This window comes from Monodon monoceros, unplaced genomic scaffold (assembly GCF_005190385.1).
Source record: "Monodon monoceros isolate NGI ecotype Baffin Bay Population unplaced genomic scaffold, NGI_Narwhal_1 Super_Scaffold_9, whole genome shotgun sequence".
NCBI lineage: Eukaryota > Metazoa > Chordata > Mammalia > Artiodactyla > Monodontidae > Monodon > Monodon monoceros.
In genome coordinates, this window is record NW_021703786.1 from 47,314,496 (window position 1) to 47,385,524 (window position 71,029).

The window sequence follows — 71,029 nt, forward strand, 5'->3', positions numbered from 1 at the left end:
ATTAAACTAGCTGCTTCTGTATCTGATTTTACTAGGAATGGAAGAACAAGCTCAAACTCCCTAATCTTCTCTATATATTGACATTTATTCTAATGAGAAAACATCAGGACCATTTTCAGACTTTTGGATTAGACTCTGTCCCAGGAAGAACCATTCATTCTAGAGTTCAGGATATCACACCTATCTTATATTCCCTTGGTACAGTTCATATTATGGATAAAAAGATGGGAGAAGTTATTATATTCCTGGTGCTGCTGAAGAAGACACACAAGGACACAATTTTGTGATGATGTAGGTGCTTTACAAGCAAGTTCTTCCATTTGCAAGATTTCCCTGTGGTGTGGAACCTCTGATGATAAAGTAAGGAGTGAAAATGTAATTAAAGGCTTACCCCATCAAGGTCTTTGTGGAAAGTGTTTAGGAAGGACAAATCTGCACACAGCCTGAGGCTGAACACTCTAAACTGAATCAGATGAAAATCGCTCTTAAGAAGCTTAGAATTTTCCAAGTATTATAGTTACGATGGCTAAAGGTAGACACAACAGTATTTAAAAACAAATATATATATATAGAGACATTTTATCATTACTGTCTTCCTAGGATTCTGTGTGCTGTCTCTGATGCTAAGACCTGAGCTCTGACTGAAAGTTTCTCCATACTCATTACATTCATGAACTTTCTCTCCGGTGTGAATTTTCTGATGCCTAACAAGGTCTAAGCTCCATCTGAAGGCTTTTCCACATTCATTACATTCATAGGGCTTTTCTCCACTATGAATCCTGTGATGTCGAATAAGGTCTGAGCTCTGATTAAAAGTCTTGCAACATTCATTGCATTCATAGGGTTTCTTTCCTCTGTGAATTCTTTGATGCTGAATAAGTTGAGAGCTCCCCCTAAAGGCTTTCCCACATTCACTGCATTTATAAGGCCTCTCACCAGTATGGATTCTCTGATGTTCTATAAGGACTGAGTTCCTGCTGAAGGCCTTTCCACATTCACTGCATTCAAAAGGTTTTTCTCCAGTGTGAATTGTTTGATATCTAATAAGATCTGAGCTTCCTAGGAAGGTTTTTCCACATTCATTACATTCATAAGATTTCTTTTCCTTGTGAATTCTCTCCTGTCCATTAAGTTCTGAATCTGAACTGAAAGCTTTCTCATATTCAAGTTTTTCTCCAATATGAAGTCTCTGATGTTTAAGAGAAACTGTGCACCCACAGAAGGCTTTCCCACATTCAGGGCATTTGTAGGGTTTCTCTCCACTATGGATTCTTTGATGCTGAATAAGAAGGGAACTCTGCTGGAGGGCTTTTCCACATTCGCTGCATTCATAGGGTTTCTCCCCAGTATGAATTCTCTGGTGGTTAACAAGATGGGAGCTCTGACTGAGTGCTTTCCCACAGTCATTACATTCATAGGGTTTCTCTCCACTGTGAATGCTGTGATGGATAATAAGATCTGAGCTTTGATTGAAGGCCTTCCCACATTCATTACATACATATGGCTTCCCTCCACTATGAATTGTCTGGTGCAGGATAAGGTTTGAGCTTCCCCTGAAAGCTCTTCCACACTGATTACATTCATAGGGATTCTCCTTGGTATGAATTCGTGGATGTCACATGAGATTGGAGCTCAGCTAAAGTCTTTGCCTCAGTCACCACCAACATAAGGCTTCCTTCCCGTGTGAATTCTCTGACATATAACCAAGTTAGAGCTCCTGGTGAAGACCTTTCCGCATTCGTTGCACTAACAGCTTCTCTTTACGGTATGGATTTTCTGATGCTGAGTAAGTCCTGACTTCTGTTTGAAGCTCTGGCCACATGCCTTGCACCTATAGGTTCTTCCCTTTGTTGAAACTCTCTGATGTGTAACGGTTGGGGTCAGATCACAAATTCTCAGTTTCTTATCAATGTCAAGCTTTCCTTTCTTAAGGGTAATGCTCACTTGGCTGAACCCCTTTTCCTCAAAAGAAGAGTGTAGCAGTCCAGCCTCTGCTGAGTTTACCTGTTGCCTCTCCAAGCTGTTCTCACTTTCCCTGGGTCCTAAGAATTTAGATCCACGGGGTATTTGTGCTGGGTGTCCTGATCCTGTTTCTTCAGAAATTTCCTGCTTTAGCTTCCATTCCTCCTTCTCAGTTTTCTTTTCATTATCTGAAACATGAGTTAAAAGTATAAATGCTGTGATGGATAATCAGATCTGAGCTTTGATTTAAGGCCTTTCCCACATTCGTTACATATATATGGCTTCCCTCCACTATGCTAGGAGAAAAGAAATTCTTAGAGGGGGAAACAAATGTTCAAAGTAAAACATTTCTATGATTGGGTTAAGCTTCTAGATTCTCAAAAATGTGTTATAATCTGGGAAAGAGAAAGGCTTCTAAACCTAACTTTGGTCTCTATGGTCTATAAAAGCAGTTCCCAAACTCGGCTGATTGTCAGAAACACACGGGAGAGCTACTGAATCAGACTTTGAGTCCACATCATTCTCTCGGCAAACTGTCTTTTTCCTTTAGTACCTTAGCTCCTGGATCGTAAAATTTCCTTTATGCAAAAGACCAGCCCTGTATTAACTAGATTTCTTTAGTTCCACTTCCAAAATCTTAGAAAAGAGAATCAGTTATCCCAGTTTAGGTCAAGTGTTGACTTTGACTGTAATCAGTGGTGGTAGGGGCTAGGGGGTATCACACAGGATAAACTTGGTTGCTGGGAGCCCACCTCTGGAGGTGAGAAGGGCAGTTAGATGGATCATGGTGAGCAGCCTTGATACTTCAAGAGTTGTTTATGACATATTTTTCCTGAGAGGTGAGACCCTTAGTTACAGTTTCATCTTCTTGGCCATTTAGTGGATATACCCAATAAATAGGGAGAAGAATGGCAAGTAGTTTTATCTCAACTGTCAACCCTGAAGGACTGAAAAGTAATTGCCTCAAAGCACCACTTTAAATGCAGAGGCTGTCTCTGGGCCCAGTAAGAACACAGCACTGTGCTGGATTACATAAGTCTGTGGGGAAGTATAGAGAGTAGTGGAGGTAAAGGAAGGATGGGTGGGCTTGCTATCCCTTCAAAGGAGCAAAGTAAAGATGCCAATAGAACTTGGAAGAGATTACTCTTTAATAATAAACCAGCAAGTATCAACATATAATGGCTGAAATTATCCACATGCAGAAATAACTCAAAGAGGTAAGGAAATCCTGGAATTCCTAAGTCCAATCACGGTTACCAGGACCTGGTTTCAGAGGAGCACTGGATGGAGTATGATTATAATAATCAAGACAGGGGAACTTAATCAATTATCTTAAACCTGACATGAAGAAACACTAGGTTTCTACATCTAGAAAAGATGGACTCAGAGAGCAAAAATGTGCCTGTGCCTCCAGCACTGGTTCAGGGGAGGGTGCTCACTCCAGCTCATGGGGATATTCTCTGTCCCCTTGGCAGACACCTGCCCTCCTCCCAAGAGCACGTAGATATACCAAGTGATCAGAGCAGGATGACATCTGCATTAATATTACCTGACAATGCCCTTGCTTTGTTTCCATGCCCACTAAGCAAACTTTTCTTTTCTTTTTTTTTTTTTTTTTGGCTGCCTTGGGTCTTTGTTGCTGCGTGCCGGCTTTTCTCTAGTTGCGGCGAGCGGGGCCTACTCTTCGTTGTGGTGTGTGGGCCTCTCATTGGGTGGCTTCTCTTGTTGCCGAGCACGGGTTCTAGGCACATGGGCTTCAGCAGCTGTGGCGTGCGGACTCAGTAGTTGTGCCTCGCGGGCTCTAGAGCGCAGGCTCAGTAGTTGTGGCATGTGGGCTTAGTTGCTCCGTGGCATGTGGGATCTTCCTGGACCAGGGCTCAAACCCGTGTCCCCTGCTTTGGCAGGAGGATTCCCAACCACTGTGCCACCAGGGAAGCCCTAAGCAAACTTCTGATTAGAATTTACCTTCCTCTATAGGTTTTCCTAGATAGAAAATGTGTTGACAGCCCACTCAATTTCTGATCAGGCAGTTGTATTTTCCCCTGTTTTTTATACCACTTTCTTGTGGTTTGGGTAGGTCTATTTCCCTGGCCTGAATAATTCTGGATAGGTACACTGACAAAGTAAAATTTCTGGACCTGGAAAGTGTAGGACCAGACCCTGAAATCTGGTGATCAGAGCATAAGGCCCAGCTAAAGAGCCAGCTGGACTTCCTGAACAAAATCTATATCTCACAACCAAATGAAATGGTGAATATTTTCTCTTGGAAACCAGATTGTTTCTAAATTTACAATTCTGAAACTGACATGTTTTTCTAATATTCTTGTCTCTGGTAATGCCTTGCCCCAAGCTCCTAATCTTACATTATTCTTGAATAATTTTTCCCTACTGTGCTGCATTAAATGGTGTCCCCCTAAAATTCATGTCCACCTGGCACCTATGGATGTGACCTTATTTGGATATAGGGTCTTTGAAGATGTAATCAAGTTAAGATGATGTCATTAGGGTGGGCCCTGAATCCAATATGACTGGTGTCATTATAAGAAGAGGGAGGGCTTCCCTGGTGGTGCAGTGGTTGGGAGTCCGCCTGCCGATGCAGGGGACGCGGGTTCGTGCCCTGGTCCGGGAGGATCCCACATGCCGCAGAGCGGCTGCGCCCGTGAGCCATGGCTGCTGAGCCTGCGCGTCCGGAGCCTGTGCTCCGCGGCGGGAGAGGCCGCAGCAGTGAGAGGCCCGTGTACCACAAGAAAAAAAAAAAAAAAGGGAAATTTGGACAGAGAACCGGAAGTAAGATAACCATATGAAGATGGAGGCAGATATTAGAATTATGCTGCCACAAACCAAGGAACCCCTAGGGCTACCAGAAGCTGGAAGAGGCATGAAAGGATCCTTCCCTAGAGGCTTCAGAGGGAGCACGGCCCAGCCAACAGTTTGATTTTGGTCTTGTAGCCTCCGTAGCAGTGAGGGAATAAATTCCTGTTGTTTTAAGCCACTCAGTTTGTGGTAATTAGGAAACTAATACGCTTACTATGAAGTCCAGTTAATTTTCCAGAGAAAAATGTCATTCTTTCCATTCCCGTAATTTCTCCCTGGCACCACTCATGGCTTTCCAGATTTCAGTAGATTACCATAAGAGACTGGAGCATAGTCATTAGGAACATGGGCTCTGGACACAGGCTGCCTTGTCTGCCTCTACCATTTATTTGCGGTGTGACCTTCAGTTACTTAACATTTCTGTGCCTTTGTTTCCTCATCTGTCAAATGTGGACAGTAATAGCATTTAAAAGAGGTTTTGTGGGGATTAAATACATTTAAAGTGCTTAAAATGACACCTGGCAGAGTTAGCGCTCGATAAATAATGGATAGTTTAAATTTTGTTACTTGGTTAATGATCTTGACAGCAAGATTTTCCCGCTTCAGTTCAGACTGGACAATGCTGTTAGTTATGCATCACTTTCGTCATGTTAATCACTGTTCAGAAACCTTTAATTCTGTTTATTACTGTGCCAAATCTAACTTACTTTAGTTGAGTGCAGGAATTACTGCAAGGCATCAGGATGTCTCATTTTATTTGCTAGAGGCATTTTTTGCGGTTGGGGGTGGGAGGGACGAGCACTGGCGCAGTGAGCCTGACTTTCTAGATAATAGTTCAAAACGGAACAGAGACAGTTCTGTATCCCAGAGGGATTCAGAGGTCTGTGATGCTTGTTCCAAATCCAAGAAGCCGCCAACCTGACCCTCATCCAACCCAGAAGAAACTTCGTTTTGCGAAGGTCACAAGGTCCCCATAAATAACTCTTGGAGTCACTGAAGAAGCTCCTTACCCAGCATGACCTTGTCCCCTTCACTCTCCTGCACTCGGTTCTCGCGGAGACCGCCTTGTGCGTGGACTGGCAGCGCACCCGGCCTGGCCGCATCCCGTACGGTCTCTGCTCCCGTAGATAACAGCCCTGGAGGCGCTGAGCCAGGAAGGGCCATCCTGCCTACCTGGGCTGAGTGGGCCGCCCGGAGGATCTCAAAGCTGCGGGCTGGGGCTGCGAGCGGGAGACCACGGGATGAGACCGTGACTGACTGGGGCCCTGGCGGCTGGGCCAGACCGTCGGAGCCAGAGACCTGAGCCCAGGAGCCCAGCGCCGCACGCACCGCCACTACGGGGCCTCTCCGCCGGGCCACCCTCAGTGTCCCCATCACTTAATGCTACCTCCGCCGCTTCGGCCATTGTGTCCCCACCACCCCCACCAGCAACTTGTCACGGGTGGAGCCGCGGCCAGCCAGGGGAGGCTCGGGGTCAGGCCAGCCCGCCCCTCGCCCCGCAAACCCGGGGCGCAAGAACCGGACGGCCACCAAGTCCAGTCCTCCGGTCTTCCTAGACAAGCCCGGGGAGGGGGGACGCCGCACTTCCACCCACGTGAGCTGCAGTCTCCTCCCCAGTCACTGAGCTTGCAAAGATGCAGATCCGGTCTTTGTCTTGGGTGTGCTCCGTCTAGTGTGGTGACTAGAAAGTTAAAATTACTGTGTTGTGGTGGCTGTGGCCAGTGGGAACAGGGTGGAAGCGCTCAACTCCGACTGGGTGTGTGTCAGGGAAGGCGACCGGGGAGAATGAGGTGAACGTGAAGGAGTTGGGAGACAGTACTTCAGTGCCTAAGAAAATGGGCTTTGGAGTCAGGCAGTCCTGGGCTTGAATCCCAGTTTCTTCACTTACTAGTTTCGGGTCTCTGGGCAAATTACGTCGCCTTCTTGACCTTAATTTCCTGTGTAGAAAACGGGGATAACAGTAGTACCCACCAATTAAGACTGAGCCAAAGAATGCAAGAGGAAATTGGTGGTAAGTCCTTGTCACAGTACCCAACACATGGGAAGTACAAAAAAAATAGTGGAGCTAGGTAAGGAGGGAGAGAGCCCTCCTAGCAGAGGGAACAGCTCGTGGAAAGGCAAGAGGGTAGTGCCTAGGTGCTTGGGGAACTGCAGATAGTTCAGAGGTAAATGTTGGGTTTAAAAAGGTGAGCACTTTGCAGAAAGGTCCCCACTGCAGTATCATGCCTCTCCTTTGTGCCAGTTCCAATGGTTGTAATTTAACTTAAGATTCTAATTAGGGCTTCCCTGGTGGCGCAGTGGTGGAGAGCCCACCTGCCGATGCAGGGGACACGGGTTCGTGCCCCGGTCCGGGAAGATCCCACATGCCGCGGAGCAGCTAGGCCCGTGAGCCATGGCCGCTGAGCCTGCGCGTCCGGAGCCTGTGCTCTCCCCAACGCGAGAGGCCACAACGGTGAGAGGCCCGCGTACCGCAAAAAAAAAAAAAGATTCTAATTAATCTCTCCTCTGCTATTATAAATAAGCTCCAGGACAGAGACTGTTGTCTGTTTCTGCTCTTCATACCCCCCAGTGCTTGTGGTATATTAGAAGCTCAATAAATATTTATCGAAGGAGTGGGTGAATGGGGCCAGATCAGGACATGTGTCCCCGCTAAGGACTGGGCTTCAGGCTCAGGTTAGTGGGAAACCACTGCAGAAGTCCGGAGAGGGGTGGCACTATCAGGTTTATTCTAAAGAACGATCATTCAGGCTGCTCTGTACAGAAATGGAAGCAGGGAGGCTGTGGTAATAACACGAGATGAAGATGGTGGCTTCTTTAAGTAAGGGCATCAAAAATTAAGAAAAGTGGACTAAATTGGCAGATTATTGGGTAACATTCCCTTCCTCTACTATATTCACACACTCTCTCTCCCCAGGTTGTAGCAGTCTTGTTTCCTATGAAATCTTTACATGGAGCCAACGCTTAACCCATGTTCCAATCACCCCTGTTCCTCAAAGAGATTTGATGCTCTCTCAGCTTTGGTCCTGAGTTTAGTTCTTTAGCTTTTTAAGGTCTCATGAAGGTAAATTTTCATCCTTCAGGCTCTTTTCCCAAAGTTCCAGTGTAGGCTACTCCCTAACAGGTAGATCTTATTCTGTGGCACTCAGGTTTACAAATTGGACAGGAATTTTAATACTTAAGTCTGGTTATGTCATACCAATCAGAAGTATGATTAGTGGTTATACATGAATTTGAATAGCAAAAAATAAAAGAATTATTCTTTAATAAATGCAGTTTGGCAAACAAAAGTTTTTGAAACACAGGGCACAAGGGAGGGCTTTGGTGTTTAAAAGTTGGAAACCACTGCATTAAATTACCTTCAGGTCCATTTTCAATATCCTGCTTATCCTAAAAAACATCACTCTCACTGTACAGCACTATAAATACAGGTAAAGGAGACGGGGAAAGGCTTTTCAGAATAAATTTCCAATTCCTTTCTTTTATAAAAATAGAATGCAAATGTGTTCTGGTTAGCTAAAGGTTTTGAATAGAGTCTGGGATAACTCAAAAAATTTAAGTATCTTTAATTTTTAATCCAAGTGTATCACTGAGGATAGCTATTTTGAATTCCTTTTGCATCTCAAATATATTTAAAGATATTCTGATATAAAAAGACCATTCAGTAATTTATGTGAAGTTGCTAAAGAGCTTAAACCTTTGAGGCAGGTGATGGGGGCAGGCAGGCTCCAGGACCCCTTGTGCCACACATCATCCACAGGCAGGCAGCCAGCTTTCTTTCTTTCTTTTTATTTTGGCTGCACCTCACGGCCTGCGGAGATCTTAGTTCCCCAACCAGGAGTCGAACCTGGGCCCAGGGCAGTGAAAGCACTGAGTCTTAACCACTGGACTGCCAGGGAATTCCCCAGGAGCCAGCTTTCAGGGATGATGTGGATGGGCTTCTCCACTTCAAGACATCCCACTACTGTTCAGGATGCCCCTCTGGGGAAGCCATAGCCCCCAGTGCTTTGAACTTTAAGGGGTCATATTCTTTTTTTTTTAAAATAAATTTAATTATTTATTCATTTATTTTAGGCTGCGTTGGGTCTTCGTTGCTGCACGCGGGCTTTCTCTAGTTGTGGCGAGCGGGGGCTACTCTTCGTTGTGGTGCGTAGGCTTCTCATTGCGGTGGCTTCTCTTGTTGCGGAGCACAGCTTCTAGGCACACAGTCTTCAGTAGTTGTGGCACGTGGGCTCAGTGATTGTAGCTCTCGGGCTCTAGAGCGTAGGTTCAGTAGTTGTGGCACACAGGCTTAGTTGCTCCACGGCATGTGGGATCTTCCCGGACCAGGACTTGAATCCATGTCCCCTGCACTGGCAGGCGGATTCTTAACCACTGTGCCACCAGGGAAGTCCCAGGGGGTCATATTCTTTACACCAGCCATGGGACTCCACTGTATCTTACACATTATATATTTTGCTTGTAAATACTTCATCTTCTATTTTAACATGATTGAAGTTCTAGATGTCCTTCTATGTGTCAACAGTAATTTCAGTTTTCTCATTTAAACCTCACAATTACACCATGAAGTAGATAATTTTATCACCATTTTATTAGGAAAATAAGGATCAGGGTTACATAATTTGTTCCAGGTCCTGAAGCCAATATGTCGTACTGGGATTCAAACCCACATCTGTGCTCCCTCCACTACACCACGTTGCTTCTCCTGAAACAGTTCATCAAACTACAGTTTTCTATCAGACTCTGGGTTCCCCTTGGGATGCACTGCCACCACCCACATCATACTGAAGTGCTTGCTTAAGTGGCCCCAGGTGACGTGTTCTAAATATCCAAGGGCATGGTTTCTCAACCATGGCACTATTGACACTTAGGGCCAGATAATTCTTTGTTGGGGAGGACCTATGTATTGTAAGATATTTAGCAACATTCCTGGTCTTTAGATGCCAATATTTTCTTCTCAGTTGCGACAACCAAAATGTCTCTGGACACTGCCAAATGTCCTCTCGGAGGCAAAATCACCCCCGCTGAGAACCACTGATCCCCTCTGTGCATCTCACAAGCCACTCCCACTGAGGAAAGATATGAGCTCGAAATTCTTGCCTTACACTGTCCCATTCAGTAACTTTCTTATCTGCTGATTTGTGTAAGTTCATATACAATCTACCAGTAGCTCAGGGTACAAGAAATATTTGACGATTGAGTTTGATTGCACAGATATGCAATGCACAGATATAAATGCAGGGCCTAATTACCAATATCAGTTATCAGGTTAAAGATGACTGATCTCTTTTTTCTTTTTACATATTCACAAGCTTTTTATTTTTTTAATTTATTTTTTATTTAATTTAACTTTTATTTCTTGATAAATATTTTTTTAACATCTTCATTGGAGTATAATTGCTTTACAATGGTGTGTTTCTGCTTTATAACAAAGTGAATCAGCTATAAATATAGATATATCCCCATATCTCCTCCCTCTTGCGTCTCCCTCCCACCCTCCCTACCCCACCCCTCTAGGTGGTCACAAAGCACCAAGCTTATCTCCCTGTGCTATGTGGCTGCTTCCCACTAGCTATCTATTTTACATTTGGTAGTGTATATATGTCCATGCCACTCTCTCAGTTCGTCCCAGCTTACACTTTCCCCTCCCCGTGTCCTCAAGTCCATTCTCTATGTCTGTGTCTTTATTCCTGTCCTGCCCCTAGGTTCTTCAGAACCATTTTTTTTTTAGATTCCATATATATGTGTTAGCATACAGTATTTGTTTTTCTCTTTCTGACTTCACTCCGTATGACAGTCTCTAGGTCTATCCACCTCACTACAAATAACTCAATTTCGTTTCTTTTTATGGCTGAGTAATATTCCATTGTATATATATGCCACATCTTCTTTATCCATTCATCTGTTGATGGACACTTAGGTTGCTTCCATGTCCTGGCGATTGTAAATAGAACTGCAATGAACATTGTGGTATGTGACTATTTTTGAATTATGGTTTTCTCAGGGTATATGCCCAGTAGTGGGATTGCTGGGTCATATGGTAGTTCTATTTTTAGTTTTTTAAGGAACCTCCATACTGTTCTCCATAGTGGCTGTATCAATTTACATTCCCACCAACAGTGCAAGAGGGTTTCCTTTTCTCCACACCCTTTCCAGCATTTATTGTTTGTAGATTTTTTGATGATGGCCATTCTGACTGGTGTGAGATGGTATCTCACTGTAGTTTTGATTTGCATTTCTCTAATGATTAGTGATGTTGAGCATCCTTTCATGTGTTTGTTGGCAATCTGTATATCTTCTTTGGAGAAATGTCTATTTAGGTCTTCTGCCCATTTATGGAATGGGTTGTTTGTTTTTTTGATATTGAGCTGCATGAGCTGCTTGTATATTTTGGAGATTAATCCTTTGTCAGTTGCTTTGTTTGAAAATACTTTCTCCCATTCTGAGGGTTGTCTTTTCATCTTGTTTATGGTTTCCTTTGCTGTGCAAAAGCTTTTAAGTTTCATTAGGTCCCATTTGTTTATTTTTGTTTTTATTTCCATTTCTCTAGGAGATGGGTCAAAAAGGATCTTGCTGTGATTTATGTCATGGAGTGTTCTGCCTATGTTTTCCTCTAAGAGTTTTAGTGTCTGGTCTTACATTTAGGTCTTTAATCCATTTTGAGTTTATTTTTGTGTATGGTGTTAGGGGGTGTTCTAATTTCATTCTTTTACATGTAGCTGTCCAGTTTTCCCAGCACCACTTATTGAAGAGGCTGTCTTTTCTCCATTGTATATTCTTGCCTCCTTTATCAAAGATAAGGTGACCATATGTGTTGGGTTTATCTCTGGGCTTTCCATCCTGTTCCATTGATCTATATTTCTGTTTTTGTGCCAGTACCATACTGTCTTGATTTGTAGTATAGTCTGAAGTCAGGGAGCCTGATTCCTGCAGCTCCGTTTTAGTTTCTCAAGATTGCTTTGGCTAGTCAGGGTCTTTTGTGTTTCCATACAAATTGTGAAATTTTTTGTTCTAGTTCTGTGAACAATGCCATTGGTAGTTTGATAGGGATTGCACTGAATCTGTAGATTGCTTTGGGCAGTATAGTCATTTTCACAATGTTGATTCTTCCAATCCAAGAACATGGTATATCTCTCCATCTGTTTGTATCATCTTTAATTTTTTTCAACAGTGTCTTATGGTTTTCTGCATACAGGTCTTTTGTCTCCTTAGGTAGGTTTATTCCTAGGTATTTTATTCTTTTTGTTGCAATGGTAAATGGGAATGTTTCCTTAATTTCTCTTTCAGAGTTTTCATCATTAGTGTATAGGAATGCAAGAGATTTCTGTGCGGGCTTCCCTGGTGGCGCAGTGGTTGAGAGTCTGCCTGCCAATGCAGGGGATACGGGTTTGTGCCCCGGTCCGGGAAGATCCCACATGCTGTGGAGTGGCTGGGCCCGTGAGCCATGGCTGCTGAGCCTGCGTGTCCGGAGCCTGTGCTCTGCAACAGGGGAGGCCACAACAGTGAGAGGCCCGCGTACCGCAAAAAAAAAAAAAAAAAAAAAAAAAGATGAATTTTGTATCCTGCAGCTTTACCAAATTCATTGATTACCTCTAGTAGTTTTCTGGTAGCATCTTTAAGATTCTCTATGTATAGTGTCATGTCATCTGCAAACAGTGACAGTTTTACTTCTTTTCCGATTTGGATTCCTTTTATTTCTTTTTTTTCTCTGATTGCTGTGGCTAAAACTTCCAAAACTATGTTGAATAATAGTGGTGAGAGTGGGCAACCTTATCTTGTTCCTGATCTTAGTGGAAATGGTTTCAGTTTTTCACCATTGAGAATGATGTTGGCTGTGGGTTTGTCATATATGGCCTTTATTATGTTGAGGTAAGCTCCCTCTATGCCTACTTTCTGGAGAGTTTTTTTATCATAAATGGGTGTTGAACTTCGTCAAAAGCTTTTTCTGCATCTGTTGAGATGATCACATGGTTTTTCTCCTCCAATTTGTTAATATGGTTTATCACATTGATTTGCGTATATTGAAGAATCCTTGCATTCCTGGGATAAACGCCGCTTGATCATGGTGTATGATCCTTTTAATGTGATGTTGGATTCTTTTTGCTAGTATTTTGTTGAGGATTTTTGCATCTATGTTCATCAGTGATATTGGCCTGTAGTTTTCTTTTATTGTGGCATCTTTGTCTGGTTTTGGTATCAGGGTGATTGATGGTGGCCTCATAGAATGAGTTTGGGAGTGTTCCTCCCTCTGCTATATTTTGGAAGAGTTTGAGAAGGATAGGTGTTAGCTCTTCTCTAAGTGTTTGATAGAATTCACCTGTGAAGCCATATGGTCCTGGGCTTTTGTTTGTTGGAAGATTTTTTTTTCTTTTTGTTTTTTTCGGCCGTATGCGGGCCTCTCACTGCTGTGGCCCCTCCCGCTGTGGAGCACAGGCTCCGGACGCGCAGGCTCAGCGGCCATGGCTCACGGGCCCAGCCGCTCCACGGCATGTGGGATCCTCCCGGACCGGGGCACGAACCCGTGTCCCCTGTATCGGCAGGTGGACTCTCAACCACTGCGCCACCAGGGAAGCCCCTGTTGGAAGATTTTTAATCACAGTTTCAATTTCAGTGCTTGTGATTGGTCTGTTTATATTTCCTATTTCTTCCTGGTTCAGTCTCAGAAGGTTGTGCCTTTCTAAGAATTTGTCCATTTCTTCCAGGTTGTCCATTTTATTGGCATAGAGTTGCTTGTAGTAATCTCTCATGATCCTTCATATTTCTGCAGTGTCAGTTGTTACTTCTCTTTTTTCATTTCTAATTCTATTGATTTGAGTCTTCTCCCTTTTTTTCCTGATGAGTCTGGCTAATGGTTTATCAATTTTGTTTATCTTCTCAGAGAACCAGCTTTTAGTTTTATTGATCTTTGCTATCGTTTCCTTCATTTCTTTTTCATTTATTTCTGATCTGATCTTTATGATTTCTTTCCTTCTGCTAACTTTGGGTTTTTAAAATTCTTTCTCTAGTTCCTTTAGGTGTAAGGTTAGGTTGTTTATTTGAGATGTTTCTTGTTTCTTGAGGTAGGACTGTATTGCTATAAACTTCCCTCTTAGAACTGCTTTTGCTGCATCCCATAGGTTTTGGGTCGTCGTGTTTTCATTGTCATTTGTTTCTGGGTAGTTTTTTATTTCCTCTTTGGTTTCTTCAGTGATCTCTTGGTTATTTAGTAGTGTATTTTTTAGCCTCCATGTGCTTGTATTTTTTACAGACTTTTTCCTGTAATTGATATCTAGTCTCATAGCGTTGTGGTCAGAAAAGATACTTGATACGATCTCAGTTTTCTTAAATTTACCAAGGTTTGATTTGTGACCCAAGATATGATCTATCCAGGAGAATGTTCTTGCACACTTGAGAAGAAAGTATAATCTGCTGTTTTTGGATGGAATGTCCTATAAATATCAATTAAATCCATCTTGTTTAATGTATCATTTAAAGCTTGTGTTTTCTTATTTATTTTCATTTTGGATGATCTGTCCTTGGTGAAAGTGGGGTGTTAAAGTCCCCTACTATGATTGTGTTACTGTCGATTTCCCCTTTTATAGCTGTTAGCATTTGCCTTATGTATTGAGGTGCTCCTATGTTGGGTGCATAAATATTTACAATTGTTATATCTTCTTCTTGGATTCCCTTGATCATTATGTAGTGTCCTTCTTTGTCTCTTGTAATACTCTTTATTTTAAAGTCTGTTTTGTCTGATATGAGAATTGCTACTCCAGCTTTCTTTTGATTTCCATTTGCATGGAATATCTTTTTCCATCCCCTCACTTTCAGTCCGTATGTGTCCCTAGGTCTGAAGTGGGTCTCTTGTAGACAGCATATATACGGGTCTTGTTTTTGTATCCAGCCAGTCTATGTCTTTGGTTGGAGCATTTAATCCATTTATATTTAAGGTAGTTATTGATATGTATGTTCCTGTTACCATTTTCTTAATTGTTTTGGGTTTGTTATTGTAGGTCTTTTCCTTCTCTCGTGTTTCCTGCCTAGAGAAGTTCCTTTAGCATTTGTTGTAAAGCTGGTTTGGTGGTGCTGAATTCTCTTAGCTTTTGCTTGTCTGTAAAGGTTTTAATTTCTCCATTGAATGTGAATGAGATCCCTGCTGGGTAGAGTAATCTTGGTTGTAGGTTTTTCCCTTTCATCACTTTAAATATGTCCTGCCACTCCCTTCTGGCTTGCAGAGTTTCTGCTGAAAGATCAGCTGTTAACCTTATGGAGATTCCTTTGTATGTTAATTGTTGCTTTTCCCTTGCTGCTTTTAATATTTTTTCTTTGTATTTAATTTTTGATAGTTTGATTAATATGTGTCTTGGCGTGTTTCTCCTTGGATTTATCCTGTATGGTACTCTCTGCGCTTCGTGGACTTGATTGACTATTTCCTTACCCATAGTAGGGAAGTTTTCAACTATAATCTCTTCAAATATTTTCTCAGTCCCTCTTTTTTTCTCTTCTTCTTCTGGGACCTCTCTAAATCAAATGTTGGTGAGTTTTATGTTGTCCCAGAGGGCTTTGAGATCGTCCTCATTTCTTTTCATTCTTTCTCTATTCTGCTCTGCATTCGTTATTTCCACTAGTTTATCTTCCAGGTAACTTATCCGTTCTTCTGCCTCAGTTATTCTCCTATTGATTCCTTCTAGAGAATTTTAAATTTCATTTATTGTGTTGTTCATCATTGTTTGTTTCCTCTTTAGTTCTTCTAGGCCCTTGTTAAACATTTCTTGTATTTTCTCCATTCTATTTCCAAGATTTTGGATCATCTTTACTATCATTACTCTGAATTCTTTTTCAGGTAGACTGCCTACTTCCTCTTCATTTGTTTCGTCTGGTGGGTTTTTACCTTGCTCCTTCATCTGCTGTGTATTTCTCTCTCTTCTCATTTTGCTTAACTTACTGTGTTTGGGGTCTCCGTTTCACAGGCTGCAGGTTCGTAGTTCCCATTGTTTTTGGTTTCTGCTCCCAGTGGGTAAGGTTGGTTCAGTGGGTTGTGTAGTCTTCCTGGTGGAGGGGACTGGTGCCTGTGTTCTGGTGGATGTGGCTGGATCTTGTCTTTCTGGTGGGCAGGACCACGTCCGGTCGTGTGTTTTGGGGTGTCTGTGAACTTATTATGATTTTAGGCAGCCTCACTGCTAATGAGTGGGGCTGTGTTCCTGTCTTGCTAGTTGTTTGGCATAGGGTGTCCAGCACTGTAGCTTGCTGATCGTTGCGTGGAGCTGGGTCTTAGCATTGAGATGGAGATCTCTGGGAGAGCTTTTGCCATTTGCTATTATGTGGGGGCTGGAGGTCTCTGGTGGACCAATGTCCTGAACTTGGCTCTCCCACCTCTGAGGCTCAAGCCTGACACCCGGCCAGAGCACCAAGACCCTGTCAGCCACATAGCTCAGAAGAAAAGGGAGAAAAAGAAAGAAAGGAAGGAAGGGAGGGAGGGAGGAAGGGGAGGAAGGGAGGGAGGAAAGCAGGAAGGAAGGAAGGAAGGAAGGATAAAATAAAGTTATTAAAATAGAAAAAATTATTAAAAATAAAAAATTTAAAAAGTAATAAAAAAAAAAGAGAAGGAAAGAAGAGAACAACCAAACCAAAAAACAAATCCACCAATGATAAAAGTGCTAAAAACTATACAAAAGAAACAAAACAAAACAAATAAGAAAACCCAGACAGTCAGAACTCTAGGACCCTAGGACAAATGGCAAAAGCAAAGCTATACAGACAAAATCACACAAAGAAGCATACATATACACACTCACAGAAAGAGAAAAAGGAAAAAATATATATATATATAAAATAAAAAAAGGAAGAGGGCAACCAAATCAATAAACAAATGTACCAATGATAATAAGCTGTAAATACTAAACTAAGATTAACATAAAACCAGAAACAAATTGGATGCAGAAAGCAAACCCCAAGTCTACAGTTGCTCCCAAAGTCTACCACCTCAATTTTGGGATGATTTGTTGTCTATTCAGATATTCCAGAGATGTAGGGTACATCAATTTGATTGTGGAGATTTAATCTGCTGCTCCTGAGGCTGCTGGGAGGGATTTCCCTTTCTCTTCTTTGTTCGCACAACTCCTGGGGTTCAGCTTTGGATTTCGCCCCACCTCTGTGTGCAGGTCACCTGAGGGCATCTTTTGGGAAGTCTGAGGTCTTCTGCCAGCGTTCAGTAGATGTTCTGTAGGAGTTGTTCCACATGTAGATGTAGTTTTGATGTATTTGTGGGGAGGAAGGTGATCTCCACGTCTTACTTCTCTGCCATCTTGAAGGCAACCCCCACTGATCTCTTTCAGAGTTCTACTTAGACTCTCCAGTTCTCAAATAATTACAAAGCCCTGGTTCAAGATAAAACTACTCTCCTGTAATCACCTGACCTTTCACAGTTGTTGCTTTCTTCTAATTCCCAGCAACTCAGGTCACCTAAATGCTCTTCCCTGGTGCTCAGTCTAATCCTATTCCCAACACCCACTGTCCTTTCTTTGCTCTTTCATTTCCTGATACTCCTAATCATCACCATTCTTTTTCTGGGGAATACCTCACTTGGTTCTTGTGTCCTGGCCTTCAGCTCTCCTGTTTTCAAGTCATTTCTATTATTTTTTTGTTTCCTCTAAATTAATGCGGTGGTCCCCAACCTTCTTGGCACCAGGGACCGGTTTCGTGGAAAACAGTTTATCCATGGATCAGGGGTGGAGGGTGAGGAGGATGGTTCAGGAGGTAATGCGAGTGATGGGGAGCAGCAGATGAAGGTTTGATCGCTCGCCTGATGCTCACCTCCTGCTGTGCGGTCTGGTTTCTTACAGGCCTCGGCCCAGTACCCGTCCATGGCCTGGAGGTTGGGGACCCCTGAATTAATGGATCATTCTAATTAGTATTATCACATATGCATAAGCATATTTTTATAAGGAGATAAAAGGGGAATATGTATAAAATATATATCTAACGGGAAGAACTCATCCCAAAGATTTAATCACTCTAAAGTACCTAAAACAGATTTATACTTGTCACTGGACTAGGTAGTCGAGATTGAAATGGCTCCTTCCATGAAGAATCTAGTTTGGGGGTTGGTGACAAAGTGATTTCTAATGATTTTATTAACAATGGAAGTCCCCTAAAACATTCTTAATTAATTTTATCCTGGGGACCATACTCCAGTGTCAACTCTGAGGCAGAAAAAAGGCGATTATGTCCAAGAGCTTTCCCACATTACACTTATATGTTTTCCATCCAGTAGGCTCTTCTAATGTTTTCCTACCTTCAAAGAGTTTTCAGCAATAAAAACCTTCTATTGTGCAATATGATGTGGTCTCCATCAGGCTTTTCCTATGTTCATTAGGTCTCTGTTACCTATTAGAATAAGTCCTGTTTGTGGATTCTCTTGTGTTCCCCAAGCTCCTTTCCAGTATGAAGTTTCTGATGTTTAAGAAAAGCTGTGCGCCCACTGAAGGCCTTCCCACAGTTGCTACATTCAAAGGGTTTCTCTCTAGTGTGAATTCTCTGGTGACTAACAAGGTGTGAGTTCTGACTGAAGGCCTTCCCACATTCAGGGCATTCATAGGGTTTCTCTCTAGTATGAACACGGTGGTGTTTAATGAGATCTGAGCTGCCCCTGAAAGATTTCCCACATTTATTGCACGTATAAGGTTTTTCTCCACTATGAATTCTGTGATGTCTCATAAGGTCTGAGCTCTGATTGAAAGTTTTCCCACATTCTTTACATTCATGGGTTTCTCTCCTGAATGAGTTACCTGATGTCGGATGAGGTCTGAGCTGCCTCGGAAAGTTCTACCACACTGATTGCACTGATAAGCTTTCACTTCTTGGCGAATTCTCCGCTCTTCTCTAAGCAACTCTTCCTTGCTAAATGTTTTCTCAACTTCCACAAGTTTCTCTCCAGTATGAAGTCTCTGATGTTTGAGAAAAGCCGTGTGCCAGATGAAGGCTTTTCCGCATTCCTTACATTCATAGGGTTTCTCACCACTGTGGATTCTCTGATGCTGGACAAGGAGTGAACGCTGCCGGAAGGCTTTCCCACATTCATTGCACTGATAGGGTTTCTCTCCAGTGTGAATTTTCTGATGTGTAACAAGGTGTGACCTCTGGCTAAAGGCTTTCCCACATTCATTACATTCATAGGGTTTCTCTCCAGTGTGAGTTATCCAATGCCGAATTAGATCTGAACTTCCCCGGAAGGTTTTTCCACACTCAGTACATTCATAAGGTTTTTCTTCCCTGTGAATTCTCTGTTGTTGGATAAGAGCTAAGTCAGAATTGCAGGCTTTTTCACATTCAAGTTCCTTTACAGTATGTAGTCTCTGATGTTTAAGAAAGGCTGTACGCCCACTGAAGGATTTCCCACATTTGTGACATTCATGGGGTCTCTCCCCACTGTGGAGTCTCTGGTGTTCTGTGAGGCGTGAACGCTGCCTGAAGGCCTTTTCACAGGTGTTGCACTTGAAGGGTTTCTCTCCAGTATGAATTCTCTGATGTGTGACAAGGTGTGAACTCTGACTGAAGGTTTGTCCACATTCATAACATTCATAGGGTTTCTCCCCAGTGTGAATTCTGTGATGGATAATAAGATCTGAACTTTGATTGAAGGCCTTCCCACACTCATTACATACATATGGCTTCCCTCCACTGTGAATTCTCTGGTGCAGGACAAGTTTCGAGCTTCCCTTGAAGGCCTTTCCACAGTCTTTACATTCATAGGGATTCTCGTCATTATGTATTCTCTTATGTCGGGCCAGGTTAGAGCTCTGATTGAAGTCTTTTCCACATTCATGACATATATAAGGTTTCTTTCCTGTATGAATTCTCTGATGTATAGTAAGATTTGAACTTTGATTAAAGTCTTTTCCACATTCACTACATACATACGGTTTCTTTCCTGTATGAATTCTCTGATGTACAATCAGGTTTGAGCTCCGACTGAAATTTTTTCCACATTCCTTACATTCATAGGTTTTCTTTATATTACCAGTTTTCTGATGTTCAGTTACTTCTGACTTCTGTTTGAAGCTCTGGCCACAGACTTCATATCTGTGGGGTCTTTCTCCTGCAGAAAGTATTTTTTCTCTTTCCTTACATCCATGGACTCTCTCTCCTGCAATGGCTTTCTTGGGGATCAGATTCACTTCCCTGATACCTCTCTCTTGGGAAGGGGGATATCCCACTGCATCCTCTAAGGGGCTTACCCAATACCTCAATAACCTGTCCTGAGGATCACCAGTTTCAACTAACCCACATTCTTGGGAGATCTGTCTTTGGAGTCTTTCTGATACAGCCCTTGCTGAATCTTTTTCTTCAGAAATTTCCATCTTTGTCTTCCAATCTTTCATCTTATTTTTGGTCTCAGAATCTGAAATAATAAGTAGAACATTCTATGATTCCTAAAATACAAATTTTCACCTCTTTCCTACACTGGGAAGTCTCAGAGGGAGGAACAAGGAACTTGGAAAAAGACTCTTCCCTTCTGGAGCTGAGATTCAGACGTTTTTCAGAGGGATTGTGGCTACCACAGGAACACACACCCTATTGGTGGAGAAGAAACTTGCCAGGGTGCAGGCTGGAGCTGGTGTGTGTGGGTGGCCTGCAGGGTGGTGGAAGAATTCACTGGAGGTGGGCAGTCTGGAGCTGGAAGTGGCCTGTTTGATGGGGTAGGAACCTGCTGGGCCCTGAGGCCAGGCCAGAATGGGCTCACAGGAAGCAACTCACTAGGGTGATTGCCACCAGGCCTCCCACAAGTTGATCTGCTGGCAGCCACACCAATAAATAAGATAAAATAGCACACCAGCACCAGGAAAAGAAGTTCCTTCCTTTTCCTATGGCCTTGTATTTCCCTCCAGCATCCTCTATTGACAAAAATCTAAATGTTGTACCAGCTGGCAAAGGAGAAATCGTCCAGATCCAGTAACTTAAGCAAAGCAAAGGAGGGTAGATTTGGAGTTGAGATATGATAAATTAATAACTGATCCACTAACCATTCCCCCCAATATATCATGACAGTTAAACAAATATGAAACTATGCCTCAGAATAAAAATGCTTGGCTGCCATTTTAATAGAAATCAATTCTCCCTTTCTCAGACCTGGCATTTTTCTTTCTGGTATTCTGGTGGAACTGCCTCCTTTGTATGGCAATTTTGTATCTTCCTGCAACTGGAAGACAGATGAGTTTATTGCTTTTGAGTGTTCATATCATCAAATTCCTGACCTTGCCCAGTCACAAAAATACATTTCTGAGCTCCTTGAGAGAGCCATTTCACCTTGGCCCGGGGGATTGGAATGCTCTAGTCAGTAATCTTTCTGCAATGAATAAGAGGAAACACAGCATAGAGATTAAGAGTGTGGATTCTTAACTGACTGTCGGACAAAATGCCTGGGTTTGAATCCTATCTCCATCACTTACTGACTGTGTGACATTAGGCAAGTTGCTGCAACTCTCTGTGCCTGTTTCCTCATCTCTAAAATGGAGATAATAATAGTATTTACCTCATAGAGTTGTTATGAGAATTAAATATATGTAAAACATTTAGAACCATGCTTGGCATATAGAAAGCACTATGTAAGTGTCAGCTGCTGTTACTATTACTACTATTATCATTAATCATTACCTTTTATGCCCAAGAATTATCATTAAGTAATGTGTCCCTAGCACAAACCTCCATATCTAGGCTGGATTTTATTTATTTAACATTCAAATAAAATACTGGAAAGAATTGGCTTTGTCATAATTTTCCCTTAAAGTGATTTTTTGGGGGGTTTGTTTGATATATAGTGTTCAAAATTTAGAAACAGTTTAAAAGATGGAAAAGGCATTTCTCAAAACCCACTGAAAACAGTTAAAAGAATGACAAATGAGGTAAACTCCATCTTCAAAAAAAGGGTCATATACAGATGTCTCCCAAAGTCTCATATCCTGAAAGGCATGGTCAGTGATCTTCTAATTAGAGTGAAGAGATCTAGAGCCATGGCGGGGAGGCAGGTGACAGAAGCAGGGACTGTCCCATAGAGATCTAGTCTGACATATCAGAGTGGCAGGGGAAGATGCTAAAGAAGAAACGGTGCCGGCAGATCATTTAGGTTGTCTTCCACCTGGTACCTGGCTGAGGAACACTGGCAGCCATGGAGCAAGATGAAGAAAGGAGATGAGTGTGACTGTCAGACTGTGCTACGAAAGTCCAGTGGTCTACAGGGCTTTTTCTGTGCCATGTTGATCTCCTGGAAACCAAAAGCTGAAGGGAGATAATGCCTGTAGATTTGATAAGAAGGTGTTTGTGGCAGCAGATCTGTATGAAGGCTTTGAGGTGCCCTTGCTCAATTCCCTCTGTCTCTTCCCTCTTTCATAGAGAACCTGCTTCATGCACTGTTGAGTAGTAATCATTTAGGTAACTTTGTGGGATGTGTGCTTGAAAACAGGGGGTTGTTGCTTTAGGAAAGAAAGCAACATGAGTAACAGAGGGATTAGGAGCATACACCCAAGAGGAACAGCAAAGGAATTAATAGGATGCATCCAGCAGAGCTCTCCACTATCTCAAAGAAATTATAGACAAAACCACTCTTTAAATGAAAACTCAAAGAAGACATATAAGAGCTCAAAATAGAGTGTAGATTATAAAAGAATAAAAAGAAGTGAGAAGTAATCTGGCAGAGCTGAAGGAAAAAAGTGGAAGGGAAAACTAAATGCATTACGTAGATGAAACTCATCAAAGAAAAAAGAAAAATAATCACTACAGGGACAAGATGAGGCCTGGAGAGATGACACAGAATGCAGTGGATATTAATATAATTATAGAGAAAACAAGTTGCTACAGAAAGATATTCAAATATATATATAATTAGTGTTCCTAAAGAAGAGAAAAGAACAAACAGAAGGAAAAAAAAACCATTCAAACATAACAGAAGGAAATGTGGCTGAAATAAAGACTTGAATCTATTGGAAGGATACAGTGTAGTCCATAGAAAGTTGATATAGAACAGTCCACACCAAGGCATAGCCTGGTGAAGTAACTAAATTTCAGGAATAAATGAACATATGAAGATCTGAGGCAGATGAGCAAGTGATGGGCAAGAGGGAATTTCAGGCTGAGTTTATACTCCTCCATGTTACACTCATGCCAGAGTATAGTAATGCCTGTAAAGTTCTGAAGAGACACAAAGTGTGACTTGATCATTTTTTACCTGGCAAACTGTTCCCTCATATTAAAACAGGCAAATGTTCTCAAGTAGGTAAAAACTCAGGGAGTATGACAGGCAGCCCTTTTTGAAAAGAACTGCTGGGCAATGAGATATAGCCAGTGAAGAAATGAGTGAAAATAAACACTCAGGACCTCAGAGAACATTGTAAAACAATGGATGAGGAGTGTTGAATAAATTTAAATATGGAACTGACATTAAACAATTGGAAATTATTTTTGTAGAATAGAGGAGGAGAGGTAGTGGGAGTTAAGTATAAATTGTGCTAATTTGCCTGTCTGTCATGACAGGGATCAAGAGATAGCATCTCAAGTAGAAATACATAATTTTAAAAGAAGATCCAAACCTTAATATGTTTCATGATCAGTTTTCCCCCATAATTTTAAAGGAATAATATTTCAAAATTACAGAGAAACAGACTTCCCTGCTGGTCCCGTGGTTAAGACTCTGAGCAGTGGTTAAGACTCTGCGCTTCCACTGCGGTGGGTGCGGGTTTGATCCCTGGTCGGGGAACTAAGATCCCACATGTCACACATAGCGCAGCCAAAAATAAAATAAAATTACAGAGAAACACTTTTTTTTTTTGGCTGCGCCTCGTGGCGTGCAGGATCCTAATTCCCCGACCAGGGATCAAACCTGTGCCCCCTGCAACCCGCGCCCCCTGCATTGGAAGTGCAGAGTCAACCACTGGACTGCCAGGGGAGTTCCCACTTTTTCTATTTTTGATCATAAAAATACTACATGCTCATTATAGGAAAAACCAAGAGTAGAGAAGAGCACAGAGAAGAAACTAAAGATACCCAATATTTTGTTATATATTCTCCCAGTCTTATTTCTGGGCATAAATTTTTTTGATACAAAAATGGGATCACAGTATACATGCCCTTATTGTCCTCTTTGCCCTACTTGTGATACTGGAGCTGGACCCTGGAAACAGTTCCCTTTTGTTGGCTGGCTTTGTCAATAGAGGGTGCTGGAGGAACACTGTAAGCCACACAAAGAGAAAGGGGTTTCTCTTGGTACTTTTGAGCTGTTTTGTCTTTTGGTGGGGCCCCCAAATCAACATAAGGGAGGCTTGATGGGGTAGACCAACCAGCTCTGGCCTACCCAACCCTCCAGTGAGTTTTTCCACTACCCAGCAGGCCTTTCCTATGGATTACCTCTAGCCTGCCTGCACCCTTCAGTGAATTTCTCTGTCATTTGGCAGGCCGTGCCAACAGACATGCCCTCTGACAAATTTCTTTACACCAGCAGGCTGTGTTTCTTTGGCAACCACAACCCATCCAAAAAAGTCTGAATCCCTGCTTTGGGGTGGGGGGGAGCCCTCTTCTAAATTTGTGGTTCCTTCCTTATTTACTCCTCCTTAGTCCTAGAGGTAAGACGGCTTCCTGCGTTATCTATTTCTACACTCCTTAGTGTTTTCTTTAGATCCTTTTAGTAGTTAGCTACCTTTACCGGTTAAATATTCTTTATATTAAATGTCCCTTGTTTAAACTATTGGTATAGTTTTTGTCTCCTGACTGGATCCTGACTGATACAGATACATATTATCATTTCATTTTAGATCTAGAACAAAGTGAAGATGATACAAGAAGAATAGGAAGGGGGCTGAGAAAGAGGAAACAAAAATTTGTTTAGAAATAGTGCTAAAAGGAGTCCTCTCTGTAAGAATCATTAGGGTCAACCTTTACCACAGGCATAGGTATGGCAAAGCACCCAGTCCTTAGTCCTACACAGCATTCCCTGCAGAGATGAATGGCATTCTCTGCTCAACATTTTCATCCAATTCCATAGGTGAAAGGAATAGGGAGTAATTTAAGGAACTCTTTGCCTCAGAGGATGTCTGGAGAAGGGTACAGTATCTGAAACATAGGCTTGATCAGAGATGAGTCCTCCTCTACAATCCAATCCAGCTGAACTCAGAGCTTCTGGGAAAAGGGCATTGTTATTTTATATCATTCACTGATGTGTTCACCTAACTTACATTAACTAAGCACCCACCATATTCCAGACACTGTACTAGGTACTGGCAATACAAAGGTGAACATCCCTGCCCTCAAAGAACTTACAGTTCAATGAAGGGAGATACATGTGTAAATGGACAAGAAGATAGTGTGGCCAGTGCTGGAATAAGGTGAGCACTGTCCGGTATGGGAGAACCTGAATCAACGAAACATGGTAACTGCAAGTGGGGGAAGAAAGGAGTCAAGAATGACTTTCAGTTTTCTGGCTTAGGCAATGGGTGGGATACGGTGCTGTTTATGAAGACAGGGGTCAGAGAAGGAAGAGTAGGTTTGGAGGGTGGGAGAGTAGGTCCAAAGATCTGAAGATGAGTTGAGTTTTTCGTCATCTCTTGGTTTCTAACAGGAACCAAGCTCAGGGAGAGGCAAGGAGTTGTCAACTCCACAGATTCGGCTAGACGCCCTTCAACAAAGAGCAGAAGCATCTTATCTTGTCTCCAAGAGTCAAAGCCATTGGGAATCCTTAATCCTCCAATTCCACTGAGCTCTTTAAAACCTTTTCTTGTTTTTTGCTTTTCAACCGAAACTCAGAGAATTCGGGGTGTATAGAGTCTAAGTTAGAGGACAGAGCCCCTACTCGGTGAGACCAGCTCTGTCTCTTCCTCTAGTATCTCTGCCATGCAGGGATTCCACTGAGTGTGGACCTGAGGCCCAGCATCCTTTTGCGATTCATTCACAGCCACATCCTGCAACATCTTGAATTCCTGAAACAGAAGTTCCTGTTCTGCAACTACCCAATAAGGAGTTGGCAGCAGATACTCCATAGCTTCCCTTTCCTTTTTAAATCTCTACTACTTCCTGCATTCCCTTGGTCTCAGTAGATAATCTTGCCCCTCGCTTTAAAAATATGTGAGACCATGTGGTAAAAATCACCTCACGTTCCTCTCTCTTTTCAATGACTCCTCATCTTTACTGTATTTTGTCTCTTCCATTCTCTAGTATTTATTGCTCTTTAACTGAGCCCCTATGATGGGCCAAGCACCACGCTAGGTGGTTAGAATACAATAATGAGGACAGAGTCCCTGCCCTTGACTAGTGTGTGGTGTCAATTAAATGTGTTAAATACACAATAAGGGTAAGTGTGGGTGCCGTGGGACCTCATGAGAAGAGCACAACCTGAGGGGGGTGGGATGGGTAAGGAAACTTCCTGAAGGAAGCAGCTTCTAAGGTGAGGCCTGAAAGACAATTTGAGATAACTAGACTAAAAGAAGAAGGAAGAGCTTTTCAGATTGAGGCTGAAGCATGTACAAAGGCCAGGAGGTGAGAGAAGCTACGATGTGTTCATGGATGCACCATATGACTGAAGCCCAGAATACAGACAGTAAACGATGAAGCTGGGGAAGCGGCGGTCAAACCACGGAGGGCCATGTATCCCAGGCTAAGAAGCTTGGACTTTCTCCTGAAGGCAGTGGGGAACCCCGAAAGGGGTTAAAGCAGGAGAATGACATAATTAGATTTATCTTTTTAAAAGACTGCTCTGACAGCTTTATGGAGAACAGACTAAAGGGTGCAAGGCTGAAAGCTGGGATATTGCTTAGGAAACTACAGCAGAATCTATGATGGAGACAGTGAGGGCCTCATCACTGACAGTGAGTTACTGGGACTGGAGACATTTTAAAGTATATTAAAGAAGCAAAAACAGGGAGAATCGGTGCTGTCCTGAATGGAAGGTGTGAGGGAAAACAGAAGGCATTAAGGATGACACCCAAGTTTCTAGCTCGGACAACTGCCTAAGCTGGGTAGTGGGACCGAAAGAGTGGCGGTGAGGGGGAGGAGGTGGTGAATTCCACTTCAGACACGTTATATTTGACGTACCTGTGTGGCATCCAGGAGAAAACTTCTGAGAAGCCAATGAATCAGTGGGTCAGGAACCCAGGAGGAAAATCTAGAATGGACACACAGATTTTGGAACCATCAGCATATAATTAGTATCTAAAGCAGAAAAGTGGCGATTACAGCTCGGAGGCAGCTTAGAGTTCTGAACACAACAGGGCTTTGGAAGCAAGCAGAACCAAATTAGAATCCCAGTTTCTTAATCTCCCCCAACTATCATTTCTGCAAATGTAAAGCAGAAATACCACTGATTCCAAAGTGTTACTGTACACATTTTTAAAAACCCACCCTGGGAATTCCCTGGTGGGCCAGTGGTTAGCACTCGGCACTTCCACTGCCGTGGCCTGGGCTGGGGAGCTAAGATCCGCAAGCCACGCGGCATGGCAAAAACAAACAACAACAACAAAAAACAACCCCCCCCCAAAAAAACCCCCACCCCAATGTATATAAAGCCACACACCTCTACAGTGTAAGCCTCCCAAGAGTGTAAGCTCTGTGGGGATGGGGGTCTTTGTTCTGTACAGTGTTGGAACAGTACCTGGACCATAGTGGGTGCTCAATTAAAAATCATTGAATAGGGGCTTTCCTGGTGGCACAGTGGTTAAGAATCTGCCTGCCAGTGCAGGGGACATGGGTTCGAGTCCTGGTCCATGAAGATCCCACATGCTGCGGAGCAACTAAGCCCGTGCGCCACAACTACTGAGCCTGAGCTCTAGAGCCCACAAGCCACAACTACTGAAGCCCGCATGCCTAGAGCCCATGCTCCGCAACAAGAGAAGCCACTGCAATGAGAAGCCTGCGCACCGCAACAGAGAGTAGCCCCTGCTCACCGCAACTAGAGAAAGCCTGCGCATAGCAACAAAGACCGAACTCAGCCATAAGTAAATAAATAAATAAATAAATAAATTTATTTTTTAAAAAATCATTGAATAAATGAATAGTAGGTTAACTCTCTTCCCTCTTTCCCTTGACTAATCCCTGAAATTTTTTTCTCCCTTGGCTTCCATAATGCATGATACTCCACCCACTCTACTTTTTTTTATTGTCTTTACCCTTTCAGCTTTTCCTTCCTTCTAGTCCTCTCCTTTTATATTCAGTATCTCAATGACCATACCACCTCTGACTTCAGTGATCACCTTTGTCCAGAATGAACCATAAATTTAAAACTCCTCTATTCCTCACCTACATTGTAGTCTATATTCACAATGCATCTCCAGTCCAACGTCTTATTGACAGTCAAGAAGGATCAAATGCATGAAAATGAACTCAACATTTTGCTTCTAAATGTATTCCCCCTTCTTACTATCTGTTTCTGCCCAAATGACCAGTTTTCATTGAACAAATATTTAACATGAGCCTATAGTGTCCAGGCACTGTTCTGGGCCCTGGGATACTCTGGTGAAGAAGCCCCTAATGGGGCTTGTATTCTAGGGCTTTCTAAGCCAGAAATGCAGTAGTTTTGTTTTGTTTTTAATTAAAAATACTTTACTGCTAAAAAATTCTAACCATCATCTGAGTCTTTAGTTAGTCATTATCTTTTTTCAACAGTAACATCAAAGATCACCAGTCACCATAACAAATATAATCATAATGAAATAGCTTGAAATATTGCAAGAATTGGCAAAATATGACACAAACATGAAGTGAGCAAGTGGTGTTGGAAAAATGACACTGATAGACATGCTCAACGCAGGCTTGCCGCAAACCTTCAATTTGTAAAAAATGCAATATCCATGAAGCACAATAAAGCAAAACACAATAAATTGAGGTATGCCTGTACTATTGTAGAATTATCTATTTCTCCTTTCAGTTCTGTCAATTTTTGCTTCATATACTTTGCAGTTCTGTTGTTAGATGTGTATACATTTATAAGTCTTACATTTTCTGGTTACTGCCACCTAAAATGTGATCCACACACCGGCCACAGTAGCCTCACCGAGGAGCCTGGTGAAATGCAAATTCTCAAGCACCACCCAGACCTACTGAGTCAGTCTGTGTGGGAGGGGCCCAGCAATCTGTGCTTACCCAGCTCACGCTCCAGGTGATTCTCAGCTTGCTACAATCTGAGAAGCAGCGCTCTGGGAGGCAAGTCATCTTGGACCCCTCTCTCTCTATCCCTTCTATCCGTACCTACTAACTCTGAAAACTGTTCCAACTCCATCTTAACCTAGAACCTTCTCACCCCATGCTTGGATTCTCGTAAAATCTCTAAACGTTTTCTGGCTCCAATCAATGCTGATAACACTGTCGGATGAAATAATTTTCTAAAGCACTGCTGACACCAATGATCAAAAATCTACCATGGGGCTTCCCTGGTGGCGCAGTGGTTGAGAGTCTGCCTGCCGATGCAGGAGACACGGGTTCGTGCCCCGGTCTGGGAAGATCCCACATGCCTCAGAGCGGCTGGGCCCGTGAGCCATGGCCGCTAAGCCTGCGCGTCCGGAGCCTGTGCTCCGCAACGGGACAGGCCACAACAGTGAGAGGCCAGCGTACCGCAAAAAAAAAAAAAAAAATCTACCATGACTTTTCTATCATCCATTAAAGGAAATAATAGCTTCTTTTTGACTCACAGAACTGTAATATATCCTAGGGCTGCCATGACAAAATACCACAAACTGGGTGACTTAAAACAACAGGAATTTATTCTCTCACAGTTCTGGAGGTTAGAAGTCTGAAATGAAGGTGTTGGCTGGGTGGCTTCCTTCTGCAGGCTCCTAGGGATAACTGTTCCATGCCTCTCTCCTAGCTTCTGGTGACATCTGGCAATCCTTGTGTTCCTTGCTTTGTAGATGCAGTACTTCAGCCTCTGCCTCCACCTTCACATGGCATTCTCGCTGTCTCTGTCTCTTCACCTGGCCATCTTCTTATAAGGACACTAGTCATATTGAATTAGGGGCCCATTCTACTCCAGTATGACCTCATCTTACCTAGTTATGTCTGCAATGACCCTATTTCCAAATAAGGTCACATCCTGAGGCACTGGGGGCTAAGACCTCAACATATCCTTGTTGGGGGACAAATTCAACCCATAACAATAGCCCCATTCTATGATTCACGAAAGAGCAAACCTATGCTCTCGGATTCTCCCTAAATTCCCATATACTAGGCTTCTTCCCATTCTGTCCCTTTGCCCATGACTCTCCTACTTGTGATGTCCTTCCTACTCTCCTTCATCTACATCAATATCAAATGCAGCAAGAGGCCAGGCAGTTAATCAGAATGGGTGAAGCAAACAAGGTGATAAATGACAACTGATACTTTGCTGCAGTGTCCGGGAGGCAATGATTACTGGGGACTGGGGATCTGCAAATTTTGTACTGAGTCTAAAGGAGGGAGCTGCTACTCAGTTCCTCCCAATTGCACCATGCAGACATGTGTGCCCTATTTGGCCACATCTTCTGATTGTCCAAGAGATGCTGAAAATCCGGATTCTTGAGTGAGTGGACGTGAAAGAAATTTTCTGATTTTAAAATGTTGGCCACTAATTCAAGTAAAAACAAACAGCATGAGTCAGGAAAATGTGTCTACAGGGAATTCCCTGGCAGTCCAGTGGTTAGTTAGGACTCTGTGCTTTCACTGCGGTGGCGGGGTTCAATCCCTGGTTAGGGAACTAAGATCCCCAGAAGCTGCAGGGAGTGGCCAAAAAAAAAAAAAAAAAAAAAAGTGTCTACAGTCTACTCTGGCCCAGGGGCCATACTTTTACAACCTCTGACTTACACAAATTCCTCCCACTGTTTCAGGCTCACCTTAGTTAGTACCTTCTAACTATTTCAATCCTTTTAATTCATATTCATGTGCATGCATTAGTTGATGCTACACAAGATGGAGTCCCTGCCTAGGGGCCTGGAAGACTTAGATAAACAGACACACACGGAACCAGGTAGTAAGGGTTTGTGAAGTAGACGCCAAACAAGCTAAAAAAAGATGAAAAGCTTAAAGAGGGAGGGAGGGAGGTGGCAATCCTGGAAGGCTTCCCAAAGAAAATGACTTTAGAAGCTACCCCTAAAAGAATATGCAGACGTTTACAAAGAAGAGACCAGCCCAAATCCCTCCCTCCTCCGAACTCCCAACAGTACGAACATTTTAGATGAGGTATTACAACATGTCTGAACCATACAGTTCATTCCTGTGGTTCAGTCTAGTCTTCCCAAAGGGTCTGTCAGTTACTCCTGGAGCGTTCTACGCGCCTGACACGGCATTGTGCAAGGAACAGGGTCAATTCATGCCCGGGGTTTGATTCTGGGCCTGGGGGAGATGCGGTTTGCAGTACTCACAGGAGGGAACTGGAACAGACTGGAAAAGGGGGACGCGACGCGGGGCGGTGGGGGTAGGGGTGTGTGGTGTGTATGGAGATGGGCGGGGTACGCCGAGAACCAGGAGAGGGCCAAGGGCATAGAAGGCCTGGCCGCGCGCACCCGGCACCTAAGTCCCGGAGGCCGCAGCCTCTCCCCGTTCGGAGAAATGAGGGGTCAGCGCCCACCTCCGAAGACCTGCTCTCCACCCCGCTTCCCCAGGGCACCCAGGCGCTGGGGCCCCCAGTTCTGCGATCGCAGCGGGGTCTCACCTCCAGGCCACCCCTAGCCTCCCGCTCGACCGTGGCCCCCTGCACGGCCGCCAGCGCTCAGCCCCAGCTCCTCCCTCGGGCACGGCGCCACCACCCTGGACATCGTGCCCGCAGCGGCCGGCCACTTCCGGCGTGCTCCCCCAGGCGGCCGTCCCCCGCCCAGACGCCGGACCCGGCTGTGCCCGCCAATCCGCGGGCGCGCTCCCAAGCCTCCTCCCACCCGCTCAAGGGTCTTCCCTGCGCAGGTTCGGCGTCGTTCTCTCGGTCTCGCGCGAGCAGAGTCCTGAGGGTCCAGCGCCGCGCAGGTTGGTGCACCTGCAGGCGCCAAGTAATGTGTGCGAGGCCACCACCGAGACGCAAGTCCTCCGGGGGGTCCTAGACTCGCCCACGGCTGGCTTCTGGCCAGTCGGTCTGGGTGGGGGACCCTGTCAGATAACCACGCTTTTGTTCTAATTTTTAATTTTGGTTTTTCCCTGCGTGCTTTTGTGGTCTCATTCATTGATGCCTTCTGTTTGCAGTGCCCTCTCAAAGGCTTGGTAGTACAGAGATAAACAAGGATAGCGAAATGTTTAAAAGGGCAAGTTCTGAAGTGAGAACATCAAGACACTCAGAAAGTCAGACAGAATCGCTGACCCACCATTTATGGACTATGTGACTTTGGGCAAATTACCTAACCTCTCTGAGTCCAATTTAATGGATTATCCTACTTTTCCTCACTGATTTTTGTTTATTTTAATTTTATCTATTTTTGGCTGCACTGTGTCTTTGTTGCTGGCTGTGGGCTTTCTCTAGTTGCTAGGAGCGGGAGCTACTCTTCCTTGCGGTGCACGGGCTTCTCATTGAGGTAGCTTTGGCTTCTCATTGCGGTGGCTTCTCTTGTTGCAGAGCACGGGCTGTAGGCACACAGGCTCAGTAGTTGTGGCTCGCAGGCTCTAGAGCGCAGGCTCAGTAGTTGTGGCACAAGGGCTTAGTTGCTCCGCGGCATGTGGGATCTTCCCGGGCCAGGGCTCGAACCTGTGTCCCCTAAGTTGGCAGGTGGATTCTTAACCACCGTGCCACCAGGAGGTCCCTCCTCACTGATTTTTAAATGCTGTTTTTATCATTAACTAAATTCACACATGTACTTGGTTATGTATTTGAGGTACTTTCTGTCTGCTTATCTGTTTCTCTCTCTCTGCTTTGATAATAAACTGTTATAATTATTGTGAGCTTTTAAATATGTTTTAAAATCTGGTAGGAGTAGCCCTCTCTTCATTTACTCTTCTTTTTTCAGAAAAAAATTGTAACCCTGAATGTTTTCTTGTATTTCTTATATTACTTTTAAAAGAACAAAATAGTGTTTTTGTTTTTTTGTTTTGTTTTAAGAACCAAAATCTGCTTAAGCCAGAAGAATGAAAATGGAGGAGAGAGGGAAGAACAGTAGCTACATTTTTGTTGCGAAATGTAAAGTCGTTGAGGGTGGTTTGCTTTGGCTTTTTAGTCATTTTTTAAAAAGAACAAAAAACTGTCTGATCTTATCTGGGTTTAACATGCTGCGCCTGTCAGCAGTGTGAATTCATTATGTAATTCATTTGCTCTACAAATACGTATGGCATGCTCGCTCTCTGCCAGACGCTGGTGATGCAATGAATGTTGAGCAAACCCATGGCTGTATCATGGAACTTAAGGTCATGAAGAGGAGATATTTAAACAATTCCATGAATAAATATAAAATGTTAACTGTAGTGAGTGCTATTCTGGAGAGTACAAAGTGCTGTAAGTGTTTATAAAAGAAGATTTGACGTACACAGGAAGGTCTGTGAAAGCTTCCTGGAATCAGGCTCTCCCTGAAGAGTTAGGCAGATGAAGGACAAGAAAGTAACAGAAACCCACCTCTACTTAAACATATGTGACAGGAAAGTCCAGGGTGTTGGCTTCCACAAAGGCCAGAATTCAAGGATTTAAGGACTGTCATCAGGACTCTTTTCTCCCTCTCCATTTCTTTCTGGTTTTTTTTTTGCAGTACGCAGGCCTCTCACTGCTGTGGCCTCTCCCGTTGCGGAGCACAGGCTCCGGACACGCAGGCTCAGCGGCCACGGCCCACGGGCCTAGACGCTCCGCGGCATGTGGGATCTTCCCAGACCAGGGCACGAACCCGTGTCCCCTGCATCGGCAGGCGGACTCTCAACCACTGCGCCACCAGGGAAGCCCTCTCCATTTCTTGATTTCACTTTTCTCTCTGTTAACTTCATAGATTTTCCCCCCCCACATGGAGATAGGTTTCAGTGCCCAGGGTTGCAGAAGGGCATCTATAGAAATTACAGAAAAAGGACTCTGATAGGTTCTGCTTGGATCACATGTCCAACACTGGATCAATCACTGTATCCAGTAGATAAGGTACTTTGATGGATCAGCTTGGATTACACGTTGGGATAGGGAAAGGGAGCCATGTTACTGCTAGACCCATCGGGGGATGGAAAGAAAATCAGTTTTTTGGTTTCTTTTTGTTTTTACCAGAAAAATGAGACAGTTCTTAAGACAGGCAAAGTAACAGATGTCTACTATGGGAGACTGCAGGGGAGAGCATTACAGGCAGCAGGAACTATCTATGTAAGGCTCTGTGGCAGTGTCTGAGAAGCTGGAGGCCAGTGAGTGGATGGTGAGAATGAGATGAGCTTGGAAAGATTACGCCACAGAGTGTCTGGAAAGCCACATGTAGGCTTCTTGGCTTTATCCTAAGGGTAACAGAGACCTATTAGGGGTTCAACAGGGCAGGGTACCTGGGTGTGAGATGGGGGAGCCACCATCCCACTGCACCTGCATGAAAGACCTGGAGCGGGAACTACCCAGCCCAGCCTAACCCCTTATGAATTCCTGACCATAGAAACTGCGAGAGAGAATGAGAGGTTGTTGTTGTTTTAAGCCAGAATTTGGGCGCGATTTGTTAAGCAGCAATAGATAACCAGAATGTGAAGCACCTGTCACTATCATGTAATTTTCTTTGTATCAGTTTTCTTTGCCATATTCTCATTCGTCAGTGGTGTTGCTTGTGATTCAAGTCATTTCCCGCATCACTCTTATGTACTTTGTGCAATGCTTCTTCTTTTGTTTGTTTTGTTTTGGTTTTGGTTTTGGTTTTGCGGTACGCGGGCCTCTCACTGTTGTGGCCTCTCCCGTTGCGGCGCACAGGCTCCGGACGCGCATGCTCAGCGGCCATGGTTCACGGGCCCAGCCGCTCCGCGGCATGTGGGATCCTCCAGGACCAGGGCACGAACCCGTGTCCCCCGCATCGGCAGGCGGACTCTCAACCACTGCGCCACCAGGGAAGCCCAATGCTTCTTCTTTTATTGGAAGATTTGTAATTTTACTTTGTAATAAATTTTCATTGTACAGTATTTTAATTTTATTATACAATGTTTACATCACCTGAGGGACAAGATGTTAACTAGATAGGTGGGAACAGACATGGATATTAAGTCAGGAGGGATGTTTGCAAGGGGACTAACTGGAAGTTGGGTGAATATTTTCCTGTTTTGACGAATTTTCCCTACCCAGATTCATAACTGTGGATATTTAGATAGTGAGTATTTGAAAAATTAGGACTCCCTGGTTATCATCTTTGGGGCAGGGCTGTTTTGTTGGTGATGAAGGGTAAGGACCCCTGAATCCCTATATTGGAATGATTTTTGGTTGCCTTTGAAATCTTCGTAATTCACCATGACTTCTTTGACATAGTTACTAACGTTCAAGAATCATAGAGATGGAAGACACTCTGGAGATTATAGCCTTCTATCTCTTTTTTTGAGCATAATCAACCTTCCTTCCTCCCTTTCATCTTCTCTCCTTCCCTCCCCACCTTCCTTCCACAATATTTATTGAGATCCCTTATGTGCTAGCCATTGAGGATACAAAAGTGAACAAAAATGGGTATTGTAAAAAGGCCATGGGACTTCCTTGGTGGGACGGTGGTTAAGAATCTGCCTGCCAATGCAGGGCACACGGGTTCGAGCCCTGGTCTGGGAAGATCCCACATGCCACGGAACAACTAAGCCCATGCACCACAACTACTGAGTCTGCACTCTAGAGCCCATGAGCCACAACTACTGAAGCCCGGACGCCTAGAGCCCGTGCTTTGCAACAAGAGAAGCCACCGCAATGAGAAGCCTGCGCACAAGGAAAAGTAGCCCCCGCTCGCCGTAACTAGAGAAAGCCCCTGCACAGTGACGAAGACCCAACGCAGCCAAAAATAAATAAATAAATTTATTTAAAAAAGAAAAAAGGCCATGGATGTTTGTGTTTTCTTTATCATGAGCAAACGTTTATTGGGCCGTTACTATGGACTGCTGGTTTTTTTTCTGCATGCAGTTTAAAAGAATCTCTCGCTATGTAAATCAGAGACCAAGTAAAAGCAAGAAAAGAGGAGAGAAAGGAAGATATCTTTAAGTGAAGACAATAATCTATTAATTTGTTTTAACCATTGATTTTGCTGTTTGGTCTGAGAAATGTTAACAAATTTATCTAAGTTATCTTAAGAAATTCCTCCAATGTACATGCAAATTACAGGGGTAACAAAGAGATCTACATTAATTGTCTCATTTCTAAAAAGATATTTAAGTAAATAATTCAATTTTCTGTCTGAATTACAGAATACCTCCAAACAAAATCTGGGCAAAATATTCAGTTATTTTTTTCTTAACAGCAAAGGCCATTTTGCCCATAACGTGTGGACTTCTTAATATACCAGTAGGTGGCAGTAGTTTGCAGCCCGTGGTTATTAACAGATTAAAACACCTTAAATACACTTTTATTTTTAGACAATAGAAAGCCTCCTAGTCTCCTACAAGAATCATATGGCTTTTGGCTATTCCTACCCTGTGAACTAAAAGTCTACATCGGTGAAAAATGTCCACGAAATACAGTACAGTTAAATTTTAAAGCAAGTACCGCGGTTAGGACTGAGTGCTTTCACTGAGGAGGGCACAGATAATATTTGCACTTTCTCCCTCTGTATCTCTGTCACTTCCTTCACTCCTTACACAAATACTTACTGAGCACCCACCATGTGGGTCACTGGAAATACGGGGGTGAGTAAAGCAGCAATAGTGCAGCCCCCATGGACCTTGTAGTCCCCTGCAGATGGACAGATATGTAAGTTCCACTTTCATATTACAACAAACAATACTAGAAAGGACATTTTTATACATGTTCTTGAGTTTCTCTTGGGCAGTGGTTCTCAAAGTGTGCTCTGAGCCATGAGAGCGAAACTATCTTTTTTTTTTTTTTTTTAAATTTATTTTTGCCTGTGTTGGGTCTTCGTTGCTGCATACGGGCTTTCTCTAGTTGCGGTGAGCGGGGGCTACTCTTCGTTGCAGTGCGTGGGCTTCCCACTGCAGTGGCTTCTCTTGCTGCGAAGCACGGGCTCTAGGTGTACGGGCTTCAGTAGTTGCAGCTCGCAGGCTCTAGAGCACAGGCTCAGTAGTTGTGGCGCACGGGCTTAGGTGCTCTGCGGCATGTGGGATCTTCCTGGGCCAGGGCTCAAACCCGTGTTCCCGGCATTGGCAGGTGGATTCTTAACCACTGCACCACCAGGGAAGCCCAAGAGAGCGAAACTATCTTTATAAATAATATTAAGATGTTATTTGCCCTCACTCATGCTTGCTGTCTCATGAATGTACCATGGAGCCTTCCAGAGGATACATGATGTTGATTTGCAACACACTGACTAAAGAATCAGATATGAGAATCTGGATATTTTTTATTAAACCAGACATTAAAGAGATTCATAAAAAACATAACACAATGCCACTCTTCTCACTAATTTTTTTTTGGTTTGGGAAAATGTAATTATTTTAATTAAATTTTATTTACATTAATATGAAAGAATTGTTATTTTAAATGAATTCATAAGTATCTGAAGTCTTTCTCGCTTTTACTTTCCAATAAGGTAAATATCAATAGGTATCTTCTGCATAAATGGAATCTCTTTGGTGTCCTCAGTCATTTTATTTATTTATTTATTTTGCGCGGGCCTTTCACTGTTGTGGCCTCTCCTGTTGCGGAGCACAGGTTCCGGACACACAGGCCCAGCGGCCATGGCTCACGGGCCCAGCCGCTCCGCGGCATGTGGGATCTTCCCGGACCGGGGCACGAACCCGTGTCCCCTGCATCGGCAGGCGGACTCTCAACCACTGCACCACCAGGGAAGCCCCCTCAGTCATTTTTAAGAGTATGAGGGAGACCTGGTACCAAAAAGTTCAAAAGCCACCGTTCTAGGGTGTGTATTTTGAAGTAGGGTTGCTGGGTCATATAGGATGTCCACAATTTCAATTTTGCTAGATGTTGCCAAATTGCTCTCCAAAGTGGCTAAAGCTGACCTTTTTAAAAAATCTGTATACAGTTGTTGTTTTTGTTTTCAGGCAAATATGAAACTGTAAAGAATTATAGAATTGTTATTGAGCTAGGCTAATGATACAATAGAGATTTGATATATGAAATATTGAATATTTTTTCTAAACAACAGTGAGAGATTCAGGGTAATTTTATGTTTAGTGTACTTAGAGGAAGAAGCTTTTCTTGGCCACTGAGAATAGTGTTGTAGAGTGCCAACATTAAAAGTATCGAAAATTTATTTTTGTTTGGCACTTCATGGGAGGTAGATGTGTACAAGTTATGCAAATAAACCTTTTTTTTTTTTTTTTTTTTACCATCAGGGGAGTTTCAATTTTCTTAAATACTACCTTCTGCAGATTTAGTTAAAACCTAAGCCATATTCCACTGACACTCAACTTGTAAAAAAAATGCTGAGGCATCTAATATTAGAAAAGTAATAATTCAAAAGCTGTTAGCTCATGGGTCATTTTGTGAGAGTTTATTTTAAGCAATTCAGGGTGCTTTTTTGATGTAGAATATTCAAATTGTACAAGCATAGTCGATCTAATACTTTAACTGCCTTAAATTTTGGCAATGAGATGTGGGTAAATATACAAACTGACTTTTACAGTTGAAGGACCAAGATGCAACAATATTAATTGGCTGTTTCTTACAATGGTTTTGCAGGTAGTGATTTGTACACTCCACTCTAGTAAAATGCACTGTGACCACAGTCAACTGCTACCTACCTGTCTATTTATGGTGGAAGGTTTTCAGCAACCAAGAGTTAACCTAGGTGGGATTTCATTCTGCCACACAGCCATGACAGAGCATGGAGAAAGGAGAGCATTGGCAGGAAATAAACAGTGACCAGAGCCTGACAAATCTTGTAACCCAAGAGTTAAGGAGTTTGGGCTTTTTCTGATGATAATGTGTAAAGAAGAGATTTAAGCAGGGGAATGAAGTGGTCAGATGTTCACTTAAGAAAGTCACTGGCTGCCATGTAGAAAGGGGATTGGAGGGTAAGAAGCCAGGGGCAGGAGACCAATTGGGAGGCTGTTGAAGTTCCATTGGCAAATGCTGGCAATGACCTAGGAACATCCAAGGAGAACATGGACTGATCAGAGAGCTACTTGAGAGGCACAATCAACAGAAAGTGGGGAACACTGGAGAGAAGGACTCCAGACATATGCTAGTTTCTGACTTCAACAATGAAGAAGATAGCAGAGCACCAGAAGTTTGGAAGTGGGGATAGGTAATCAGTTCTTTTCAACGTATGTTGACTGTGCGGGGCCTATGGGAGAGGCATCTGGAGATGTCCTGGGGGCGACTTGGTCTTGGAACTGAGGAGAGAGCGCAGCTGGAGCCTGCGACTAGAAGTCTTCATAATAGAGGGGAAACTGAGCCCCTGGGTGTCAGTGAGGTCACTCATGAATGTGTGGAGCGAGATGAGGGTGGGGACAGGGACAGGACCCTGAGAAAGACTGGCATTGAAGAGAGGCTTCAGAGGAGGCAGGCTCACAAATAAGGCGGAGACAGGCCAGTCAGGCAGGAGGAGAACCAGGTGATGGCGGTGGCCAGAAACCAAGAAGGAATTAACATGTATCTGGTATTTACTTTTAACTTTTGGCATAGATGTGGATGGTTTACAGACAATTTACAAGGGGAAAGCATACATGTGAAACCCTTCTATCCTTTAGCCTTTTTTTTTTTCCGTAATTTAAGAAACGAGTCCTCTCTTTGGCTCACGGAATACCAGAGTTCCCTAAGGCCATAGTTAGAGAACCACTGGCCTCAAAGGAGGTATTATAAGACGCTGGAAGTTTCCTTGGAGTCTAGAAAGAGAGAACTGGGGAGGAAGGACACGTCCCCACTGCTCCTGCAGTGGTTGAGGGCGGAAGCTTAAATATGGCAGGAACATACTTTCCATCTCTTGAGGAGGAGCTCAGCCCAAGGGTCACCTTTTCACCATTCATGGTGCTCTCCCTGCAAGCCTGTTAGCTGGATTTCCCAGGGGTCGCTTAGAAGTCAGCATCTTGTGAGTTTGGTTAGAAAGAAGTGTCAAGTCCTCGGGCTCTAGCAGATCAACCTGAAGGGACCGGTGATGTTCAGGGCCTCCAAAGCTGACATGGGCCTTGGCGACCCCTTAGGACACTTGCTTAACAGGACAACAGCCCAGCTCCCCGGGCATGTCATTAGCTGCATATTGTATCAGAGTTTCTGCCTCCCGGCCACTTGGGGACAGGGGTCTGGCAGGGAGGGGCTTGACGCTGTTTGCCTTGAACTCTACACAAGGGAGGAAACAGTAATGAAAACATCGGAGGAGGGTATTTAGCCCCCTGAACTCTCATCTTGAATCTGCCACGTAATCACCCCTTTCTTTCCTGTTCCCCATGATTTTTCCTGGGGAAACCTACTTTCCCTGTAGCTCCCCCAATATACAAAATGAACACCTCTATGGGTAACTTCTGTCCTGTGGTCTGGAAGGTGACTTCTGTTCTTTGTTGATTGTTATGGTGCAGCTGGCAAGCAGTGGAAAAACCCTGGCTGGGAACTTGGGTCTCTGTGGTCAGTTTGGCTGACATCATAGAGAGGCCCTGGGGTTTGGGATTGTGTAGGTGGGGAGGGTCCACAAGAACAAAAACATTCCCCCACCCTTGAAGGACACACAAGGTGTGACGGGTGGCTTGCGCACAAGAGCGCTTAGCTGTAACTACCACCCGTAGCCGCTCAGTGTGGGAGATGGGGCGTGGGGGGGCAAGACATGTGCTTGGTGAGGGCTGTGCTGGGGATAGGAGCCTGGGAGGCTCTGTACAATCAAACGCCAAGTTTTAAGATCACTTAGAACCACACAAACAGGGGAAGAGTGCCGGGAACTGAGTGTCTCCTCACGGGTGGGGACGGCGGAACCCAGTGGTCCCCCGCCTGGAACCTCACTCAGCAGAAGCTCAAGGACTGACTCCTCAGAGCTGAGCATGGGCGTCTTTCCTCTGGCTGCGATTATCTGATCACTGATGCTTCTTCATCTACGATTCAGGAAGTGCTTATCTTACAGAGCTCGTACCATTACCACTGGCTTTCGGACCCGGATACCTACTGAAGTTCGACCATTCTTGACGGTTTAAAATAAGCTGTGTGAACGAACCCTCTTCTGCTTGTCAAAAAGAAGAAGCGGTTGTTTCAAGATGATGGTTTTCCATATGTGCAGGGTTATCAACGTCATCATAGTCATCGTCAGGCTCAATGTAGCTTGGGACGGCCACTGTCTTCTTATTTCTAACTTTAGGTACTGAGGAGTATGCAGCTGGTGGCCGACTTGGGGTTTCCTGTGGGGCTAGAATACACAAAAAGGTATTAAATGCAAAGCTATTGTGTGTTTATATATTTTTGACCAAGTGGCTCTGCATGATTTTCATGGGTTTTGGTGATCCTCCCACTTCTTGGTGGACCAGATCCCCATTTTACAGAGAAAACTAAAGCCCAGACATGACACAGTCTCAGGCTCACCCAAGTGAGTAAGTGGCAAATAGTGGTCAGACATCTTGACTCCCGTGTCTCTTTGCCTGACTGCACTGCAGTAGGAACCATGAAACAAGTTTAGACAAGAAGCTGACCAGAGCTAGTAGCCAAATGAGTAGTGTTGTGTTTATAGATCTAATTCTCATAAGGAAGTGATACAAACCGTATTTCCTTTTGAGCACATCCCTCACAGTGACTTACACTGCTTTCCATAACTATCTATAATTGCTCATGTCCACAATCCCTCTGCTAAGAAGGAGGTGGGCAGTGGTGTTTTCAAAAGGTGGAATTAGTGGAGGATGGGTACATAGCAAATGGACTAAAGTGGTAGGAAAAAGATAGTGAAACAGCTCAGCTCCACCTTTGGTGGGGCCTGGAACTGCCTCACCGCAATCTCATCTTTTCCTAAGAGAACCTGAAAAACAAGCACCATTTCATTTCACACAAAGTTCTGCAGTTAGATCCAAGTTCATCTTCAGGGTCCAGAAGTCACTAGCTGTGTGGCCATGAGTAGGTCGCTTAACTTCTCTGTGCCTCAGTGTCCTCTTCTGTCAGAGGGACATAATAATGTACCTGCCTCATAGAGGTGTTGAGAGGATTAAATGAGATAGTACCTATAAAGTGCCTAGCATGGGACCTGACACACAGTGCCTGATCAATAAATGTTAGCTAATATTATTATTTATCCATTCAGTTAAAACATTTTCATCCATTATCTACTAAGCTCCAGGCACTGTTCTTAGTGGTGGGTAAACAGTGGTGAACAAGACAAGGAAGGCACCTATTTCCTAGAGTTTATATTATAATGGAGGAGATAGATAATGAACAAATGAAGGATAACTAAATAAGCCCATTTAGGATTATTGCCATAAGCCTCATAAGGAGAATTAAAAGGATTTCTTTATATAGGATGGTCAGGAATGGCCTCTCTGAGGTGGTGACATTTGAACTGACACCTGAAAGGTGTGGTAAAGTCAGCTCTGTATACAGCTTAAGGAAGAACACTCCAGTCGAGGGAACCAGGCAGAGTTTTTCTGATAGGATATCTGAGAGGCCCAGTGTTCCTTTATACCCATGCTGCAGGCTGGAATTTGAATATGAACTCACACATTGAATACTGGAAGCATTGGTACTTATTCTGCCCCCTTAAAACTCAGTTCATCTCTTTAAAACAGGTTGCTGCCATCTGCAAATTCCAGTGTTATAGACTGAATGTGTGTGTCCCCACAAAATTCATATGGTGAAGCTCTAACCACCAGTGTGGTTGTATTTAGAGATGGGGCCTCTAAGGAAGTAATTAAGGTTAAATAAGGTCATAAGGGTGTGGCCCTGATCCAATAGTATTAGTGTCCTTATAAGAAGAGACACCAGAGAGCTCTTTCCCCTCCATGTGAGGACACAGGGAGAAGGCAGCCATCTGCAAGCCTGGAAGAGTCCTCACCAGAAACCAGATTGGCTGGCACCTTGATCTTGGACTTCTAGCCTCCAGAACTGTGAGAAAATTACTGTTGTTTAAGCCACATTGTCCATGTTATTGTTTTATGGGCAGCCCAAGCTGACTAAACACCAAGATAAATTTATTATTCTACCCTGAATGAGACTGTTATCAGCAAAATACACTCACAGGCAACTTCTGGAGAAAGCACACCCCTGGGTGGCAGAGGGGGTAATTGAACTGAGAATTGATTGGTAACATTCCTGGAAGAGAGGAAGAAGAGGAGTCAGTGTTTGGTTTGATCACGCCTACTGATTTAAAAGAAGGAAAGTGGATAGAGTTGAACATTCAAATCTTGGTCCCTGAAAACTGGAAGCATTTCCTTCCCTTTCTAGGTCTTGTATCCCATTTGTAACTGGCACTCTAAAGAAACCATTTCCTTTAGCCCAGGGACCAGCTGGATTTGAGGGAAGGGAGTTGAAGTACTATAACTTAGAGCTCATCTTCCTGTGTTCATCTGAGCTGGATTAGAAGGGGGAGGTAAGCACCAGGTGTATTTTGATTTGAAAAACAAATGTACTCCTAACGCTAAATGTACACACACCATGTGACAGCAATACTGGGTATATATCCTGCTGACCACCAAAAGATACGTTATAGAATGTTCATCGCAGCGTTATTCATAACAGCCCCAAACTGCACGCTACCCAAATGCCCATCAGCAGTAGAATGGATAAATTCATCATGGTTCACTCCCACAGTGGAATACTCTATGGCAATAAGAATGAACAATCTAGGGCTTCCCTGGTGGCGCAGTGGTTGAGAGTCCGCCTGCCGATGCAGGGGACACGGGTTCGTGCCCCGGTCCGGGAAGATCCCACATGCCGTGGCACGGCTGGGCCCGTGAGCCATGGCCGCTGAGCTTGCGCGTCCGGAGCCTGTGCTCCGCGACAGGAGAGGCCACAGCAGTGAGAGGCCCGCGTACCGCAAAAAAAAAAAAAAAAAAAAAAAAAGGAACAATCTACGACTACACACAATGAATCTCACAAAAAAAGGCTGAGCAGAAGAAGCTAAACACCAATAACACATACTGTCTAATTCCATGTATATGAAGCATAAAAAACAAGGAAAAACGAGCCTATACTATTTCAGGTAGTGGTTATCCTTGGGGTTTAATGGCTGAAAGGGAATATATGGGGCTGAGGAGCTGGTAATTTTGTTTCTTGATCTGGGTGTCACCTACCGGCTCTGTTCAGTTTGTGGAAATTCATTGAGTTGTACCCTTACCATGTGTACTTTTCTGTTTATATTATACTTCAGTAAGAAGTTTTAGTAAAAAGATAGATTCCAAGAAAGCTTCCTTACCCAGACCCCCCATCCCCTCTGTGTACTCTGATTTCCAAACTGGTACTAGATTCTTCTGAGCTGAGTTTTGGCCTCCTGTATGTGCTTAAGTCCCCTGGAATGCAGAAGCGTTGCTGGGGTGAGTGGAGAAGGGGACATGTGGCTAGAGCGCCATCAGTGACCTCACTCCACCCCTCCGTGGCTCTTCCCGGGAGAGGAGGGACATTTACCTGACTTGGGGAGAAATCTAGCTTCTCCCACTTTCTCCTCTAGAGCCGGCCTGACTGCCTAAAGTATATATTCTGCTTGAGTCTTTGCCATTCAGAGAAAGGGCCCTGCCCTGTAGGGGAGACCTGAGGCTGTCCAGGGCTGCCTATGTACCATGCAGGAAAGTTTGCCTGGTTTTGAATTAGGAAGCAAACTTGGCCATGGAGAAGAGCCACATTCTGCAATGTCAGTTTTATCCTCAATAAAGGCAATACTTTTGTTACCTAACTGCAGGATACATTTGTCTGTCTCCTCAAGGGGATCAGAATTGGAGGGGAAGAGATCTATTATTTGCTGAATCCCTTGAGCCCCAACGAAAGTCACTTTAGAATGACTTTATATTTTTGTTTTTTAATTTATTTGTATTTTTAAGAAACATTATTTATTTATTTTAATTTTTACTTAAAAATTTTTTTGGCCACACCATGTGGCTTGCAGGATCTTAGTTCCCTGACCAGAGATTGAATCCAGGCCCTCGGCAGTGAAAGCGCAGAGTCCCAACCACTGGACCGCCATCGAATTCCCTGTGCCTACGTTTTAAAGAAAGGACTGGCCCTTGACCAGCTTCTGGGAGATAATTCTAAACCCTCGGAATATCCTGCCTGTTAAGAGTGTCTTTGTATTAAGGGGCCTTGGGCTAGCCAGATAGTTTATGCTAACAATGTGACTGATGGTGAATGCCTGCTGTGTTTGCCAGGGGCCCTGTGTCTTTCTGTATCAGTTTGGCCTCAGGAGACTGAATTAGCTAAAGTAGGTCATGCAGGCGCTCCTTGCCTTTGTGACTTGCCCTGATTAAAAACCCTAGAAACCAAGGCTTGGGTGAGCTTCTCTGGTTGGCAATGCTTCACACATGCTGTCGCACATCAGTGTTGGGAGAATTAAGTGCAGTCTGTGTGATTCCCCTGGAAGAGGACAACTGCCCTGGACTCCACCTTATGTGCCTTTTCCTTTGCTGAGTTTAATCAGTATCCTTTCGCTGTGATAACCTATAACCTTTTCTGGGTCCTGTGAGTCCTTCTAGCAAATAATCCAGCCTAAAGTTGGTCTTGGGGACCCCTCCCCGACAGAGATAGCAATCACAAAGCCTCAAAGATATCGGAAAATACAAAAGTAACGCGAATGGCATATTTTTATTCAGCACAATAGCTTTTAGAAGACTCTACTTGTAATCCAGCTAAAGAAAAGAAGGGTAAACCTAACCATGAGCGGTGGGCCCAGAACACAGCGCCCAACCTGTGACCTCTATCAAACTAGACGAGACTTGGGAGGACTTGGAGAGCAGAGAGAGCCAGGTGGTGCCCTGCACCCCCAAAGCACTGAGGTCTCTCCCCTTACAGTGGGGAGAGTTGGCAGACACGATATTTCCCTGGAATTTAAGGCACACGTTCTTAGCACGGGCGCAAGAATGGAAGTGAACAGGTGGTTCTTGAAATTAAAAAGAAGAAGTGTTCCCCCCCACTTACTCATACATCGTTTCTTCATCTCTCTGCTTTTGTTTCAAGGGCTTGGCAATTTCGCATTTCTTGCCTAAGGAAACAAATAAGCATATTCATTTAGGAAGAATTATCAAAAGTTGTGATTTTTAGAGTTTAGAAGAGATCAGAGACCCGGCAGGTTCAGGACATGTGGGAGAAGAACCATCCAGAGCAAACAGACTTAGGGACACAGAGCTCATATGTGATAGAGCCAGAATTTTTTTTTATAGATGTAGTTACATTTTGTTTTATTTTATTTTATTTTGGCTGCGCTGGGTCTTTGTTGCTGCATGCGGGCTTTCTCTAGTTGCGACAAGGGGGAGCTACTCTTTGTTGTAGTGCGTGGGCTTCTCTTCGTGGTGGCTTCTCTTTTGGCGGAGCACAGGCTCTAGGCGCGCAGGCTTCAGTAGTTGCAGCATGTGGGCTCAGTAGTTGTGGCTCGTGGGCTTAGTTGCCCACAGCATGTGGGATCTTCCCGGAACAGGGATCAAACCCGTGTCCCCTGCAATGGCAGGTGGATTCTTAACCACTGGACCACCAGGGAAGTCCTAGAGCCAGAATTTTACCCAGGCCATCTGACCACAGAGTCTAGGCACTATCCATTGTAGGCTGTGCCTGTTTCCTCATTGCCTAGTACTATAGCTACCTAGCACATAGCTGGCATTCAGAAATACTAGTCGAGTGAATAGCCAAAAGTATGGTTGGGAGGAAATGAGATAAAGAATGGGAAAAGCAGTTTGTAAACTGTGATATGCTGGACATGTAAGTTATTATTAATTATAACCTGCTTGTTAATAGGAGTGGGTCAAGTTAAAAGAGAATAGGTAAAGATTTTGTTCAGGATCATATTTTTGTCCATATCTAAAAATGAAATGTTTAAAAAATGTATAGAGAACAATAGGGGCTAGAATACACTTTTTGTATTAAAAAAGACTAATTACCATCAAGGGGTGGAGGGGAAAGGACATTGAACAGGCAGCCCAGTGAACCTGCGTTCTGGTTCCAACTCTGCTACCAATTCCTAGGAGACCTCAACCAAGGATCTGCCTGTCTCTGAGCCTTAATTTTCTTATCTCTAAAAAGAGATTGAGAAGAATGACAAAAAGTTTTCACTTCTTGAACAGCCCTGACCTTTCAGCACTGGTTCCGCAGGATTCTGAGGCTGTGCCCAGATGCAATGGGAGGACAGTGCCTTGATCATGGAGGGGTGCCTGCCCAGGTTGCCCCAGGGCGAGATGGCTGTACCTCTCAGTGTATTTACCATCCCCAGGTATACTCCAGGCCTAGGTCATTATGTAAAGGGATAGGATCTCAAGAAAACACACCATTGAATCAAGGGTTTCATGTTTCTGGAGATGAATGGTAAAGTAGAAACCCACTTGTAGATCATCTAAAGTTACATTTATCCTCCAATAAGCTGCTTATTTATGTCCAAGAATGCTAAGAACCTCTATCCGAGGCAGATGTAATACCAGAAAATTCAGAGTATGGTCTTAGAGTAGGCAATCATAGTGGTCAAACATGTTGATCATGGAATGAATCCATTTTTCATGCCTCAAGACATTTTTTTAGACCACTTTATTGGGGAATGATTGCCATACAAAAAGCTGTACGTATTTCATGTATGCAACATGTATACAACTTGACGTGTTTGGAATCAAGACAGTTTTTGACATTCCATGGACTTGTACTCCCTTTCAAGTCCCAGAGGTAGGATGCTGTGATTGGCAGCCACACTGAAGAGAGATAGCATTAGTGCACAGTGTGCCCTGAAACAGATTCTGCTTTCCCCCAAACCGATGGAGCTGGAAGAGTTCTTGGAGATTAGGTAACCTCCCTCCCTTCACTATGCAGAGGGGGAAACTGAGGCCCAGAGACACAAATTAGTGGCAGGGCTAGGACTCAAACCCAGAATGCATGATGCTAAATCCAGAGTTCAGCCTATACAGGCCCAGAACTAATCTTTTGCCCTGAAGAAGTCCTAATACGCTGATAACCACCTCTCCCCTCCCCTACCTCCACCTGCCCAAATGAGATGGTCATTACCTTGTCTAAACAGACACCTACAGACACAGAACAGGAAGATGCTCAGGCCCACGCAGACAAAGATGATGGCCACAGCCAAGATGATCCAGAAATTGTTCCTCCACCAATCCATTGCCATGGGATCCTGAGAAGAATGGAGAGAGAGGAATGAGGCATGAGTGAAAGGCTTCCTGGGGTGGTGGGGGCAGTTATCTCCCATGTTGTGCAGCTGCATCTGCTTAGGGGCCAGGCAGGCACTGGTTCACAGTCAAACCCTGCGGATTAGCAGCTGGGAGACCTCAGGCAAGTGACTTAACCTTCTCCAAGCCTCAGTGTCCTCATCTGAAACATGGGAGTGATATTGTCTACTACCTTGCAGGGAATTTACGAAGATTAGAGGTAAGACATGTACTTATTAGTTACTCTAGAAACTGCAGACATATTCACTGTTCTTTCTTATACTGTTAAACATGCAGCAGGAAGGGAAATGCCATTTAAAGCAATAGCTCTCTGCAGCTGTTTTTATATTGAAGGGGCAACATAGACTTAATTCATAAAAGGGGAGATAGAATTTTGAGAGCTTTTTTGTTTTTTGAGGTGGGGGTTAGAAAAATAACCTTGATGGGTCTCTTTGAGTGAGGCACGGTCAGAGGGAGAAGGTAAAGATGCAAAGCAAACTGAATTAGTAACAGGAACTTGGGGGCTAAAGCCTGACTGACTAGAGAGGAGGAGAGTCTGGGAAGAGGATCAGAGCAGAGGGAGAGGTCACGAAGAGAGTAGGTCTTAAATGTTCTCCCCACAAGAAAGAAAGAGTAGTTGTGTGATGTGATGGAGGTGTTGGCTATAACACTATGGGGGTAATCATTATACAATATGTAAGTGTATCAAATCAACAGGTAGTACGCCTTCAAGTTATGCAATGTTATGTGTCAGTTGGAGGTGTTAGCTAATACTATGGGGGTAATCATTATACAGCATGTAAGTGTATCAAATCAACAGGTAGTACACCTTTAAGTTATGCAATGTTATGTGTCAATTACATCTCAATAAAGCTAGGAAAAAAAAAAAGAAGAGAGCAGAAAGTTGGAGCATCAGTAGAAAGTCCCCTTGGTGGAAAATGACCCATGCGTTTGTCGGAAAGTTACATCTAATATTCAGTCTTCAATTGTTGCCTGTAAAATGCTGTGCTGTGATTGTCTTTTCCCATCAAATCTTCAATAAAATTGGACAACAGAAGCTTGTATGAACAGAACCTGGGGAGAAATGACATGTGTGCAGTGGTTTTTCAAGCCACGGGTGACACACGGGCAAGTAGAACAGCAGCTGCCAGGCTCCAAGTGACGGTGGGGAGCAGGCTGCAGGATAGACTCCCAGGAGTGACCTCCAGGAATTCAGGGAGATCTGGGGGCGGGGCTGGGCTCTGCTCATCTGTGGAGTGGACACTTTGTTAGTTCATGTGGATGTTAAAATAAAAATGATTCTTGGGGCTTCCCTGGTGGTGCAGTGGTTAAGAATCCGCCTGCCAATGCAGGGGACATGGGTTCGAGCCCTGGTCCGGGAAGATCCCGCGTGCCGCGGAACAACTAAGCTCGTGTGCCACAACTACTGAGCTTGCGCTCTAGGGACCGCGAGCCACAACTACTGAGCCCACGAGCCACAACTACTGAAGCCCGGGCACCTAGAGCCCGTGCTCCGCAACAGGAGAAGCCACTGCAATGAGAAACCCGCGCACCGCAACAAAGAGCAGCCCCCACTCGCCGCAACTAGAGAAAGCCCGTGCATAGCAACGAAGACCCAACACAGACAAAAAAAAAAAAAAAAGATTCTTGAGGCCTGGGAGATATCCAGACATGTCCTGGTTAAATGAGTATCACCTTCCTGTGTCACCATTTAGCCAATGGAAACTCACCCATGCATGTTCATGTACTGCCATTTCTGATTCATGCTTTTGAGCTATTATTAACAACATCAGTGGGGATCCAGGCAGGGGGCCAAGGAACAGGGGCCAAATTAGGCTGCTGCTAAAGCCATTATTACTACAAAGACCTAATGACTTGGCTTACTATTTAAACATGTGTTTGTATTCCTGGCATAGTGTTTTCATTTATTAAGTTGTTATATAACGATTTGGATTTTTAGTTGCAAACATCATTTCTTTTGTGAAGGTTTGGCTTGATCAATATAATGTTCTTTGGCTATTCAGAAAGTTATATGTGGCAAACCAATCACGTGTAACTAGTACTCTTCTATAAACATGATTCTGCAGCTTACTTTTTTGTTCAACATTATGTTTTTGTCATTTATTGATGTTGGTAGACGTGCTGGGGATTCACTCTTAAGGGACTGAAGTGTCATCTACTGGGGGTGTCACCCCCACAAAGCATGCACTCAGCAGATGTTTTCTTGTAGATCACCTTCTCAGGGTGCACAAAAGAAAGGAAGAGAGGAAGAAGACCAAAGGGAAAAAGGGAGACCGTGGAGAATGGAACCTTGGCTCTCAGCACGGGCCTGTGAAATTTGGTTGTGCAGAGCCCAGCGTGGTCAAAGGGCACTGGACTTAAGAAGATGCCACATATCAGAAGGCAGCCTCTTTGTTCTTCAAACCTAAATTGGAATCTCACCTTCTTTAGCTCTAGGGAACCAGTTAGATAAATAGATACATAGAGGGCTTCCCTGGTGGCACAGTGGGTGAGAGTCTGCCTGCCGATGCAGGGGACACAGGTTCGTGCCCCGGTCCGGGAAGATCCCACGTGCCGCGGAGCGCCTGGGCCCGTGAGCCATGGCTGCTGGGCCTGCGCGTCCGGAGCCTGTGCTCTGCAACGGGAGAGGCCACAGCAGTGAGAGGCCCGCGTACCACAAAAAAAAAAAAAAAAAAGATACATAGATACATGGAATGATGGATAGATGGATGGATGGATGGATGGATAGATAGACAGATGGACAGAAATTTCTTCCCTCCATTTTCTCCTTATCTTATTTATTTATTTTTATTGAACTATAGTTGATTTATAATACTGTGTTAGTTTCAGGTATACAGCAAAGTGATTCAGTTATATATATATACATACATTCTTTTTCATATTCTTTTCCATTATAGGCTATTAGAAGATGTTGAATATAGTTCCCTGTGCTATACAGTAAATCCTTGTTGTTTATCTACTTTATATATAGTAGTATGTATCTGTTAATCCCATACTTCTAATTTATCCCTCTCCTCCTTCCCCTTTGGTAGCCATAAGTTTGTTTTCTATGTCTGTGAGTTTGTTTTTGTTTTGTAAATAAGTTCATTTGTATTATTTTTTTAGATTCCGCATATAAGTGATATCATATAATATTTGTCTTTCTCTGTATGACTTCCTTCACTCAGTATGATAATCTCTAGGTCCATTCATGTTGCTGCAAATGGTGATATTTCATTCATTTTTATGGCTGAGTAATATTCCATTGTGTATATATATCACATCATCTTTATCCATTCATCTGTTGATGGACACTCATTCTCTTTTCTCTTATTTAAATGTCTCCTCGTTCTTCGTCTAATTTTCCCCTCATATTTTCTATCTCTTCGTCTTTTTCTTATACTCCCTCATATTTTCTATCTCTTCGTCTTTTTCTTTTACTCTTGAAGGATTTCTCCAACAAGAAACATAAACATACTCTTTAGAGCTATAGAAACCAGACATAGAGTTAAAAGCTGTGCACCTGAAGAGTATGACTGGACGGGAGGAGGGAAGTGGGAGACCAGGCAGCTGTGACTTTTCACTATAAACCCTCTGAATTCCTTGATTTTTTTAACTTTTGCATTTACTTTGATAACATTGAAAAAAGGGCCAGTTAACCATATAGCGTAGCTTCCCATTGTTCAGATTTCAAGTTCAAAGAAATTTTATTCTCATCAGATTCTTGGGGAAGAAAGAGGAGGTAGGATGATGTCAAAAAGTGAAGCAATGGGTCACTTTTCAGAACTATGCAGAATGGTAAGCATTCTGCAGTTTTTTTCTTACAAATCGAATGGATTTGAATTGCCATCAGGTGTTTCGCAAGTGTTCGGTGCGCCAAGCATTCTGCAAGAGCTTTCTCATTGCTCACCTCATTTCATCCTCACCACCATAGCCTTTTCTAGACAGGGGCCTGAGACAGAGGTGAAATGACCTGCCCCAGGTAGGAGGGAGGGCAGAACGCTTTCTCTCTGTGTCACAGGGCCTTCCTCTGTTGATGTTAGTCATGATGCCTCCAAATCATCAAGGAAAGGCCAAATGGTGGTCAAGATACCTTACTTTGAAAAAAGCACTGATGTGGTAGTGATATGGTGGGGTGAGGGCCCAAGGGATTCCCTAGAATGAATGATCAGGGCCCACAGCTGAGAATGAAAGTCCCAAGTTCCCCACAATCTACGATCAGAGAAATAGCACTCTTCCCCATGGACTGCTGACAGAGGCCTTTTCAACAGAACCAAGAAGAGCTTGTCTTCTTGGAAGAATGCAGCTGAGAGAGGGGGCCCACGAGAACCACATCCTGTTCCCAGTTAGATGTTCTCTGGACTACCAGGCTAGTTTAATAGCCAGGGTGTCCCCAGAGAGGGGACAAGAGCTCTGGGGAGAGATGGCAGGGAGTACAGCCAGTGGGGAGTGTGTCACAGCTGCATGGTCAAGTTCAGGTCCTGTAAAGGTATGGAAGCTGAATCCCACCTGTGTTGCCAGGCCTGGAGTAGATAAGGTTGTGGGGTGCAGAGCTCCTGAGAGCTACTGAAGCATGGGGCAAAGAGGTGTTTGCGTGAGAGGATGCTGGCAGCCAGCCCAAAGATTCAGCTGAGTCTCTCAAGGGACCACAAGGGACCTCTCAAGGGCCAGTGGTTGAGTCTCCACCCAACACCACAAACTTGATCGGCAGCAATGGTCCAGTGAGGGGAGACTTCCTGGGGAAAACTGTCTATCCCCGTCTTTCCTCCTCAATCTCATACCAGGGAAGTAGATGCGGGGAAGCTAAGGAGCTGAGACAGCCCTCACTCCTCTCTCTACTCCCCTCCTTGGGCAAAGGGGGGAGCTTTGAGTCAAAGATAAGAGGGAAGTTTTCATTTTTATTTATTTGGCTGCACTGGGTCCTAGCTATGGCACGTGGGCACTTAGCTGCAGCATGTGGGATCTAGTTCCCTGACCAGGGATCGAACCTGGGCCCCCTGCATTGGGAGCGTGGAGTCTTAACTGCTGGACCATTGGGAAGTCCCAAGACGGAAGATTTTAAATGAGCATGACTAAATTTTTAAATGAGTCTGCTTAGTAATCAAAAGTAACTTAAAAGTTTTGGAATTGGACTGAAACGTCACTGGGGGAGGCGGGATCCCAGGCAGCAGTGGTCATTAGAAACAAAATGTATTTGTTTGCTATGGCTGCTCTAACAAATTACCACAGATGCAGTGGCTTAAAACAACAGGAAAGTATTATCTTATAGCTCTGGAGGACAGAAGGCCAGCATGATGCCACTGGGCTAAAATTAAACTATGGGCAGGGTTGGGTCCCTCCTGGAGGCTCCACTAGAGAAGCCGTTTCCTTGCTCGTTTCAGCTTCTGGAGGCCACTTGTGTTTCTTGGCTAGTGGCCTCTGCCTCCATATTCAAAGCCAGCAATGTTGCATCTCTCTAACAGTTCTCCCCTGGCCACATGTGACCTCCCCTTGCCTCCTTCTCCCACTTACAAGAACTCTTGTGATTACATTAGGCTCACCTGGATAATCCAGGATCATCACCCCATCTCCAGGTCAGCTGATTAGCAACCTCAATTGCACTTACAACCTTAGTTCCCCTTTGCCATGTAAACATGTGACATTTTCACAGGTTGCAGGAATTGGGATGTGGACATCTTGGGGTGAGTGGGGCACCACACGAACCACTTCATCCTCATATGGCAATAAGATTCTAGTTAAAGTTGTTCCATGGGTTTATACATTTTAAAATTTCATTTTTTTTGCCTTCTACTGATGTGTCCAGAAGGAAAAAAGGTCAGTGATAATTCTGCCATCTTTGACCAGAAGTCCACCACAGAGCGCCCGTTGTTGCTGACCCAGTGAAGAAGCAGTGGAGACCTGCCACAAGGCTAGGGACAGACAGGGGTCTCTTATGAAAAGAAACATTTATCAGCTTGGTGTCAGCCTGGCAGAGTAAAAAGAGCACAAACTTTGGCATCAGACAGAGCTGAGCTACAATCTTAGATTAGTCAATCTAGACTTAGACTAGTCTAGTTAACTAGACTAGTTAAATCGAGTCTTAGACTAGCTGTGTTGCCTTTAGCAAATTGCTTAATCTCTCTGAATTCTCTCTTTTTATCTGTAAAATGGGGGTAATAAGAACACCCCCAGCTCTTGCCCTGGGGTCTGACACACCAAGGCCCTTGACAGCTAATAACTAAAAGCAGCTCCCATAGTTCTCTTACTCTTCCTTCTTCCATTTATGGCGCCCACCAGATGCTCCCCAAGTTGACAAGACTGAGGTCAGGCCCTGCAGCTCCCTGACCTCCTCCCGGCAGCCAGGACACCTCACCTGTACTGTGGACTCAGGTCCTCACCCTCGCATGGCCTGGGACCTGCTGACCTATGGTTCAGGGCTGGACCAGCTCTGGCCACGCTCCCCCCTCAAAAAAAGTCTGAGGTCATATGAAGTTTCTCAAGGCCGGACTTGGACTCAGAGATAAGGCAGGGCCCTGTGAGCCAGAGTGGGGGCCCATGGTACAATATAGACCAGAAGAGGGTAGGATCCAGTGTGGCCCCAGAGCTGGGGCAAGAACTTGAGGAACATTGGAAGTTCCCAACCTGTGGCCTGGCCATTGGGATTTTGTTTGTTTGTTTTAGTAAAGTTCTCCAGATGATTCTAATGGGAGGCCAATGTTGAGAACCAGTGACATACATGTTATCATTTAATCCTTATTATAACCTGGTGTTGCGGGGTGTTCTTATCACCCCCATTTTACCATAACAGAACTGAAAGCAGAGCCCTCGGTCAAGAAATTCCAATATTGGCAAGACCTCAGCTTTTAGCTGTGACTTATTCCAAATCATAAGAACCTCAATATGAAAATGCATTTTAGAAAAGTAACGCACATTATGTGCTACTTTACCATGAGTTCAACCACTCTATAAGGCAGGTCATAATTATAATCCCATTTTACAGATAAGAGAATAGAAACTTAGAAGAGCTCGATTAACTTGCCTAAGGTTGCAGATCTAGTAAGTGGAAAACTCAGAAGCCAAACCCAGGGCCCTAAGTTGTGACCACCAAGCCAGACCTTTGGGAAATGTATTAAAATGCAGATACCAGAGTCCTATGTCCCTACTCTATCTACTCCCAGTTCTGATTTGTAGGTCTGTTGTGGGACTCGGGAATCAGCATTGTTAACAAACACTCCAATTGGTTCTCAGACCTCGGGGAGGAACACAGCATCCAGCCAGCCTGCAGAGCCCCCAGCTGGGGCAGGTGAGGAAGCTGGAGGCTTGTTCCCTGCAACATTCATAGGCAGTAGCAACAGCAGTCGAGTAGAATGAAAGCACTGAAGAAGACTCCTTGGGCTTCCCTGGTGGTGCAGTGGTTAAGAATCTGCCTGCCAATGCAGGGGACACGGGTTCGACCCCTGGTCTGGGAAGATCCCACATGCCGCGGAGCAACTAAGCCCCTGCACCACAACTACTGAGCCTGAGCTCTATAGCCCGCGAGCCACAACTACTGAGGCTGCATGCCACAACTACTGAAGCCCACGCGCCTAAAGCCCATGCTCCGCAACAAGAGAAGCCACCACAATGAGAAGCCCGTGCACCAAAACAAAGAGTAGCCCCCGCTCGCCGCAACCAGAGGAGAGCCCGCAGGTAGCAATGAAGACCCAACGCAGCCAAAAATTAAATAAATTAATTAAAAAAAAAAAAGACTCCTTGAACCCAAAGACCTCCCCTGTTTGCTTGTCACAGTGATGATGGAATTCCATCATTAAGTCACTCTCTTCAGAGCAAAGTTCCACACTACCTCCTCTCCCCACTTCCCATTTGCCTGGGTGTGCCAGACACCGAGGAAGAGGAACTGATTTTTGCTAGGGTATGAATGACTTCAGTGGAGCCTCAGGATTTCCCCAGGGCGCTGGCAGGAGCAGGGGCATCCTAGAATCCTATCCAGAGTCCTTAGAGGATAGTCATAACCGAATATGACATAGGAATGAAGTTCCTGCCGGACTAACAAGACCCAGGAAGACCCTGTTGTCTGGCCATAGTCCTCCCTGCTTGTCGGGCCCCTCCCTGCTTCACAGATGCTCCCCACTCCAGAGCTAGTGTCCTGCACTCTCTCCCCCGCTTTCTCCTCAATCATCCTGTCCTCATGACAGACTCTGCATCTCATTCCCTCCTCTGATAACAGCTTAAAGGGAGCTCTGGTCAGCCTGATGAAAGCCCAGAAGGCAAGGGAAGCCTGAATTTCAAGAAGGGAGGAAAGTGAGCTTGTTTGTTTAAAATGCAGAGAGTCAGTGTTTATATACTATGAAGGTGTCAGGAAAGAGAACAAAATGAGATACAGGGATTGAAGAGAGAGCAGGAGCTACCTTCAGGGGCCCAGATGGAAGAATCCACTTTTAAAAGGGAGCAAGGAAAAAAAAAAAAAAAAAAAAAAAGGGAGCAAGGGTGGAGAGAGGGCTGTGCTGCTCAGGGGAACCAGACTGGGTTGGGGGTCAGGAAGCTGAAAGCTCATACCCAAAAGCTCCCATTCTCTCTGAATAAGGAAGAGTCAACAGGCGGGGTGCCGGGTTGGGGGAGGGGCAGACATCCCTGCCTCCCGGCAATATGTTATGATCAATATGCTAAATGCATTTTTCCTCCATCTGAGCCTGCCTACTCTTACTGTAACAGCTGTCTGTTGGCTTATTTGATGTTCATTGTCTGTCTCCCACACTGGCCTGTGAGCTCCAGGAGAGCAAGGGCCTGGCTGCTTCCTTTTCCACTCTTTCTAGTGCCTAGAACATCACCTGGAGCGCAGTAGGCGCGCCATACGTACCTGAGAGAAGGAGTTCAGCCTCTCTTTTATACGACTGAATGACTGATGCCCCGGCCTCTTCCCCTCTTTCCTCCACCGTTGGCAGACTTCCCCTCTAATGATGCAGAGCAGTAGGCGGTTTGGATCCAGGGTCTGAAATTCGAGTACTGGGCATCCTGATTCTAAAGCACCTCACCTGGACACGCGACCTTGGGCAGGCTCCCTGCTCTCCTCCTGCCTTTGGCCGTGGGCGTCAAGCAGCTGGCTGGGAAGCAGAGGCCAGGCAGACGTTGCAGGGTGGAGTGACAGCTTCCTTCTTCTCTCTGCTTGTCCTCCAGTAGCCTAAGGCACTCGATTCTGGGTAGTGTCAGGGTAGGAGAGCAGGCTAAAAGCAAACCACCCCCCCAGCTCTGACTCTCACTTCCCCAAAAGGCATTTCCGGGGACTCAGTGACAGAAATCACATTCACTGTCCATCACAGGGAATTCTGGAGACTTTGGGTTTATTCAGGAATCTGCTTTTTTTTTTTTTTCCTTTAACCAGGTTCCTCTAAGATGTAGAATTTACAGCGTGACAGCTACACATATATTCACATAAATAAAACGCATTTAAGGGCTTCCCTGGTGGTGCAGTGGTTAAGAATCCGCCTGCCAATGCGGGGAACATGAGTTCAATCGCTGGCCCAGGAAGATCCCACATGCTGCGAGCAACTAATCCCGTGCACCACAACTACTGAGCCCACGTGCCACAACTACTGAGCCTGTGTGCCACAACTACTGAGGCTGCATGCCATAACTACTGAAGCCCGTGTGCCTAGGGCCTGTTCTCTGCAACAAGAGCAGCCACCGCAATGAGAAGCCTGAGCACTGCCACGAAGAGTAGCCCCCACTCGCCACAACTAGAGAAAGCCCGCGCACAGCAACGAAGACCCAACACAGCCAAAAAGAAAAAAAAAACCAAAAACCAAAAACATGTTTCTCAAAATGTCTTTAGGACACGCAATGCACTCCAACTAACATTTTCTCACCTATACTAGCCCATTTCATGAGAAAAAGTCCTGAGTGTAAACCCCTCAATTTATTTCAAAATGGTCATGCCCTGTGTATTAAAAAACTCGAGTTTTTCTCATGAAAAAGAAATGATCTGAAATAGCCATGAGCTCCAAAAGGTGTGGGTAGAATGCATGTGTTGGGGGTGAATTAGAATTTCAGAAAGTTGGAGTTGGAAGAAGTCTCTGTGGGAAGAGGCAGACCTGTAAACAGCTTAGCAGGAAGATGGGGAGACCTGAATATGAATCCAGCTCCTCACTCCCTGCCATTAAGGGCTTCGTGGACTTGGACACAAATCCCTCTGCCCGAGGCCTGCACTGTCCAAGACAGCAGCCACTGGCCCTGTGAGGCTATTCCACTGAGCACTGGCTAGATGGCTAGTCGAGGCCAGGATGTGCTATAAGTGTGAAATACACACTGGTAAAAAACAATAAAAAAAATAAAGAAAATAAAAAATTTTTTAAAAAATTTTAAAAAATTAAAAATAAATAATATAAATAAATAAAAGAAATACACACTGGATTTCAAATATTTGGTACAGAAAGAAGAACATAAAAGATCTTACTAATAAAGAACCTGCTGTATAAAAAAATAAATAAAATTATTTTTAAAATCTCATTAATAAATGCTTATCTCAATTACATGTTGAAATGATAATATTTTGGATATAGTGGGTTAAGCAAAATGTATTATTAAAATTAATTTCAGCTTCCCCCCCTTTCTAATTTTTCCCCCCAGTTGAAAATCCCCCACTCGACCCTCCTGCTCACGCTCAAATTCTTAGGGTTACCATCTGGGCATTACTATACTTACTGGTGTCAGCTCAAACATTGTAACACTGTGTAAAAACAGAATGGAATTCCACAGCAGAATGGATAAATAAGCTGGTATAGTCATACAATGAAATGCTACCCAGAAATTTAAAAAAATGAATTCCTGATACACACAGCAGCATAGATGAATCCTGACAACATTACAGTAAGTAAAAGAAGCCACATTTGGAAGAGTACAACCTGTATGAGTCTCTGTGTATGAAGTTCAAGAACAGACTAAACTACTGATAGAAATCAGAATAGTGGTTTCAATGGGGGCAGAAAGGATCTGGTTGGAAAGGGCACAAGGGGATGGAAATGTTTACATCTTGTTATGCAATTGTCAGATGTACTGAACGGTACGTTTAAGACCTAGGCACTTTATTGATAACTATACATCATCAAAAAATAAAAATAAAAAATAGAATGAGCTGCCTTTCAAGCACTTACCTGGCTGGGCAGGGAATGAAGTTTGCTGGTAGGAACTGGATGGAGACTGTTGAATTCCTCTGGGTACTGGGGCAGGTGGGGGTCTGGAGTTCTGGGGGAAAATGGGAGGAGGAGAGGAAGGGGAGCCAGTTGGATGGTTGGAAAGTGGGAGAAGCATCTGGTGGAAGATGATCAGGAATGGAGTGGCCAAAGGGCCAATGGCATTTTTTTTTTTTTTTTTTGCAGTACGCGGGCCTTTCACTGTTGCAGCCTCTCCCGTTGCGGAGCACAGGCTCCGGACGTGCAGGGTCAGCGGCCATGGCTCACGGGCCCAGCCGCTCCGTGGCATGTGGGATCTTCCCGGACCAGGGCACGAACCCGTGTCCCCTGCATCGGCAGGCAGACTCTCAACCACTGCGCCACCAGGGAAGCCCGGGTCAATGGCATTTTAAGAACAGGACTGGATTATGTCAGTTTGCAGTGGTCTGCATTGCTGCATTAGAAACTTCCCCTATGGCCCTCATCCAATCTTTAGTAAAGTCTACTGCATCTCCCAATGCGTTGGTACACAGTTTTGTTTTGGTGATGTGGGGAGTGAGGGAATGACTGAGTTTCATCCCTGGGTCAGTGCAGTATGGAACAGAGGCTCACCCACAGGGGCTCGGAGCTGGGCTGGCCATGGGAAAGTGGAGGCCTCCTGGGGAGTCCACAGAAATCTGTAGGAGGGCTTTGGACTTCGCAGGGCATGGAATGAGGGTTTGAGCTGCTCTCCACCTAGATCTCAAGTGTCTGGGAGATTGTAGATAATACTGAGGCTACACTTGCAAGTCAGCTTGAGCAGTGATTGCCCGAATTCGCCTCTTGTTCCCAGACTGTCACTTCCCAGGCTCAGTAAGGCCAAGTTCCCACCTGGCCACTTCACTGTTGTCAGCACCAGAAATGGCCATGTGGATAGTTGATGGCCACTTAAAATCCAGCTGTGACTGCGGAAGGGCAGGGCAGTGTAGTAAAAGGAGTTCAGCCTCTCTTCTCCCTCTCTCTATCCTTCCATTTCTGTGAAAGGCTAAATATAAGGCCTAGAGAACTAAGAAGGAGAAGGCAAGCCAAACATCCTTTTTTGCACATGAGGCCTTCAGTATGACAGCTTATCACACCAGCTCTCAGATTAATCTTGTCACCTGGTTTATTTCATTATAGGGCTTGACTCTGCTTCACACTGAAATATTGACACATTCACCCATCATAGTTTATTGCTCCCCTGGCCACAGTTAGAAACTACATCTATTTGCTAGCAAAAAATGAAAGATAATCACAAAATCCTATCCTGGCAAAGTTGTAGTGAAACGGACCCTCCCACAGGGCCAGTGGTACTATACATTGATTTCTTTTTTTAAAAAAATTATTTAATTAATTTATTTTTGGCTGTGTTGGGTCTTCGTTGCTGTGCGCAGGCTTTCTCTAATAGCGGAGAGCAGGGGCTACTGTTCGATGCAGTGCACGGGCTTCTCATTACGGTGGCTTCTCTTGTTGTGGAGCACGGGCTCTAGAGCGCAGGCTCAGTAGTTGTGGCACACGGGCTTAGGTGCTCCGTGGCATGTGGGATCTTCCAGGACCAGGGAGCAAACCCATGTCCCCTACATTGGTAGGCGGATTCTTAACCACTACGCCACCAGGGAAGCCCTATACATTGATTTTTATAAATTTATTTATTTATTTATTTAATTTTTGTCTGCCTTGGGTCTTCATTGCTGCGTGCGGGCTTTCTCTAGTTGCGGTGAGCAGGGGCTACTCTTCGTTGCAGTGCGTGGGCTTCTCACTGCAGTGGCTTCTCTTGCTGTGGAGCACAGGCTCTAGGCTCGTGGGCTTCAGTAGTTGTGGCACATGGGCTCAGTAGTTGTGGCTCGCAGGCTCTAGAGCGCAGGCTCAGTAGTTGTGGTGCACAGGCTTAGTTGCTCCATGGCATGTGGGATCTTCCCAGACCAGGGCTCGAACCCATGTCCCCTGCATTGGCAGGCGGATCTTAACCACTGCACCACCAGGGAAGTCCCTACATTGAATTTTTAAAATTGTTTTTGGAAAGAAAATAGTAATACATTTGAAAATGGGCTTCCCTCCATCTTATAACATTACTGGAGGATGTGGCTGGAGACGGCTGGGAGAAAGCACAGAAAAGCGAATTTTGATTGTTTAGTGTGTGAGAGTAGGATCCTTCTTTCTTTCCCTGCCACCCAGCCTTGCTGTGAGGCATAAAGCAAACACAGTTTCAAAAATTTAGGTATCACATTTTATAAGAGCTTCTGCTCCCTGCTCCCGAATAGGTTGATATTCTAGTATCTTTGAGATGTTCTAGGTGATGTGAGCCTTCCAGAGCTGCAGATCATTCAGGCTTCTTAGTAAGTTTATCCCAGAATTTCTACAACCCAGGAGTCCTTTCCTGGGTCCAACCAAATCGCCTCTTGCTGTTGCTTACTTTCTCTTATTTGCTTGGCTCTAAGAATGCAGAGGGAAGCTTGAACCGGTCGCTCAGGGGCTCTTTGGCAGGAATGTTGGTGTCATGTCAAGTAGATGGAGGGGGTCAGGGATGCTGGTGCCTGATGACAGCGATGACGCCTGTATTTCTATGTCTAGAATGTACTTACATCAAAATAAAACATAGATAAGTTTCCAAAACAGCTACACCTGAGAAAAAAAAGACTGGCAGGCAAGACAGCAAACTCTTTACTGTGATTATTGTGAGGTGGTGGGATTTGGGGTCATTGTTTCCCCTATTGCTCAGCTGTTTTCTAATTTTCAGAAAGGGAAAAAAAGATGCTAAAAAAAAAAATTAAAAAGAAGCTCCCAGGCTTTGTATTCTCCAGGCTCAACAATCCCCACTTTTGACGCTTCCTCAGAGGTCCACCCATGCAAAGGGACCAGGAAAGGGAGTGGCTGTAGGGACAACTGATGCATGAGAAGGTGGAAGTGAAAAGGACAAAGCCGAGCCCAGGTCTCCTCCGCAGTAATTTTTTCCAGGGGTCAAGAGCAGACTGCTCAATTGAGATCTGACCCCAGCCCAACACACCTTGACCCTGAGGCCTCTGAAAGGCAAGATGCCTTAAAGATAAATCCTTGAATGCCAGAGACACAGTGACAAAGACACCAAGGCTGGTGGTGTTCATCCACGGGTTTCAAGATGTAGCCCAAAGTTCACATAGTCAATGCCTCAACTCCCACCCCGCCTCCAGCACAGGCCAATTAGTGTCCTCTCACAGGTCAGTTACCCCAGCTCGCCATCAGAATCCAGAGAACGATAACAGCCCTCTCGCAGCACGCACCTCTCAGTCTCGGTCATTGTGTCATTTCATCCTGAGAAGTAGGCCTCTCCATGGCCCCACCATACACACGAGGAGATGGAGGCCCAAGGAGGTGAAGTGATCCCGAGGTCACCCAGCCAGCCACCAGCAGGGTGGGCTCTTCAAGGCCAGTGTTTCTCCAGCCCCACCCAGCGGCCATACCAAGGCCCCAGGCTACAATCCCTCAGCCCAAGCCCAGGTGGTCACTCGCACTGACACAGGCCCAGGTGCTTACTAAGTTGCAGGAGGTCCAGCTGTGAGCGGCTGAGGGACCAGCAGTGCTCTGAGTCATGGCCAGCGCAGCTGGGGAGAAGTGGTTCCTCGCCCACAGGCTTTCCACCCACCCGAGCCATGAGTGCCAGCCTGACCACACTTCCCCTTTCTGCTCAGCCCACCGGGGAGAGGCCCAGGCACCGTCACCAGGCAACCAATCCCTCTTCCAAGAAAGCTGACTCCTGAGGCCTTCCAGAATCTTCTTGCTGCCCCTGTGCTCCTGTAAGTCCCACTGGCGGACCGTCCTGGGGTGGAGGGATCAGGCCCCAGGGCGGAGGGGGTTAGGGTGGGGTGGTCCCCACAGATGAGCCTGCCCTGAGCAGCCCAGAGCTCCAGAAAAGCTAAAGGAGCCTGACTCCCACCCAGGCTCAGAGACAGACCTGGGTGAGACCAGTTTACGTGTGGCTCAGAGACAGACCTGGGTGAGAAACCAGTTCACGTGTACCAACGCCGTCCCACAAAGAAAACAGCTCTCACAAGCCCCGGGAGCCCTGGCACTGCTGACCCAGCTTCTGCTCGGGGAGGTGAGGGGAGCCTCCTGTTTCTGAGGGTGTGTGACAGCCTGCATCAAGAAATGGATCCAGTGGACCCCTGGACTCAGTTGCCTTCCCACAGCACCACCTCTGAAATGGGGGCCGGCAGTGGGGAAGCCAACCGACCGTTTGGTGGACTTGACTGTGCTGACTGAAATGAGTGGTCACGTCAGTAAAAAGAGCCAAGCTGGCGTGCATTGTGTCTGCCCGGGGTGAACAAGTTATGATTATTCTCAGCCATAATGATGATACCCTGGGATGTCTGGTAAACGTTTAGCAACAGGCTCTCGGGAGACAGAAAGATTCCTGGTTTGTAGTGCTTGCTCATTTCCATGATGTAAATATCCCCACGGAGGCCGATTTCAAGCTACCAACAGGAGTCGCTGGACTTGGCATTGGGAGGGGACGCACACAATTGGCTGCTCACCACAGAACTGATAAATCCCATTAGGGAGCAGCTGCTGGGGACTAGGGCCCGAAACCGGTGCCCTTATCTCACCCCATCTTCACTTACCTCCTGGAAGATTATTGTCTCCATTTTACAGGTGAGAATATCGAGGCTCTGGGAGGTTACATCATGAATCAACGCTGCACAGCCCGGGAAGGACCTTCAACCCAGATCTGTCCATTTGCCAAGGCTAGGTTCTTTCTTATTAGGGTCGATCCAAAGCTTAGCGGCTCAAAAACCTCTCTAAGAGCAAATCGTCAATGATCTTTTGAGAAGTGAATAAATGCTTCTGTGGGTACAAGTCATCTTCTGCTACCAAGGTGGTCACTCCTTGGTTTGTGTTTCACTGACTCATCCAATAAGCGATTTTGCTAAGGCTTCGGGATGGCCGTGTTCAGCTGTGATGCAGTGAACTTGATAAACCTACTGCTTCGCACAATGCACTTGTCACAGCACGTCCGAGTGGGGCTGTTAGGAGATCCAAATGCCAGACTCAGTCTGCCAACAACTTCCTATGTGAACCCCTCCCCTCCCTGAGCCTCAGTTTCCTCGTTTGTAAAATAAAAGAGTTTGATAAACATGAAGGTGCTTCAGAGATTGTACCATAAATCACTCTTCCGTTATTGTCTGCTCTCCGCAGCTGGGACAGGGCACCTCCTCAGCTATCCTCCGCAACTCGGGCACCCAGCACGGTCCTGGGCACAACAGAAAATGCCTGATAGATACGTGTCGACTGAAAAAAGAAGCCAAGTAGTCTACAGGGAAAAGAAGTGAGTTACATACTCCAAAGGAGGCAACTTCATTCTAGCAAACTTGAGGGCCTACTTTGCCATGTCCTCTGCTGGGTGGTATGAGGGCCAGAGAGAAGAATCAGACCTAGCGCCTGTCCTCAGGGAAGCCTCTCAAGGTGTAGGAAGAAGGTGGAAACATATTATAATGCTGGCGAGGTTCAATGCTCTTCGCTTTGTGCCAGGCCCTATGCTCATGTGTCTCTGCTCAGAGCTGAGCAAGTTGTCCCTGGGGGAACCCATGTTCTTCAGGACAGAAGGGCACATAACTAATTACTATTGAAAGCAATGAATACTGGTGCCATGGGAGCACAAAATGGGAGGGCTGAGAGGGCATTCGAACTGGGCCTTGAAGGATGTGTAGGAGCTCACCAAGTGGAGATAATATGGAGAGACAAACCCAGAGTGTTTGGACAGCAGCAGGGGATTGTGTGTCTGGTGGGGAGTGAACGTGTTGGCAGAGGGAGGCTGAAAGCAAAGTTTAGGGCCCCCACCAGGTCATTTGGACCTACCCACTTCCTTGCCGTCCACACTCTTCCCCTGGCTCCACCACTGTCTTCCCACAACAGGAGGAGGACAGGAAGTCGGGGTGGTCTGTTTGGCCTTCCTTGCGCACATCTGAAATGCTGCCTGCTGGCCTGGGTAGCTAAAGACATCCCTGCAGGGGTCGAGGCACCCTCTGGTGGTCATCTGTGGAGCTTTCCTCTCCTCAGGATTCAGCTTCACCCTGTGGTTCAAAGTATCAAACTACCTTAAACTGAAAGAAAGGGGAAAAAAAAGCAACAGTATTTTTTAAAAATTTATTAATTAATTAATTTATTTTTGGTGCATTGGGTCTTTGTTGCTGTGCGCAGGCTTTCTCTAGTTGTGGCGAACGGGGGCTACTCTTTGTTGCGATGCGCCGGCTTCTCATTGCGGTGGCTTCTCTTGTTGCAGCACGGGCTCTAGGTGCGTGGGCTTCAGTAGTTGTGGCATGTGGGCTCAGTAGTAAGCAATAGTTCTTATTTTGGTCAGGCTGGACCATACCTTGGAGGTCAGGGTGGACAGATAAGATGTTCACCACTTAAAGCCATAGAACCGGAGACCATCAGACTAGAGGAGACTCAGAAGGGAATCTAATCCATTCCTCGCCCCACGATTCAGTGTCCTTGTCAACATCTTTCCAGGTAGCACACAGCTTCTGCTGTGTTGTTTCTTCTCCCTAAGGCATCCAAGCCATGTATAAAATGAAGGTCTTACCCCTTGTACCACTTCACAAGTGTCAGTTAACCTCTGCCATGAGCAACAACTGAGGTCAAGTATGTATGGGGTCATATGGACAGAAATAACGTATCTAGAGGCTGTGATTTCTGCCTTCTGATCGCTTAAGTGCTGACACAGGGAAGAAGTTTCCACTTGTATTGTGTGGCATCAAAACAGAATCAGAACCAATGGGTGGAAGCTCTCATTGTGGAAGCAAGCCCTCGTGGTGTCAACTGGCACCTTGGAAGGAGTGCTCACTGAAGGGTGGAGGCCCCGAAGCTTAATAGTGTTTGATACCTTGAACCATAGGGCATAGTTGGGCAACCTGGTACAGTGGTAAAAGCACTCAATTTGGCAAACTCAGATTTGAGTGAGATTCCCCCAAATACAACTTGAGTGGCTTTTCCCACTGAACCAGGATGCTGGTGTCCTGAAACAGGGTGGCATGACTTGGATGGAAAAACCCTTTTATTCATGGTTTTAACCCCTTCTCCTTCCTACATTCTTTTTTTTTTTTTTTTTTAACAGTGGTTAGATGCCACGAAGTAAGTGGCAATGCCTTAACCGTATGCGTGTTGTTAGGCCTGAAGGCCTCTTCCATCCTTGTCAAGGGGAGTGCTAACCTTCTCTCCTTTCATACAACACCCTACATTCTTATTGAGCCCAACAACTTCATCACCCTATGGTTCAAAGTATCAAACTACCTTAAAGATTTAGTTTTTAATTTATTTTTGGCTGTGTTGGGTCTTTATTGCTGCACGGTGGCTTTCTCTAGCTGCGGTGAGTGGAGGCTACTCTTCGTTGCGGTGTGCGGGTTTCTCATTGCGGTGGCTTCTCTTGTTGCAGCACGGGCCCTAGGCGTGTGGGCTTCAGTAGTTGTGGCGCACGGGCTTAGTTGCTCCGAGGCATGTGGGATCTTCTCAGACCAGGGATCAAACCCGTGTCCCCTGCACTGGCAGGCGGATTCTTATCCACTGCGCCACCAGGGAAGTCCCTCAAACTACCTTAGACTGAGAGAATGGGGAAAAAAAAAAGCAACAGTTCTTATTTTGGACTAGACTCTAGTGTTTTCCCATGAAGACTTATAAACATTGTCCAGTCCATGCAATGACTAAACAATCTGCGCAAGGCCTTGCTGCATGTACCCTGCCTCTCGGGTAGCTTTCTTGGGAACTCACCCAGCCTGAAATGCAAACAAGTGTTGGTCACTGGAGCAGGGGCCTCCCTTGAGTTGTCTAACTGCCTCTGAGGTTGCACCTCCGTGTGCACATCCTCCACGTGAGATGAGAGGTGATTGTGCATCTGCGCTCGGGGGTGGGGGATAGGACCTCCGGAGAAAAGCAGCAATGATGCTGCATGACACCATGTGTTAGTACTCATTTATTGGACCAAATATTTATCGAGTGTCTCCTACGTGCCGGGCACTGAGTACAATGGTGAACAGACCTAGTTCCCATCTTCTGGTGACTTACAGTCTAGTGGGGATAAAGACAAGTGAGTAGATTATTACAGTCCGGATAACTGTGCCAGTGACACACACTCTCACAATAGAGAGTCCTGACGCTTGGGAATTTAGGATATAACGGTGGCATTTCAAATTATCACGGGAAAGAAGCATTATTCATTTCATGGTACTGGCTAGCCACTTTGAAAAACTACCTAGCTAGATTCCAATCTCACTTCTCCCAGGAGAACACATTCCAGGGTGTTCCAGCAAAGATTTAACTTTAAAACATGAACTTATAGGAGTGCCAGAAGAAAATATGGATCATTTTCTTTTTAAAATTATCAAGAGCGGGGAAAGACTTTCTAAGTTTGCTACAAAGCCAGAAGCCATAAAAGAAAAGTGATAAACTGGATTATATTCTTAAAAGGTTTCTGAAGGATAAGAGAAACCAGACAGATGACTGAACAGGAAAAAATATTTGTTACATAAATAGGGAAGGATCGACGTTTCTAATTGAAAAATGTCTTTTATAAGCTAATAAGATGTAAAATAAACATGTCAATAGAAAAATGGGCAAAAGGCAATTCATGAAAGAAATACAAATAGTTGGCAAACATATGAAAAATGATTACATCTCACCAATAATAAAAGAATTGTATACAACCATAGTTTATTATGATGAGAATTTAAACCAGTACAGCCTTTCTGAAGGGCAGTTTGGCAACATGCATCTGTATTAGTTTTCAAGGGATGCTGTAACAAAGTATCACAAACTGGGTGGCTTAAAATGAAATTTATTGGGGCTTCCCTGGTGGCGCAGTGGTTGAGAGTCCGCCTGCCGATGCAGGGGACACGGGCTCGTGTCCTGGTCCGGGAAGATCCCACATGCCGCGGAGCGGCTGGGCCCGTGAGCCATGGCCGCTGAGCCTGTGCGTCCGGAGCCTGTGCTCCGCAACGGGAGAGGCCACAACAGTGAGAGGCCCGCGGTACCACAAAAAAAACAACAAAAAAAATGACATTTATTGTCTCATAGTTCTGGAGGCTAGAAGTCCAAAATCAAGGTGTCAGCAGGACCACGCTCCCTCTGAGATTCTGGGTAGAACGTTTCCTTGCCTCTTCCAGCTTCTGGTGATGCCTGGCAATCCTTGGCTCACAGATGCATCCATCCAATCTCTGCCTTTGTCATCCCATGGCCATCTTCACATTGTCTTCTCTTTCTGTGTGTCAGTGTCTGTGTCCAAATTTCTCCTTTATATCAGGACACCAGTCATGTTGGTTTAGGATCCAACCTAACGACCTCATCTTAACTTGATCATCTGCAAAGACCCTGTTTCCAAATTAGGTCATTCACAGATGTTAGGGGTTGGGAAATTGACATACTCTTGTGTAGGGGGCCTCGCCACGCGGCTTGTGGGATTCTTAGTCCCTGACCAGAGATTGAACCTGCGCCCTCGGCAGTGAAAGCGTGGAGTCCTAACCACTGCACCGCCAGGGAATTCCCTGGCGTACCTTTTTGAGGAACACAGTTTAACCCATAATAGTATCCAAATGTAAAATGAACGTACCTGTGACTCAGCAATCCCATATTTAGAAATGTACTCTCAGGAGATACCTAGACGAAAAGCAAAGAGGTTCAGGATAGTATTGTTTATAACAGTGAAAACTTAGAAGTTGTGTATTGGTTAAAAATGTTATTCTATACAATAGTATGAAACCAATAGAAATGGAGATGTAATTCTATATTTATGGCCATAGATAAGCAATCACACCATATTGCATGAATGAAGCAGATTATAAAGCAGCATGTGTATTGACTTTGTAAACTTGTGCACTTAAATCTAAGTCAAGAGAGATGAAAAAAAAAAAAAATCTAAGTCAAGAGAGATGTACCCCAGTATAGCAGTGGCTCCCTCTGAGTTGGTGGGATCCTTAGAGATTGAAATTGTCTTCTTTCCATTGTCTGAGGATGTTTGGATACGTTTATAAGTCACAAAAACAAGAACAACTCTTTAAAGGGCTCTTACCGGGGTATGGGAGGCCAGAGCATGTGGGTGGAGCGGGGAGTCGTCTTGAAGCCCACCGTGTTGCTCTGTTCTCCCCCAACAACAACAGCCTTGCAGGCCTTGCACCTTTTCCCCAGCCCCCATGCCTTCCCTGAGGTCACTGAGGGGAGATCTTCCCGGCCCAGATGGAAGGTCAAAGTGTAGATATTTGGGGGGTGTGGTGGGCAGGGGGAAAATGAAAGGGGTCCCTGCCCACTTCTTCCCATTTCTAGAGGCGAAGAGCCCCATGAGAGAACCCTTGAATATGTTGCCTTGTATGGGCAAAGGAACTTTGCAGATGTGGTTAAGTTAAGGACTTGGAGGTGGCGAGAGTACCCTGGATGATCAAGGTGGGCCCCAGGTAATCACCAGGGTCCTTCCAAGAGGGAGGCAGGGGGCCAGAGTCAACAGTAGGAGATATGACCATGCAAGGAAGAGGTTGGAGTGATGGAGGAAGGGCCTGAGCCCAGGAAGGCAGGTGGCCTGTAGGAGCTGAAAGAGGCAAGGGAATGGATGCTCCCCTGGGACAGCTATGTGGAGACAGCAGTGATTTCAGTTCTCACCCTTGAACTTTACTCCTTCTTTTGATTCCCAAATGCTAGTTCATGAGCCCTGCTACCACTCAACTCTGACTGGGGCTCAAGTTGGTCCTGCTCTGTTAATAATACCTAGAAATTGTATGTGTCCTGTCAATTCAACGTGGTTATCTCTCTGCCAGGCATCCTCCCCTAGATATACTTTGCAGTGGTTTTAAAATATGACCACAGAATCTTTTTCTTTGGGGGGGGCGGTTCGCGGGCCTCTCACTGCTGTGGCCTCTCCTGTTGCGGAGCACAGGCTCCGGACATGCAGGCTCAGCGGCCATGGCTCACTGGCCCAGCCGCTCCGCAGCATGTGGGATCTTCCCGGACTGGGACACGAACCCGTGTCCCCTGCATCGGCAGGCGGACTCCCAACCACTGCGCCACCAGGGAAGCCCGACCACAGATTCTTTGACACTCCTCCCTCTGAGAAGGGGTCTCTGTCCCCTCTACTTGAAACTGGGTGACCTTAGTGACTCATGTGTCAGCCACAGCATGTAGTGAAAGTGAGGTTACGTAACTTAGGAGGCCAGGTCAGAATAGGTTTGCAGCTTCTGCCCCGTTGTTTTCCGGACACTCACTCTGGGGAAAGCCAGGTCCGCACCCCACCCCGCCGCCACCCCCATGCCTCCAGGGGGAAAAGATAACTCCCCACTTTGTGCAAACATTGTACCTGTCCATCTCTCTATCACAGCTATAGTGGATGCCTGTTTGTCTTCCCAGGCCTTCACCCCTTCTTTTGTGACTAACTACCCTTTCTTTTGGAAAGTGTCCCCCTCTGCCATGATTGTTTGGTCCAGGGGTGAGCACCTGGCACAAGGTGTCTTAGATTAAGATGCCCCAGAAGCAGACCCTGAGTAAGTATTTGAGTGCAAGTAGTTTATCTGGAGGCACCAACAGGGGCATGGGAAAGTGAGATGGGGGGAGGGAAAGAAGTTAACACAGGGAACAGCAAAGAGTGGGTTTCCACTGTGAGTAACTGGGACTCAGTCCTGCTGGGAACCATGTGGGGAGCACTGTAGACATTTCCTACCCAGGGGGCAAGGGAGCTCAGGTGTCTACCAAGTCCAGTGAGCCATCGGTTGAGAGCTGGTCTCCTAGACTTGAACTACCCAAGGTTAACTTCCCAGCATTTCCAGCCTGAGGCAGAGCTCACTCTGGTGGCCAGAGAAAGGCCAGGCCAAGAGTCACAAGCTGTGGGCAGGAAGCTTGTTGGGTCTGCAGGGGAACTGTGAGTGCCG

General features: G+C 45.0%; 3 protein-coding genes and 1 non-coding gene across 6 annotated transcripts; all 4 read right to left on the bottom strand.

Moving 5' to 3' along the window:
* Positions 1-66: 66 nt before the first annotated feature.
* LOC114888747 (zinc finger protein 345-like) lies at positions 67-7,236 on the bottom strand. The gene is given in 3 exon segments (XM_029211155.1): positions 67-1,635; positions 1,638-2,150; positions 5,787-7,236. Coding segments are annotated over 3 exon segments (1,986 nt in total). The 5' UTR covers positions 6,151-7,236; the 3' UTR covers positions 67-526.
* A 9,698-nt stretch (positions 7,237-16,934) lies between these two features.
* LOC114889739 (zinc finger protein 594-like) lies at positions 16,935-27,162 on the bottom strand. The gene is given in 3 exon segments (XM_029213281.1): positions 16,935-18,515; positions 18,518-20,152; positions 26,824-27,162. Coding segments are annotated over 2 exon segments (1,989 nt in total). The 5' UTR covers positions 20,133-20,152; positions 26,824-27,162; the 3' UTR covers positions 16,935-18,141.
* Positions 27,163-37,598: 10,436 nt separating this feature from the next.
* On the bottom strand, positions 37,599-57,381 carry SCIMP (SLP adaptor and CSK interacting membrane protein). Of its 3 annotated transcripts, none has more exons than XM_029213279.1 (5): positions 57,009-57,381; positions 47,840-47,963; positions 45,782-45,845; positions 42,897-42,970; positions 37,599-41,087 (listed from the first exon to the last, which is right to left on the bottom strand). In XM_029213279.1, exons 2-5 carry the CDS (start codon positions 47,955-47,957, stop codon positions 40,912-40,914), a joined length of 432 nt encoding a protein of 143 aa, XP_029069112.1. In that variant the 5' UTR covers positions 47,958-47,963; positions 57,009-57,381; the 3' UTR covers positions 37,599-40,911. The 3 variants fall into 3 exon arrangements, with proteins under 3 accessions (XP_029069112.1, XP_029069110.1, XP_029069109.1); XM_029213277.1 differs by having other exon boundaries at positions 56,834-57,381; XM_029213276.1 differs by lacking the exon at positions 57,009-57,381 and having other exon boundaries at positions 47,840-48,647.
* An 8,856-nt stretch (positions 57,382-66,237) lies between these two features.
* On the bottom strand, positions 66,238-66,363 carry LOC114889841. Its single transcript, XR_003792142.1, has one exon. It is a non-coding gene; the product is annotated as a U6atac minor spliceosomal RNA (small nuclear RNA).
* Positions 66,364-71,029: the final 4,666 nt, after the last annotated feature.

Excerpts from the sequence above, each read along its gene's own strand:
- SCIMP (XM_029213276.1), bottom strand. The coding sequence starts at position 48,053 with ATGCAGCTGCACAACATGGGAGATAACTGCCCCCACCACCCCAGGAAG. Across the intron at positions 45,846-47,839 it reads TAGGTGTCTGTTTAGACAAG|GCAAGAAATGCGAAATTGCC; the intron begins GTAATGACCATC and ends TTGTTTCCTTAG. Across the intron at positions 41,088-42,896 it reads GCTTTCTCCAGAAGTTGCCT|CCCCACAGGAAACCCCAAGT; the intron begins GTGAGTGTATTT and ends TGTGTATTCTAG.